The following is a 72089-nucleotide window of genomic DNA, read 5'->3' as shown; positions in this document are numbered from 1 at the left end:
AGGGAGAGAAAGAGGAAGGAAGGAAGGTCATCAACTAAGGTAAACTGAGGATATCTCTGTTGCTCAAAATCTAAAGTACCTAACAATCGAGATTGAGATCTTTCCCTTGATTGGCACTCCCAAAATATTATTTAATAATATTACTCCTTTATCTCATAACCTTAACTATTATTCCATACCTCTTATTGTATCCTTTACAAAACATGGTTGAAAAAATTAGGGCCCAACACTTGTTTTTCCTTGCCCTGTTTTGAGTATCTTTGCTGTCATTTATTTTCCATGTAGAATTGAAGTAGTGTAGCCATAAACGTAATAATCCCCTTTGACCTGGTAATTCCATCCCTGAGAATTTTGTCCCAGAAAATAACTCAGAAGAAGACAAAACAAATGCAAATGATCTTCATTACCACATTACTCATATAATTCCATAGTTTTGCCTGTACTCAAGCATAGCACTACAAGAAATAAAGCAATCCTATTACGGGCCCATCATAAAGGCAAATGGCCCCCAGAAGACGGTGAACATATTTCCTCAGTTTTCATCCAGACATTGTAGAGGGCAACTGTTGCTTTTACCTGGCCAGCATTCATTCCTCTTTCTTCTGGTGACAACACCTTGAGTTTGCTTTGAACAATTACCCCTCTGTCATTGTACACAGGCTACAAGTGACTGCCCAAGAACCCTGACCTCCCCTGGCCAAGCCCAGCTAAACCAGTGACTGAGGCTAATTTATCCTGAGGGTCTAATGCTTGAGAATGGCCATTAGTTCCTTCCCCCTGGAGCTCTGTTTCTGGTCTAAGTCTAGTTCATGCATTTATTTTTAAATCTTGTGACCTACCCATATTTTTTCTTTCTTTTTTTTTTCTTTTTTCTTTTTTTTGTAGTGGAGGAGACAGAGTCTCACTTTGTCACCCAGGCTGGAGTGCAATGGTGTGATCATAGTTCACAGCAGCCTCAACCTCCTCAGGCTCAAGCAATCCTCCCACCTCAGCCTCCAGAGTAGCTGGGACCACAGGCACAAGCCACGGTGCCTGGCTAATTTTTTTATTTTTTGTAGAGACGGGGTCTCACTATGTTGCCCAAGCTGGTCTTGAACTCCTGGACTCAAGTGATTCTCCCACCTTGGCCTCTCAAAGTGCTAGGATTATAGGCCTGAGCCACCATGCCCAGCCCCATATTTTTTCAATGCTTAAGTTATCTGTATTTGGTTTATTTTTTTGTTTGTTTGTTTGTTTTTAAGACAGAGTCTCACTCTCTGTTGCCCAGGCAGGACTATGATCTCGGCTCACTGCAGCCTCAACCTGCCAAGCCCAAGTGATGCTCCCACCTCAGCCTCCTGAGTAGCTGGTACTACAGGCATGCACCATCATGCCCAACTAATTTTTGTATTTTTATAGAGACGGGGGTCTCCCTACATTGCCCAGGCTGGTCTTGAACTCCTGGGCTCAAGTGATCCCTCCACCTAGGCCTCCAAAATGCTGGGATTATAGGTGTGAGCCACCACACCCAGCCTAGTTTCTATTTTATGAAACCATAAAACCTTCACTGTCCATCCAGATTCTTCCAAGAATACGTTTCCAAAAATTTTTTTCTACATTTTCCCTCCTTCTTTGTCTTTTAAAAAATATTTCCTCTTCTTTTCCTCCAGAGTACATGTTTCTTTTTGCATTACCCATGAAGTGAAAGCATCTCCAACCTGACAGAAGTAGCAAGTCCTTACCATGCTTCATGGGGGAAGCATTTGCCTTTGAGATTCTTCAGAGGAGAACAATTACCAGAAAAACAAGCCTTTCTCTTTCTGACATCGACTACCTCTCACAACAAATTTTTAAAGTATTCTACTAATAGTTCTCTTTATTCTGTCTATAAAATATCTTCTCTCACTGAAGGTGAAAAGGGAAAGAAAAAATGGGTGTGAAGGTAAAAGAAAATCCCATCTTGGAAATGGATGCCTGGAGAACAGAAATCTAGTTATCAAAATTGACTCAAGAAGAGAGAATCTAACAGAAGAATAACAGTGGAAGAAATTGGGAACATTATCAAAAAGCTATCATCCTGCCAAACTCCAGGCTCAGATGATATTACAGGTTTAAAAAAAAAAGTCCTTAATGAAAAAGAAAGCTCTTAAGCAACATGATGGATTCAGAAGCTCATGAAAAGAGGCCACCAATACTAACATCTTCAAAACAAGATATATCACCTCATATTACAAATGTTGGTGAAATGAAGCATTATTTGTGTGGCTGCTGTGCAGCCCTCAACAACTTCACAATCACATTTCCCATTCAGAATGTCCTCTTTCGACAACAGCTGTATAGCATCAAAACCCGTGATGTAAAACTTCATTTGAGAAGGGATGGATTTCGAAACTTGTATCGTGGAATCCTTCCCCCACTGATGCAGAAGACAACTATACTTGCACTTATGTTTGGTCTGTATGAGGATTTATCCTGCCTTCTCCACAAGCATGTCAGTGCTCCAGAGTTTTGCAACCCGTGGTGTGGCGGCAGTGCTTTCAGGGACAACAGAAGCAACTTTCACTCCACTGGAAAGAGTTCAGACATTGCTTCAAGACCACAAGCATCATGACACACTTACCAACACTTATCAGGCTTTCAACGCACTGAAACGTCACGGAATTGGAGAATATTATCGAAGCTGCATCATGACAAATTTACCAACATTTACCAGGCTTTCAAGGCACTGAAATGTCATGGAATTGGAGAGTATTATTGAGGCTTGGTGACCATTCTTTTCCGGAATGGACTCAGCAATGTCTTGTTTTTTGGCCTTCAAGGTCCCATTAAGGACCATCTGCCTACCGCAACGATTCACACTGCTCATTTGGTCAATGATTTTATCTGTGGAGGTCTATTGGGTGCCATGTTGGGATTCTTGTTTTTTCCAATTAATGTTGTAAAGACTTGCATACAGTCTCAATTGGTGGGGAATTTCAGTCTTTCCTGAAGGTTTTCCAAAAAATCTGGCTGGAACAGGACAGAAAACTGATGATCTTTTCAGAGGTGCCCATCTGAATTACCATAGGTCCCTTATTTCTTGGGACATAATCAATGCAACTTAAGAGTTCTTATTAAAGGTTATATGCAAAAAAAAAAAAAAATCAGCTAAGTGCCACTTATCAACTGAATAGACCTTCTAAGAAGACTGCAGTTTGGACTCTTTCTTAATTGGCCAAATACAAGTTGGTGTCATAACTCCAAGCTTCAGTGAGTTATGGGCAGAGCTGTTTTCGTTAACCATCAACAAAACGGAATAAAAAGTTTCAATAGGAAAAAAAAAAAAATCCCATCTTGCCACATTTGGAAGAGAGTAAATTAGAAATAATGTGTCTAAGAGATTGGTACAAGAACATCTACTTACTCAACGAAGCCATTAAAAATAAGTATTACAAGTCCAGGCACGGTGGCTCAAGCCTGTAATCCCAGCACTTTAGGAGGCCGAGGCGGGTGGATCACCAAAGGTCAGGAGTTTAAGACCAACCTAGCCAACATGGTGAAACCCCATTTTTAGTCTCTACTAAAAATACAAAAATTTAGCCAGGCATGGTGGTGGGCGCCTGTAATCCCAGCTACTCAGGAAGCTGAGGCAGGAGAATCACTTCAACCCAGGATGGGGAGGTTGCAGTAAGCCAAAATCGAGCCACTGCGCTCCAACCTGGGCAACACGAGTGAAACTCCATCTCAAAAAAATAAAAATAAAAAATAATTATTATACCATATGCCAGATAGTTATTACACCATAACCAAACAGAACCCCAATACTTACCAAATAGAACACCTCGCTTTAACAGCAAGAGTTCCCCAAGGAAAAGAAATAAATACAAGATGGAGCATGAAAAATCAGCCATAAGCAAAAATGGCTGCCTTGGTGGCACACTACAAAAACTAAAAACCTCTTATAGAAGGGCAAGAAACTTCCTCATAGAAGGAGACTGCCAAGAGAGCGATTAAAATCCGTGAACAAGCAAATTCTTAAACTCTACCAGCTTTCGTTTTATATCTTCCCAGCCCAACTTTGTCCCCACTTTTTCTAGGTACAAATACTTGCAAGGTAACTGACCTGGACTGGAATCCTCACAGAACCTTCCTCCTGCCTGCTGTGATGGTCTAGGGATGAGCTTGTGACTCAACTAGGGAGATGTTTCTTCTGGAGCCAATAGGAAATCCTGTAACCTCTTTGATCTTAAACTATACTCACGTAACCTCAGCTTGGTCAGCAGCCATCCCACCTTATATGGAGGAGTCTGAGAGAATGATCAGGGATAAGCCAATCCTAGGATGCAGGAGCCGTCCCCAGGTGTCTGCAGCTGCCCTCAGTCTCGCAGCACAGCAGTTCTGTGATACCTTCCATCAAAGCCTCATTATCCTTAAATTGGATGAGATTCTGTCACAGGTGAGAGTCCCACCTGATACCATCATCCACCTAAACAAACAGTGGCCAAATGCATCTCTGGAATCATTGTCATTTCCAGAGTGTTTGTATGACTTTTAGTACCCGGTAATTTCAACCTCGGTAGAGGTCTAAAGTGACTCATGTGCATAGCTAAATCCCTTAGCTAAGCACAGCTAAGACACAACTAAGACACAGGCAAGCAAAAATCCAAGGAGCTATCTGGGGCCACACCTAGAAATTCTCTTATAAATTAACCCCCTTTTCTCTTCTTGGGCTGTGCAAGAATATCTTCAGAATCTTGCCTACACAAATGATCTTTATACTACCATACAGAAATCATTTATTGTGTTTAAAAGATGATGTATTGGCCAAGCGCAGTGGCTCACACCTGTAATCCCAGCACTTTGGGAGGCTGAGGCGGGTGGTTCATTTGAGCCTAGGAGTTCAAGACCAGCCTGGCCTACATGGTGAAATCACATCTCTAATAAAAATACTAAAAATTAGCTGGGCATGGTGGTGCGTGTCTGTAGTCCCAGCTACTTGGGAGATTGAGGCGGGAGGATTGCTTAAGGCAGGAGGGCTGCAGTGAGCCCTGATCATGCGACTGCACTCCAGCCTGGGTGACAGTGAGGCCCTGTCTCAAAAATAATAATAATAATGCACTAAAGAAAAAAGCTTCAAAATTAATTGGCGTCTATCTCCAGGACAGCTGTCCCCCCCTCCCTTTTTTTTTTTTTTTTTGCCTGGTCTGGAGTTGTCATTCTGTATAGCAAGAGCCACACCTAAATGGCCCTTATGGACACAAACGCCAAGGTCAATGAAGAGTGAGAAAGGTAGGCTGATAATTTGAAAAGAGAGTAAAAATAACTTCTGACTGCTTCAAGCCTTTAACTGTGGGATCAGGCCAAGTTTACTTAAACCTCAGGGGCAATGTTTAAAATAAGATTCACTGTGTGTGTTTTAAGTTGCAACTGTCAAAAATTATTTACTTAATTCAAATTCGCTATTGAAAGATATGAGAGGACAAGCAATTGTGACAGCTATCTGGAGTGCCATAGGTTATCCTAAGATTTTATATTGTCTGAACATAAGTTGTTTTTTTTCTTTTCATCTCTTTCTTTCTTCCTTTTTCTTCCTTTCTTCCTTTCTTCCTTTCTTCCTTTCTTTGACGGTGTCTTGCTTTGTCACCCAGGCTGGAGTGCAATGGTGTGATCTCAGCTCACTGCAACCTCCACTTCCTGGTTTCGAGCAATTCTCCTGCCTCAGCCTCCAAAGTAGTTGGGACTATAGGCACGCAACACCACGCCCGGCTAATTTTTGTTATTTTTAGTAGACACAGGGTTTCACCATATTGGTCAGGCTGGTCTCGAACGCCTGACCTCAGGTGATCTGCCCACCTTGGCCTCCCAAAGTGCTGGGATTATAGGCATGGGCCACCTGCCGGCCATATTGTCTGAACATAAGTTTAATGCAAGGTGGGAAATGAAAGGGAAAATAGAACAGAGGAAAAACCCATTTAGAATGAGTAATAATAGATGAACTTTCTGAAATTATCACTAGCTCTGATAATAGGCATATTTTATGACTTTCTAGAACATTCAAAAAATGTTTTATAAACATATATATGCATATGTGTGTATGTGTAAAGACAGAGTTAATTTTATGTGTCAGCTTCACTGTACCACATCCTCAGTTGTTTGGTCAAACATTAGTCTGGATGTTTCTATGAAGGTGTTTTTTAGAAGTTATTAACTTTTAAATCAGTAGATCTGAACAAAGCAGATTACCCTCCATAATATGGGTGGGCCTCATCTAATCAGTTTAAAGCCTTAAAAGCAAAACACTGAGGTCCCCTAATGAGAAGGAATTCTGCCTTCCGACTCGAGCTGCAACATCAACTCTCGCTGGAATTTCCAGCCTGCTGCCCTGCCCTGCCCTGCATATTTTAGACTTGCCAGCCCCCATAACTGCGTGAGCCAATTCCTTAAAATACCTCCCCACTGCCCTCTGCCTCTCTCTATATATATCCTATTGGTTCTGTTTCTGTGGAGAACCCTGACTAATCTAATAGATGTGTGTGTGTGTGTGTGTTTGTGTGTGTGTGCGCCACAAATTTATATTCCAAAGGTGTAAAGTCAGGCTCTGGAGTAGAATACTTTGACAGACTCTATATGAAACTAGGAAACTATGGAAAGACAAAATAATACAGGACAGAGGTTAGAACTTTACATGTAATTTTGGCCAGGAGCGGTGGCTCACGCCTGTAATCTCAGAACTTTGGGAGGCCGAGGCGGGTGGATCACTTGAGCTCAAGAGTCCCAGACCAACCTGGTCAACATGGAGAAACCCTCTCTCTACAAAATATACAAAAATTAGCCAGGTGTGGTAGTGCACGTCTGTAATCCCGGCTACTAGGGAAGCTGAGGTGGGAGGATCCCTTGAACCCAGGAGGCAAAGTTTGCAGTGAGCTGAGATCGCACCACTGAACTCCAGCCTGGGTGACAGAGCAAGACTCTGTCTAAAAAATAAAGAACTTTACATCTAATTGTATTTGAATCCTTCACTTCAGTTGAATTAATAACACAATGCAGGGATTTGTTTTAATAGTATAGTTCCAAATGATTTGCTTCACAGTTTCTCTAGAATTAAAGCCACTTCTGTTCTTAAAGGGAAACATCGATTTTAGATTTTGCTTCCTGTTAAAGAAGCTTACACTTGTTGATTTCCACAGCAAAGTGGTATTTATTTGGGGGTATAAACAAGGCTTCTCAAACTTTAGTGTGCATATAGATCACCTGGGGAGCCTCTTAAACTGTAGATTCTAACCCCTTGGGTCTGGGGTGGGGCCAGGAGTCTGCATTTTTAACAAGCTCCCAGGTGGTGCCAGTGCTGTTGAAAAATAGAGAACTAGAGCAGTGGTCCTCCCGCTGGAGTGGGCATCAGAATCACCTGCAGGGCTTGTTCAATAGCTGACTGCTGGGCCCCACCCCAAAGTTTCTGATTCCCAGGTGCTGCCAATGCTGCTGATCTGGGGGCCACATTTTAAGAAACACAAGCTAGTAATGTTTCCCTTATTATGAGAATGGCATTTTTAAAACTACAAATTCCCATGTTCCTCTCTTCAGGAGTCTGATTCAGTAAATTTAGGGCAAACCCAGGAATCTATGTTCTTAACAAGCACCCTAGATTGCTTGTTGAAACATGAAATCCTAAGCCAAAGAGTTGTCTCAATCCTGATGGTCTTCAAAATGTGTCATTACAGAAGTATGAACCCCACCTGGACACCCTAACGCCCACCTCTGGATGTGGGGGAGAGTATCTATGAATACATATTTTTAACATGTTATTCTGACATATCAACGAGCTGAGAGCCACTGAAATGGAGCCACAGCCCCCAATTCTGACTGCATATTAGAGATTTTTTTAAGTCCTCATTCCCTTCATTATCACCAGCCCCAGGTTCTCATTGAATTAGCCTACGGTGGGATCCTGGTTGGTTGGTTTGTTTTTTTAATACTCCCAGTAGATTTAAGGTTCAGTGACGGCTGAGAACACTGTATTGGAGCTTCAGCCTCTGGTAAGCTTCAGGACAAATTAGCCTCTTCTTCCGTGAGGGTTCCTTCTCTCCTAAAACCCAGAGCAGACTGAGCAAAGCAGCCCATCCACTCCTCCTCCCCTCTTGTGCACACCCTGGACACACTTGGTCTTCTAGGGGAGGACACTCCTCTGGCAGGAAGCACCCCTGAACCCTGTCTGACCATAGCATTTCAAAGTAAGTGAAAAAGGTGACCTCCTCCATTTCAAAATCAAGCCAAAACTCATTCATTTATTGATTCGTTTACAATATCTATTATGCTCCTGTTATGGTCCAAGCACCCAACGACAGGTTGCAAATATAACTAACAAGTCCCTGCTTTTAAGGAGCTGACAATCTGGTAAAAGATTCAAGCACAGGCCAAGCACGGTGTCTTACGCCTGTAATCCCAGCACTTTGGGAGGCCGAGGCGGGCGGATCACGAGGTCAGGAGTTCAAGACCAGCCTGACCAATATGGTGAAACCCCCATCTCTACTAAAAATACAAAAATTAGCCGGGCGTGGTGACACGCACCTGTACTCCCTACCACTCAGGAAGCTGAGGCAGGAGAATTGCTTGAACCCGGGAGGTGGAGGTTGCAGTGAGTGGAGATTGCGCCATTGCACTCAAGTCTAGGCAACAGAGCGAGACTCCATTTCAAAAAAAACATTCAAGCAAATGAATACTCTTTTGACTCACATCAACATTCCTATTTTCTGAAATTTACGTGACAGAAGGGGGCACTCTAAACTTCCCTTCAGCATTAAAGAGATGACAACAGGTGTGTAACCTACTCTGCCTTCTTCCAGGTGCAAGCCCCCACCCACCACACCGGGAAGTAACTGTGTCATTTAATAACCCTGCTGACCAGACGTGTCCTTTGATTGCTGTTCCAATGGAGATATATCTCCATTATAGAGATAGTTACATGTGTAAACAGACAGAGATAGGTAGGTAGGTAGATAGATAGATAGATAGATAGATAGATAGATAGATAGATAGATGGATCGATACACACACACGCAGCAGGACAGGAAGTTGATTCTAATTTGACATAGGCAGTTCTGTTTTCTGCCGTTTTTCCATAAACTGAAATACCCACAGGAAGAACTGTTGCTGTATCCCAGAACATACGCTACCCTGGTGATAAGTCCAGAAATGGCCACAATCCACCAAGGGGCCTGACACTGTCTGAGCCAAAGATTCCTCCCTGCTGCTGCTCTCTAAGCCACCTTTTCATCGTAGACATAAGTCAGGGAATAAAAGCATCTTGTTGATGCGGGAATGGCCAGACTGAACTCATGAGCAACTGCTCACACAGTGAGAGCATCTTGGGTTCCTGATACCAGAAGTCATCAATCAGTCAGCTGTCCAGTCATTTTTGGTTAAAAGTACATAAAATATTTCCCAGTGCTTCTCATCATCCTTCTTAATAGAAATGTTTCTACTGATTACCCACAGCCATGTCGTCAAACGAACCACAGTTGGCTGTTAACATCTGGAGGGGAGGGTATTGACGAGCAGAATTTTAATTTACTTAAGAGTTTTCTTTAATGAATCTCATTTTGGCAGGAGGAAGTCAGGAGCAGGCATCATAACACCATCTAATCTGCCACAAGCTTTTTAAAGTTGCTGTTTTTCCCTTTCCTCAATCAATCCATTTATTCCTTTCAACATCCCCAAGGGGTCAAGACCCTGAAGCTAGAAAAAAATCATATATTATGTGGCTCGCTTTTCTTTCAGTGAAAAATGTTTCCCATTGCTTTCTCTTAATTTACTGTTTTCCCCCTCTAAACTGAAGAGTTTGTGACTAGCTGAAGGGTCTAGCTTAGCTGTAACATTTAATACACACAGTTTTAAGACTTTGTTGCAAAGCAAATTAATTTTCTAGGAAAACTGACAAGATTAACAAGTCTCCACTGAAGTCAGTTTCCAATGAGCAAAGCAGAACTCTGTTAGATGACCTCTCAACTTCTTCAGCTTATTTCTGGGTTGGATGAATTTTGATTTTATTTGTGGGAAACTTTTCTTTTATGAAATGAGATTTCCTGTTGTACAAGAATAAAGTCAATGGTGTGAGTGGAGATGTCGCTCAGCTGCTTGCCTGCTGTAAAACCTGGACAAGTTACCTAAGCTCTGTAAGCCTCAGCACCTCGTCAGTAGAATAAAGCCAGGATAGCACTGACATTGCGGGCTTATACTGAGGATTAAATGACAGTGGCTGGACATGGGGCTGAGTGTTCTGCTTGGCTTGGCTCTAGAGTAAACATTCAGTAAATGGTTGCTGCTAATATTTTACTGCTGTTATTTTTGGGACTAATAAGGTAGGGTTTGGATGAAGTAACATACAGGCAACTATTTATTTACTTTTCTTTTGATTAATATTTGTATCCAAAGTTGTCAGATCACAGCTATCTGCTTGTACATATGCTCTTTTCAGCAGCTAGATTTTTGGGTGAATTTGGAAGGTGGTTCAGAGAGGCACGGGCCTCCTTTGCCAATGTGGGAAAGAGAGCTGGTTCTCAGGGAGATGTAGCAGTCACACATGAGGAGCACTCCATCGTACTTTACCTCAAAGTGGAAAATTTTTTCTTTACTCCTTTGTATAGAAGCAAAATAACAGTGTTGAAGCTTTAAAATATTGTAGAGAAGTCACCCTTTAATTATTTAATGATGACCCTTAAATAAAGAAAGGGGAAGATGGCCAAAAAGTGTGACGTTCCGAGTGTGAGTCCCGTTCCTTTTACCAATTGGTAACCTTGAGCAAGATTGTTTCCTAGTCAAAAAAGTGAGGAATAATAATATTCAATTGGACTTTACCATTTTGGGGTAAAAAAAAAATGAGTTACTTCATTTGAAAGAGCTTTATACATTTTTAAGTTATAATATTTGAAAGAAATGTAATAGTAACAGAAGTAATTTGCCATTGACTATCCAAAGAAGAAATTCTATTTTGCATGTTGACATTGTTCCCAATTTTTACACGATTTTTCAAGAGGAAAATGGATGGCTCTACTGTGCACAAAACTGTGATGCCCAGGGTTGCCTTAGCTATCGATCCAAGCAGATGGAGAAGAATTAATGGATTCTCAAAGCTGGGGTCACAAGCAGGTGTCACCAGGAAATTCTGTGCTGCTGCCTAAAGCTAAGAGGCAAAGATGATAAACTAGAGGAGAGAGAAAGGGGCAGCCAATCCTCTAAGGTGTCTTCAAGGGTCAGAGAGTCTAAGGTGAGGGTAAACCGTAAATAACATTTCCTGGATAGCATAGCTGAATTTGTGGGTTTGTGGCAGGGTGTTAAAATGAAAGCCTCATGCAATTCAACTTAAGTTTGATGATAACAAAAAAGTTTCTATTTTTTGTACTATTTGCAGTCACACAAATATCTTTGCTTTCATAACAGTTTCTCTATTATTTCTTCCTTTCCAGCATCCTTCACCCCTTATAAAATCTACCTTGGGAGAGTTTGTTGGCTTTCTTAAAGTCATTACTATAGACAAGGTAAATACAGTTTAGCAAAACACTTCACACCTCTCTCCCAAAAAGAAAACTATTTTATTAAAAAAAAAAGGAAAATCGGTCCCTTGTTGAAGTCTAGAAATTATACTGGCTTTTTAATTAAACATTTTGGTTTTCTTCCTCACAAAATTAATACTTTATACATTCAGTTTAACTGCTAAAGAAAATATACACTGATCCATACTGCCAGATAAAAGTAGTCTACGTGGACAAATGACAGAGCATAAGGCCAACAGTCAATCAGAAAGATCAATAGGTGTATATTGTCACACGTTCGCAGACATGCTCCAGGTCTCGATGAACCAAAGCAGCTGAATTATTATCTGACTTGCTGTCCCCATACCTCCTGAGCCTATATAAACACATAAGGTCACAGTAATATTAATTCCAAATGGCAGTAGTTCCTAGCACCTCCAGTGTAACACCAGGACCTTAGCCACTCTTCCCAAATCTCCCTTGGTCATTTCTGGGAGTCTGCAGAGTGATGTCTCAGGCATGTTCTGTAACAAAGCCACCCGTGTTTGCCTGCTCCTGCTGTCGCTGCTGGCTATCCACTGGGACTTCATACTAGACTGCGGGCCCAAATGGAGAACAGGCACATGTATCTCCTTCCACTGTTCTTGGCCCTTCTATCCTCCTGTTTCCTCAACAAAAGAAGCAAGAGAAACTAACAAAACTCTCTCCTCCTTAAATTGGAAAAAAAAAAAAAAAAAAAAAAAAGGCTCATTGCTTTTTGGCCTTTTGGCCTTTGGCTAAGATCAAGTGTAGTATCTTAGTGAATATCTACAGTTAATATCTGATATGTCCTCTATCTGAGTACAATATACTAAGTGGATTTTCTGCAGAAAGGAGATGGAATAGGAGCTTGCTCCGTCCACCTGACTCATCAACCTGGTGCAGTACTTCCAGAAACGGTGCACTCCTCCCACAAAAAAAAAAAAAAAAAAAAAAAACGGCTCTAGAGTATCAAATGTATCAGTCAAAATAGGCCAAGTTATGCAGCAGAAACAATTGGAAATAATAGCAGTGAGGCACAGCAAAAGATTTACTTCTTGTGTCTTCTATGTGTGTGATGCAGGTGTGAGGGGCTGTCTGCCCATCTGAGTCATCCAGGAAGCCAAGCTGACAGAGGCTCCATCTCTAAATGCTCCATGGGGGGCTGGGCGTGGTGGCTCGCCCCTGTAATCCCAGCACTTTGGGAGGCTGAGACAGGCACATCACTTAAGGTCAGGAGTTCGAGACCAGTCTGGCCAACATAATGAAACCTTGTCTCTACCAAAAATACAAAAATTATGGCCGGGCGCCGGTGGCTCACGCCTGTAATCCCAGCACTTTGGGAGGCCGAGGCAGGTGGATAACGAGGTCAGAAGATCGAGACCATCCTGGCTACCACGGTGAAATCCCATCTCTACTAAAAAATACAAAAAATTAGCTGGGTGTGGTGGCAGGTGCCTGTAGTCCCAGCTACTCAGGAGGCTGAGGCAGGAGAATGGTGTGAACCTGGGAGGTGGAGATTGCAGTGAGCCGAGATTGCACCACTGCAGTCCAGCCTGGGCGACAGAACGAGACTTCACCTCAAAACAAACAAACAAACAAAAAAACCCCAAAATTAGCCGGGCATGGGGGTGCACGCATGTAGTCCCAGTTACTCAGGAGGCTGAGGCAGGAGAATCGCTTGAACCCAGGAGGCAGAGGTTGCAGTGAGCCAAGATCATGCCACTGCACTCCAGCCTGGGTGACAGAGCAAGACTCTATCTTAAAAAAATAAATGCTTCATGTCTTCTGTGGCCAGGCTCCTAACTAAAGGCTGCTTACATGTGACACAAATTGCTTATGAACACATTTCATCAGCCAAAGGATATCCCATGCTTAGCCTTAAGGGAACAAAAAGTACAATCCTACCACATGCTTGGAAGGAGAGAATCAGAACGTTTGTGAATAGTGCTGACGATCACCGAAGGCACCCACTCCCACTGATGTTCAACCCCCGTGAGATGTGCACGAGAGCAAACTCTGAACCAGAGTCGGAGATCAGCTGCAGCCCTTGCTATGCTTAGGAGATGGTAAAATCACTTACTTTGAAAATGGAATCTGTCATCCTAATTTTATAGGTACCTGCTTTGTAGGCCTTACATAACCTTGTGGGACCAGGGGACCCACACATAACTGAGAAGAGATATGCTTCCATATTCAAAATTTCACTTCCAAGACCCTTGGAAGTACACATAGCTTGGAATTTGATCCAGAAAAAAAAAAAAGTATTTTTTACTTTCTATTGTGTGTAGTGAAACAGCCACACCTACATTTAGGAGTTGTCACAGTTCCTGAGCATCTGAGATGACATTACCACACAGTCTTTAATTCTGTTGCCTCTTATCCTCATACCTGCTCTGTTAGAAAGGTATCTCCATTTGTGGATGAGAATTGGGGTGATGAATAATTTGCTCCTGTTTGCCGTTCCCTGTATTTTTAAGTTTGGCCTTACTGGCACACTGACCTTACTGACATATTTTGTTTTTCAGTGGGCCCTATTGTCTTTCTTCTTCTCTTTCTCCTTTGCCCTCCCTTTATTGTTGTTTGTTTGTTGTTCAGAGAACACATTTTGCAGCCAATCCTAGACCTCTGTCCTGATTGGCTTTTTCTTCCCAGGCCTCAAGCATCTCCTGTCTGGCTCCACCTACCTTCATCCTGATACTGCAGGTAGGCATCTCCTTGACACCAGCTCCAGAGCCCAGGAGCTGCTCTGCCCAAGATCCACCAGGCTCCTTTCTACCAGCAGACCCAGGTGTGAATGCAGATTAAATCCCTTACAAAGTGCACAATGTTGAGGTTGTATACACTTCAGCCTCACACAGGAATATTAGGGTCATAGGAAGGATACCCTTGCCCTGGCCTGCAGGGAGGGCTAGTGTCAGGATGAGAGGAGAGAAGGAATATAAAAGGACTTCTGCAAATCCGAAGGCATCAAACGACGACCAATGTTAGTTTACTTTCCTTGCCTCCTGTGATGTCCCTAGGCACCTCTCCCTCTGAACCTTCACAGCACCCTTTTTCCAATCTAGCTCTTATCCCCCTGTGCTGAAATTGCCCCTTGACTTGTAAATCTTAAGGCACTTGTGAGTGTCTCAGGGCCAAGGACTCTGTCTAATTGCACTCGGTGAACGCGCTCGGTCCTCAATGAATGATTGCTGAATGAATGAACCAAAGACCCTCTCCAAACTCCCAGCCCAAAGGGCTAAAGTTAAAAGAAACTAGCTAAACCCTTTTGGGGGTCTTAATAACAATAGGGCAAGTATGTTCATGTAAATTGGTAAATGAAACCTTTCTGAGAAATGTTTATAACCTTTTAAATGTATAACTTGTAATACTCATTGTTTGTAGGGATTCTATTCAGTAGTCTGGAGAGAGAGAAAGAACTAGAATTCAGGATGTGTCCAGGCCCCTAACTTTCCAGGTTCCCCTTTTATCCAAAATAATACATCCACCTGGAATCCTGCTTTCAGGTGTAAAAGATGCCCATCTGAGGAGTTAGTCACTTGGCATGTTGAAACTTCAGATACTCCAGCGTTCAAGACTTGGGTGTCTCGTAGGAGTCCCAAATTAGCCTGTTGCTAAGTATGGACATACACAAAACTCCCCTTTACGTAACGGAGCATTAACGCCTACTTTATCTCCTACCTCATCATCTGTCACAGTCAAAAAATGGCAGCACAAATTCAAATTCCAAGGAAATTTTAAAAAAACATACATTGCATAGGAATCCCCTTTGAAAGCATGACCTAAAGAAAACTCCTTTGAGCTGTCTTCTGGATTAGGTAAAGTGGGACAGAAAAAGGACAGAAATAAGTGAATTTCTGTGGATCCAAAAACCCTAAAAAAAAGTTATTTGGGTGAGTAATATCCTGTATCCCACACCTTTTTGGAATAGCTCAAATCCAAAAGTCTTGAGAATATTTCAGATTCAAATTCTGAAAGCTTGAAATTATATTAGTATTATTTCCATATAGGAAGAAGCAATATATTTTCTGCCAAAATATGCATAAAATTCCCCCTCTCCCTACTTCTAATTTTCTGCCCATGAAACCAATCTACTTTTATATGGTACTTGTTTATATGTTCTAGGGAAATGTTAAACCATTTTAAAATATAGGCTTGTTTTAAGTTTAAGAAATGTTTATTCTAAATAGCCAGCACTTTCTACAAATATGGGTAATAATCTTTAAATCAGAAAACTTATACCATCAGCCAGGCCTGGTGGCTCATGCCTGTAATCCCAGCACTTTGGGAGGCCAAGGGAGGCAGATGACTTGAGGTCAGGAGTTTGAGACCAGCCTGGCCAACATGGTAAAACCCCATCTCTACTAAAAACGTTTAATATAAAAACTAACCAGGCATGGTGGTGCATGCCTATAGACCCAGCTACTTGGGAGGCTGAGACATGAGAATCGCTTGAACCTGGCAGGCAGAGGTTGCAGTGAGCCAAGACTGTGCCACTGCACTCCAACCTGGGCAACAGAGTGAGACTCTGTTTAAAAAAATAAAATAAAATAAAATTTAAAAGATTTATGCAATCAATTTAGGATAAACTAACACAAACTTACATGCCATCTTAAGGAGTGTTGGTTTCCTGCATAACCCAAAATAATTAATGTAATCCTCCTAATAGACTGATTCCATATATTTATTAAACATCTATAATGTGCTACTGTTCTGGGTGTTGGGGATATAGCAATATATCCTCTAAAGTCCATACCAATAGGGAGTTTACATTCCAGCAGCAAGAGAACAAACTCAAGCAAAACATGTAAATTAGATGGTGGCAAGTGCTGTGGTTGATTGCATTGATGGCCCTAACTCTTCATTCTCCCTCTCTCCGTTTCCTTTGTCATGTTTTCTGCAGTGAGTGGGGCTTTTTCCCCTTTCCCTTGACTTTGAGGTTGGCCATGTGACCTGCTTTGACCAACAGAATGAGGTAGAAATGACAGCATGCCTGCTCCTGGCTATTTGTTCTAGAGAAACAAGAGGCTTTCATGACTCCAAGGCCTTTCTTGCTGTTTTGCCATTGCGTGAGAACATGCCCAGACTGGTCTGCGGGTTCAACGAGATAAGAGATATGGAGCAGAGCTGCTTCAGCAAAGCTTCCTCAGTCCCACTCAGTGCCCCAGGAGATTCTCAGATGCACATATGAGCCCAGCCAGCATAAGCAGAGCCACCCAATGTGCCCAGCCTGGATCTGCTGACCTCCAGTGGACCCCAGATGCACGAGCTAAAATAATAAATGGTCATTGTGTGAGATCGAGTTTGGGGGCTGTTTGTTACACCTTGGTAGTTAACCAATACAAGTGCTTTATAAAAAACAAAAACAAAAACAAAACAGTGAAGGGGATAGAGGGTACTGCGTGGTAGTGGTTATACTGGGGTCAATTTTGAATACCTTCCTTGTATACAATTATTTTTAAAATATAACACCTTTTTAGTGACTCTAAAGATACCTCTCTTTCCAATGATTGAGAGGTTCTTATGTTCATTACCTAGTGTCTCCATTATGTATTTGGTACTCTCATCCAGGTAGTAGATGAACGCAAATATGAGGCAAAAAAAAAAAAAAAAAAAAAAAAAAAAATGCTAATGTGTTCTGGTGTGAGAAGCAGAGCAGAAATGAACACCCTTCTCCAGTTCCAATCCAGCTACACATCCCTGTTCTTTCTCATGTTTGAAGTGCAGTGTGCAAACTCAAATATTCTCTTCTTAATGTGGCATCCTGTGGTTCACTACAGCTCAATTAAAACCTTCCCCAGAGGCATTCTTTCCTAAATTATTATAAACTCACTTAAGGTTAAAGGCAGGGGGTTTAGCCAATAGAAGTCTATTGGAAAATTTGGACAACAGAGTTCTTCCAATACACTTCTTGATGTAAAGAGACCATCTTTCGGCTGGGCTCATACCTATAATCCCAGCACTTTGGGAGGCTGAGGTGGGTGGATCACGAGGTCAGGAGATCGAGACCATCCTGGCTAACACGGTGAAACCCCATCTCTACTAAAAATACAAAAAATTAGCCAGGTGTGGTGGCAGGTGCCTGTAGTACCAGCTACTCAGGAGGCTGAGGCAGGAGAATGATGTGAACCCGGGAGGCGGAGCTGGCAGTGAGCCGAGATTGTGACGCTGTACTCCAACCTGGGGGACAGAGCGAGACTCTGTCTCAAAAAAAAAAAAAAGAAGAGTGAGAGAGAGACCATCTTTCAAAGATTCTTTTAAATTATTATAAAGGTAGGTAGTGCTGTTGTTCTGGGGAGCTCCAATCCCTTCCCAAGTAAGCCAGTGTGGTGGCGAGCACCTGTAGTGCTAGGTACTTGGGAGGCTGAGGCATAAGGATCACTTGAGCCCAGGAATTCAAGACTGTAATGAGTTATGACCCAACCATTGCACTCCAGCCTGGGTGACAGAGTGAGACCCTGTCCAAAAAACAAACAAAAAAAGTCTTTCGAAATTAACTTCCCTACCCTCTGGTAAGGTGAATGCGGGTTCCATAAGAGTCCTTATGTCCTATCTAAAAATGGGGACTAAGAAGGTCCCAGCCCAGCTTCAATTTCCTATTGCCTACAAATCCTAAATATATATTATATTTTCCATCTTTGTTACAAAATGATAGCTTCTGTGGAAACGAAGTCACTAGTTCCAGTGCACAGTTCTAGAAAACTTTAGTGGCTAGAATTGGTTCCAATACAGTCTCAGCCAAAGATGATGAATGTATAAAGGGTGCAGGAAAAAAATTCCTCTGGATCCCTTGTCTTCTAGGGAGTTACCTGTTGGTGGCTCCAGCGTACTGGGGGAAAGGTGCAAGAGTGGTTGCTGCTTTTTTTTTAATTCAAAAGCCCCCACCTCTTGCAGATCCAGAGCTTCTTGATGGAGGTATTTTCAAGGGCTTCTAAAACTACTGTCTTTTCAAATGTCCTCTTCCTTTGTCTTTTACGGATTTGAACAATTTAGATCATATTTCACAGAGTTGTGTGCTCTTGGGAAAATCACTTAACTTGTCTGAGCCTCAAATTCTTCTCTAATAAAATAAGAAAGTTTCTCCCTGTTCCAATATGCTGCAATTTAAGTACACATGTTTAAGCTACTGAATCCAAACTAAACACATGATAACTTTCAGCCTACTACAGGCTATCGTTCTTGGACACAAACCAGCTGAGTCAAAGTAGTTCAATAAAATGAATTAGATTAGATCTTTCATCTTTTTTTTTAAGTCTTAGCAGTCCTCCTTAAACCGTTTTTATGTTCAGCCTCACAACTTTTACAAGCAATGACCAAGCTGTAAATAGTTAAGGATTTCAAAGCCCTCCTCAGACCTAAACAATTTGGCTTTTTAGACTTCTGAATAAAATGATAAGCTAAAAGGTCTGTAGGAGAGCATCAGAAGTCTTCAGCAGGCCTTTTCCCGTCTAGGCTCTTATTCGGTGACGGGGCTGATAAAATTTCCTCTGTGAATGCTTAATATCTCCAAGCCAGACCTAGTAGCTACTGGTTCCCAGTCAATTGCTATTCACACTCACACATCTGCACAGATAAAGCCACTTTAAACATCATGCTGTGGGGTCCTGACATGATGACAGAGCCACCAGCTGTCGGGGCACTGCACTGAATTGGGGACACAAACCCCATTTTCCTATGTAAATTGGCCTGGACGCTGCTTCGGCCCCCAACAAAAGGGATAGTCCTGTTAAATGGGGCCATCTGGCCGTCCTCCGGCCCCAGTGACACCTCCGGGATGGGGCGAGCGGGAGTGATCTTCGGGGGGCCAGGAAGGTAGCTCGGTAGAGCGCAGCTGTCACCCCGGCCCCAGGGGTCCTGCCCACAGAGGTTGGGGGCGAGCAGATTCGCGGTGGTCTTAAGCCTGGGGGCCCGGGACGCCTGAGGGTCTCACAGCGCACTCCCCGGGTGGGGAAGGGCGCGCTTTGTTCCTGGGCCCCAATGGGGCGAGGCGCCCGAGCCTTGGGCAGAGTCTCTGCTCCGTCCCCAGGGCCCCAGGGCAGCTCCCGCCTGGCCGCGAACAGCCGCGGGCGCCTCCATAGCAACAGCGTGGGAGCTCCGCAAACCGGGAAGAGGAGCGGGGGAGGAGGGGAGGAGGGGAACAGGGGAGGAGGGGCGAGGAGGAGAGGAGCAGGGAGAAGGGGAGCAGGGAGAAGGGGCGCAGGGGAGGAGCTGGGGCAGGAAGAAAGACCGGGGGCGGCGGCGTGGATGGGGGCAGGGAGAAGGAGCGCGGGAGGGGGAGCGGGAGGAACAGAGGCGGGGAGAGCCGGCGGGAGAGGGGAAGGAGTGGGGGAGCCAGAGCTGGGAGGAGCGCGGGATGGGGAGCCGGGTAGGAGCCGGGATGAGGGCGCGGCCCCGGGCAAACCCGTCCAGCCCTCCAGGGCTGGGTGCCCGGGCCAGATTCTCCAGCCGAATTCCTGCCCCAGCTGCCTGGGGGTGGGAGGCGCGGGAGCCGGAGCGGGCGGGGACCGCGCAGGCCCGTGGGACACCGGGCGCTGGGAGGAGGCGCGGGGCTGCGGGCGGCCGGGACGGAGCGAGGTCCTGCTGCAGCTGCCACCCACCCCAGCCCGGGAAGAGCAGCGCCCCGGGAGCGGGCCTAGGGCTCTCTCCCTTGGCGAGAGGACCCCTCTCGCCTTCCCATCCTCACCCAGAGCAGCCCTCAGTCCCTCGAGGACTTGCAGACCCTCGTCCCGACGGGCTGCGAGCCAGGCCCCCGGAGGGGAGGCGCCGGCCGCCGAGGGAATTCCGAGCTAAGTCTCGCTTTCGCCTGGAGTGTTTTCACCAGAGAATATTTTCCGTTACACAACTATTAGAAAGGTGATGTGGGTTTTCGTTTTCAGTCCACCCCTCACCCCAAATCAGGGACCTCGTGGAGAAAACATATTACTAATGCTAAGCTTGGAATTTTAAACAATGTTTTCTGATAACCAGCTGAAAATGTTTGGGAGAAGCCGAGTCACAAACAGATCATCATTCTTAAGTACTGTTTGCTAAGCGCCAGCTTGCACAAGATATTTCACAAAGCTGGCGAACCGGACGCGATCCTTGCTCTGGAAGAGTTTGCCACAAAAATGGACAATTACATTCAGAAAGGCATTTTTGAATAGCTCCTATGACGTGGTGTTAAAGGTGTGGAAAAAAAGCTTATTTCAGACATGAGTATTTCCAGAGAAAATCTATAGATAAGTGCTGTATATTTTATTTTAAAAACCATTATAAAAAGCTAAGAGAAGAAAAATAAACTTTTGGAAGTTCTCAGCTAACATGGCTTATGGGAAAATGAAAATAAACCTAATTGAAAAAACAGCGCTCACCATAAATAGGTTTAGCTTTCAGGCAGGGAACATGGTTTAAAAAAAAACAAAACACCAGCAGAAAATTCACCAATCAAATGTAAGGTTGTCCATGTTTCCTAAAGCAAAGGTCAAAGAATCCTCGGAAGCCCAAAAAACACTTTCTGTGGATAGAGTCAGAGCTTTTGTTTTGCTGTTTGTTCTGAAAATCCAAATCGGTAACCCCTGTTTTCAGGTATTATCCAAAGGAACATTTTTTGGTTTCTTCTACCCACATACTCCCAAATTAGGCATCTACCTTAAAGTAACAGGAAAACTCGTGGGTTTGTAATTGTGTGATATCCCATCTGGTTTCCACTCTGTCGCTGACCAAAAAGAAAAGATGAAAAATGTAAGCAAATTCTGTAAACTGTAAGTTTATCTATAAAACTCGAAATGTTCACTTATTTTGACATAACATACATGACTTCTAGAATTAGATTCCCAGCTAGTTGATATGTAGCATTTTGTGACAGTTCACTGAATTCCAGGCACTATTCTAAGCAATTTATAGACATTTGCATTTTACTGAATTATCTTAAACTTAGAAGACAGGTACTATTATTATGCCATTTGATAGATGAGGAAACTGAAGTTTTGAAAGGGCATAAAACCTGCCCAGATTTGCCCAATAGTAGTCAACAGGGTTGGGTTGAAGACCCCAAACCTACCATCTCTGAGCAATTAGTTTGTTCCCTGACTACACATTCCACAAGAGCAGAACCTCCCTCAAATCTCATCTAGAATAATATGGACTCTAAGTGTGGGGAAAAAAAAAAAAACCACGAATTAATTGAATTTCTCACTTTTGTCCAATTTTTCTGGCAGTAGACAGACATGTAAATTCAAGAATCAGTATTTTTAAGTGTTCCTCAGTAGTTATTATCCAAGCCTTTTTCATTCAAGGAGTCGAAAACTGTGCAATAGCAATATTATAAAAAGGCTTTGAAAGATAATCATTATATTGACTTTGATATAGCAAATTGGCAGAGATAAGAGTACATTTGTTTTAAGAAACTAAGCAAGTAGACCAGCCTGGCCAACATGGTGAAACTCCATCTCTACTAAAAATACAAAAATTAACCAGGCAAGGTGGTGAGCGCCTGTAGTCCCAGCTACTTGTGAGGCTGAGGCATAAGAGTCGCTTGAACCCAGGAGGCGGAGGTTGCAATGAGCCAAGATGACGCCACTGCATTCCAGCCTGGGCGACAGAGTGAGATTTTGTCTAAAAAAAAAAAGCAGCAGCAAGTAAAAAAGTCTTTAAAGACATGGGATACTGCCTTCCGCCTACGTTAATACTATTACTGATTCTTTGCACAAATTCTTAATGTAGCTTCACGTGATTATTTAGAACTGTAACAATATTTAAAAGACATACTCTGAATTCACTCACAAACCATCTTTTTAGAATTTGGTTATATCCTGTTGGAAAACGTTGACTTGTTTCTTTATTTTCTATCAAAATCTGACCACAACCTTAAATTCTTAGGCAACTACAAATTAGGAGGAATAGACTAAGCATCATTTATCCACCTTTAAAATCTTTTGCCTTTGCATCTTTTCTTCTGTCTCAGTCAGTCCTGTGGCCCTTTCCTGGACTGGGCGAAGGGAACAACACAGCAGTGGGTGATTGAGGAAAGGGAGCATGAAAGAAACAAAATGGGAACATTTGGGACGGAGGTGGCCAAAAGATTGGCTTTTCCCTGGGCGGAGTCACCAAGACCAGGGGCTAATGGTAGGCTGGGCTCAGGATGAGGGCGAGATAGGGAGATGAGGTGAGAATCAGTATTGGTACTGCCAGTGTTTTTAGGCGGAGCACTAAAAGGAAGAGGTTTTTTTCAGGCGTGGCTCAGGAGCAAGCTTGAATTTCAGTTGACTTGACTGGGGGCGGGGTAAGACTCCTCCAAGGTAAGCAGGTTCAAGAGGCCAGGCCCCCAGGAAGTTTTAGAGAGCAGGGACTTACTCTGCTTTCTTGCTGCTGCTGTCAATCTGAAGGGGAAAGGGGGTGTTTGCCTGCAGCCAGAGCCATTCTCCCTGATGGCCCTCTGTGCCTGTCCAGAGGGAGGGAGCCAGGGAAGAAGGGGACAGACAGATGCCTTCTGGCCCACCCCTCCTTCTGCTAGAACTGATTGCAGTTTTAAATCTTTTTGTTTCTTCTAATTTTCTAAAAAGGTTTTCCCCTTAGGAAAATGCTCCCTCATGAACGTTAGTCCAAAAAGTGCTCTTTTTCCCCTTTTTCAGAATTTAGAGGGAAAAATACCCTGTGACTATTTTTAACACATGTGAGAGAGAAGAGATTCTTTTTTTCTTTGCTTTAAATATTCTGATATTCCCATCACTGGTAACTGACATTTCCCAAAACTAAAAGTGAAATTTCCCAGTAGGATCTCCAGTCTGAATAAGATTTATTAGAAAATAGGAATGAAGAGATTGGGAGGGGGAGAGAGAGACTAAACATTTTTCAGGGGATTTCAGTTTTTATTTCAGCAAAAGTTCCTTTTAATTGAATTCATAAGCAACATTTCGCACTGATATTATTGTATGCCTTATTTTTTTCTTTTTATACCTACAGACTGATTTTTGGATCTGAGATTTGAAGGAATACAACTGAATGATTTTCCTCCCTTACTGAGGAGGTCAAACAAAAAGAAGACAATTTAATCAATATAGAGTTTAGGTCAATCAACTCAAAGTGACTAGATGAAAGCCTAGAATTTAAACATTAAACATCTACTGAGCGGAATACCTAATTAGTATTGATCACCAAATAATTCTAAGCACATGTGCTGTTTACATAGAAAGGAAGCAATATATTTTCTTAGAAAAAGCAACAACATTATATCTGGACCTGATTAGCATGAGGTAAAGAAAAAAGGCCTTATAAAACGAGACTCGTGACACCACCACATTAGAAAATAACTTCGCTGGACAGGACACATTATTTAGCGGAAACTGTAATCGTGTCCAGGGATGGAAGACAGGACTTGGGGTGAGGGCTATGCCAGGAGAGAAGTCTGAACAGGGACAGGAGCCACAGGCTGAAGCACACGACTGGATTTTTCTGACCTGGTAGAACAGCTGGCAACTTTTTGAGCAAGATGTGGCACATGGTTACTTTGTGTGAGATGTGGGTGAGGAAGTTACAAACATGACCTGCAGTCCTCATATTGAGCCTCCAACACCCATCTATACACTGTATTATACTGCGCTGATTTTACAGGGAGGAGACTGAGGATTAGGGAGGCCCAGTAACTAACCTAAGGACACCCAGATTATCAATGGCAAAGGTGGAATTCCATCTGGGTTCTCCCTCTTCATCTCCCCATAGTAATGATTAGTTAGTGGGGGGTGAAGAGGAGCCTTCCCAAACACCCAAGGAAAACTACACTTGGACAAGCACATTTCAGCCACTCAGCTAGAGCTTCCTTCATCTACTTTGTGTTACTGGTGTCATTAGAAGAAGGCTCACAGCTGGGGCTTCCGAGCTCAAAGAAAGTTGCTGACTTTCTTTGTAGACTGAAGTTTTAGATAATACCATCTCCTTTTCCCTTAGTCTGGTGGAAGGCAGAGGCTATTTCTGAGGCATCCATACATGCTTAGATCTATCCAGAGGACTGACCACACGCAGCTCTTGGTTTTGAACCAAAAATTTTGGCTACTTCACTTTGAGAGAGTGACCGTTGGTTAGAAGATGAGTAGAAGGAGAAGAAAAATCCTTAGCCAATTGATTAGTTGAAACTTGAAATAAACATAGAGGACAACATTAATACTGTTACTATTAACATGTAATTGAAGAATTGTCTTTTTGTAGAATTTACTAATTTGGAAATCACTGGCCTATTTGTTTATGGCCTGAGCGGGTGAGAGAGACAGGAACTGACAGGAACTGGGGAGGGAAGGCTTCCCTGAGGAAGCGACTTTTCGTTTTTTTTTTTTTTTTTTTTTTTTGAGACGGAGTCAAGCTCTGTCCCCCAGGCTGGAGGGCAGTGGCTGGATCTCAGCTCACTGCAAGCTCCGCCTCCCAGGTTTCACGCCATTCTCCTGCCTCAGCCTCCCGAGTAGCTGGGACTACAGGCGCCCACCACCACGCCCGGCTAGTTTTTTGTATTTTTTAGTAGAGACGGGGTTTCACCGGGTTAGCCAGGATGGTCTCGATCTCCTGACCTCGTGATCCGCCCGTCTCGGCCTCCCAAAGTGCTGGGATTACAGGCTTGAGCCACCGCGCCCTGCCCTGCGACTTTTCAACTGCATGTTCATTTGTTAGGGCCAAGCTTGAGGAGCACTGCGGAGAGAGGTTTCTCGGAGGGGCGGAGCAGCTGGCGCAGGACCCTGTGAAGCCCACACATTTGATTTTGCTGGAATTTACCCATTTTTCTCTTTTCTAAGAACCGTACTTCCTAAAAAACTGATCTTGCCCATTAGACTACACTAGACAAGCATATTTCTGCCCCTTTTTATGTGATGGCTTAACAATGTTTACCGGGGGAGTTTATTGTTGGGGTTCAGGGACATAGGCATACTTCATCATGCCCAAGGGCAAGTGCATCCTGGCCTCAGAAGGAACTGGGTGAAATCCCCAAAGCTAGCAGGAAAGAGGCAGAACACCTTCCCCATTTCTGCTTTTTGTCTGTTTTTTCCTCTTCATGAAGCTTCTTTTCACCTCTGCAGACCAGCTTTGTGTTGCTCTGAACACGTAATCAATTGTGATCACAGAAAAGCTTAGTTTCTATCACCTCAGTTCTGGGTACACCACTAACTGGCCATCTTGACTCTTATTGCCAAATATGGGGGCAAAAAAAAAAAATTGACTGATTCCACCTCAGTCAAGTATTCACCTCTGAACCAATCATCTGTAGTCAAGAATGTTGATTTTAAATAGCTGATTTTGAGTTAGGGAGAAGCGGTTTTTCCTTGCACCAGGTTAAGTAGGCAGTGTCCAAAGACTCCCTGTGACTTTCCACATCATGTTTTAGCTCTCCATACCTTGACTTCCAGATTATCGAAAATATACTTATATCCATGTTCCATGTTCACTGCTACTTACTACCATGACTTTAAAAATAATAATACACCAGGCGTGGTGGCTCACGTCTGTAATCCCAGCACTTTGGGAAGCTGAGGTGGGCAGATCACTTGAGGTCAGGAGTTCGAGATCAGCCTGGCCAACATGGTGAAACCCTGCCTCTACTGAAAATACAAAAATTAGCCAGGTGTGGTGGCGTACGCCTGTAATCCCAGCTACTCGGGAAGCTGAGGTGGGAAAATTGCTTGAACCCGGGAGGCGGAGGTTGCAGTGAGCCAGGATCACAACACTGTGCTCCAGCCTGGGTGACAGAGCAAGACTCCGTCTCAAAAATAAATATATAATAAAAATAAAAATAAAATAAATACAAATAGAAGGGAAACATTAGTCTATTAGTGTCCTTTTAGGATTCAATTAAATATCTGTTTCCCCCACCCTCATTTATCTTAGAGATCATCTAATTCACTCTATTACAAACCAGAGCTGTTAAGTGACTTACCTGGGGTCATACATTTGTGGAAGAACCCTCTGTACAGGGTTTTTTTTTTTTTTTTCAGTTATAAAGTGCTGCCTCCTACCGAGGTTTGTGTCTGGACCCCCAGGACAAAATAAGAAAGGACACAGCAGGAATCTCACCTAACCTATGTCTCAGCTCAGAGGGGAAAAACTTCACAGATGGGATCAGTCTGGCATAAGCATACCTTGGAACAGATGTTTCAAGGGGGCAGGACTTGGATAACCAGGTCTCAGAAGAAAGACTTAGTCTAAGTCTCTGTGCATTCTGGAGAGGCCTTGCTCACCAGAAAGCCCAATGTTGGTGTTCAGCTGCTGCCCACCTTAGGGCACAATGAACCTTATTCTGCTGGAAGAGTTGTTCCATCAAAGAAATGGGATCTTTCTTAGAAGTCTCATGCAAATATTCATTCATTCAGACAAAAGCAGATGAGTAGATACTGAGTGACTTTGAACCACTATTCAACTGACTCTGGGCCTCCATTATCAAATAAAATGGTTGGATAAGAACTAGACAACTTCCATGACAGCTCATGGCTCTAAAATCCCATGATTCCGGAATAAGTAAATGGAAATAACAGAAGAAATTCATCAGACAATAAACACAAAACAGACATTAAGTCCTCAGGCTACATGCAATTTTTAAAATTCAGGCATCTTTTTTTAAAAACCCAAATAATTAAAAGCTTAACAATTTTAAGAAAATGATCTTATAACCACTGCATGAAACACTATCAACAATAAATTGTTTTTTAAATTATGAAAATAAAACTCGCTGGGCCTAGTGGCTCACACCTGTAATCCCAGCACTTTGGGAGGCTAAGGTGGGCAGATCATGAGGTCAAGAGTTCAAGACCAGCCTGGCCAGCATGGTGAAACCCCATCTCTACTAAAAAATACAAAAATTAGCCGAGAGTGGTGGTGCGCAGCTGTAGTCCCAGATACTCAGGAGGCTGAGGCAGGAAAATTGCTTGAACCCGGGATGTGGAGGTTACAGTGAGCTAAGATCGTGCCACTGCATTCCAGCCTGGGTGACACAAGCGAGACTCTGTGTCAAAAAAAAAAAAAAAAAAAAAAAACTCTACATATTAAATTTTAGGACACAGCAAGTGATTCCCTTCTGCCTCCTATGACACTCTTAAACATAGATTACCTCATGGTAACAATACCTGTTCTGGAGTAGAAAAATACCCATCCTATATAGGAAGACATTGAAATACCATGCTCATGAGACCATAACCTAAAGTTTCAAGCAGTAGACAAAACTGGAATTTTTTGAAATCAAGGGAAGCTTTATGTTATCCAATAATACTTTCATTTGATTTTTTAAAGGCCAATGATAAAAAATTAAAAATAAAAAAAAAAAAACACAGAAGTGCAAAAAAGGCTAATGATGAAACTGTACATTTAGTAGCACTTTGGGAGGCCTAGGCAGGCAGATCATTTGAGGTCAGGGGTTCGAGACCAGCCTGGCCAACATGATGAAACCCCGTCTCTACTAAAAATACAAAAATTAGCCAGGCATGGTGGCACATGCCTGTAGTCCCAGCTACTTGGGAGGCTGAGGCAGGAGAATAGCTTGAACTGGGGAGGTGGAGGTTGCAGTGAGCCAAGATGCCGCCACTGCACTCCAGTCTGGGTCGCAAGAATGAAATTCTGTCTCAAAAACAAACATACAAAACAAAGATGATATGGAATTCTTTAATTATGCAGTTTAAGCTTAAATATTTGAAAATATGAGTAAACTTATTTCCTTCAAAAATGCCAAAATTGCTATCAAATAGACTCATCTATTTTTAGGAACTTTGAAAGTATAAAAGTTGAAAATTTTTCTTCATGATTGCCAATTTGAAAAACATCCTATTTAAGAATGCGTCCGTGTGTGTGTGTGTTTGTGTGTGTGTGTCTACCTGTTCCTTGGTGTGTGACTGTGCCTGTATAACTGTGCTGATGGGGCTAAGTGTGACCACCGCATGGAATAATGAAGAAAGACCTGTGTTTCACTATGTAAGAAAAAATATCTAGTTTCTTCAAAAAAGAGAAAATCCCTATTTACTTACTTCCTCATGAAGGACTCCTTCAGAAGGAGCCATGAGGTATGAAAAGGGTGTTATTTCTAGGCAGTGTTTCCAAAAGTGTAGTAGGGTAGATAATTTTATGTGGCATATGAATAAACATTTTATTTGAATAATTATGCTTTTATTTTTATCCTTCCTCCCCACTCTCTCCTTCAGCACTGATAGCCTTGGTACCACCGTCTGCCTGGGATCACTGGTTTTATTCACAGCATCTATTTGGGTACTCATGTCTGTCACCACCCGCCAGGCCCTAAAGGTCACACCTCGCCTCCTACTCCCCACATAATTCTCTGCATCTTTCCTGACCCTATATCCCTGTGTTCTCTAACTAGAGGAACCCTTACTTGTGTCCTCTGCAACTCACAATAAATCATCGGCCAAAACTCAGTTTAGAGAACTAAGTCTAACTGTCTTTCCAATAAAGCAAAGCCATTCCCTGTTAACCAAGAGTTATAGGTGACAGTGAATGGCTTGCTTTTCTATTTCAATTATTTATTGCTATGTAACAAATTGCCCAGACTTAGTGGCTTAAAACAGCAGCCACTTTGTTTGCTTTCTAGCTTCTGTAGACTGATAGCTCAGCTGGCAGTTCTCGGTGTCTTTCAAAAGAGGCCTGGAACTAGAGGCTCCAGGAAGCCCCACCAGGAGGCCAGCCTCCTCCCTCTCCAATGCAAGACACGTGGTCTCTCTGTGTGGTAGTTTGGGGGTCCCAGAAGAGATGGAAAATGGAAACTTCCAGGCCTTCTCAGGACGTAAGCCAAGAGTGGCCACAGCGTCACTTCTGCCACCTTCTATTCATTAAGCAGTCTCAAAGCCAGGCCATATTCAAGGAGAGAAGAAATAAATTCCACCTCTGAGGGGTTGGGGGTGGTGATAAAGAATTTGCAGTCTTTTTAAACCCATTCCAGTTTCTCAAACAGGAGAGTTCCTTTTAGTTTTCTATGCAGAACACTTTGAGAGTTTCTAAATCTATTTACTATTCTTTGGGATAGACTTAAGTTCCCTGGGTAGAAAAAGTGTGATGTTTCCCCAGAGCAGTACAACATTGAGGTCAGGAGCTGGTTCAGACACACTGTAAGTGATTATAAAATTATGTACACATGAGTACATATAAATACTACTTGCCTTTCAAACAACACGCTGAAATCCAAGTTTTACAACCGTAAACCTCACTTTGAAGGCGCTCTCACATTCTCTACTTTCTTAGAAATTAAAATTTATTTTCCAGTCCAGGCTGTGGCAGTCACCGAGGAAGGAGGCAAGCTCCGCTTGGCAGTGCCAGGGACACAGCCTTGGGGAACACCCCCCACAGACTGTGAGTTCCTTTAGCAGTGATTGTGTCTTATTCTTCTTCACGTCTACGCATGCCCTTGCCTGACATGTAACAGACACTCAGCACTGGGTCAAGGAGTAGGCCGAGCACACTCAACTGGAAGAAAAGCAAACACGAAGTCATCATGGCCCCAATATCTACTCATGGAAACCAAGAGAAAGGTCCCCATTTGCCACTACCAGGCAAGCAGGGCCTGTTGTTTTATTCAAAAAACTGCACATTCACAGAGGAGAGATTTCAAACATTATAAGAGGATGTCAAGAAGAAAGTTTCTGGAAGAGAGCTCTGCCTTTTTCTCCTATAAGCATGTTCGTCACCCAGGGACTGTTCTGCCAACGTTATTTAGCAGCTAATCCAAGATTTGGATCATTGCCTAAAGTTACACTTGTTGGTATCTTGGGATTTGGCCTTGGAAAGGTATCATACATAAGAGTATGCCAGAGTAAATTCCATTTCTTTGAAGATCAGCTCCATGGGGCTGGTTTTGGTCCACAGCAGAACAGGCATTGATTGCTTACCTGTGAAGAATGCAAAATAAAGCATAGATTCAGTGAGAAAGGAAGTTCACAGCCTTTGGCTTCCTAAACTCTGTGTCTGTGATTTTTGAAGATTTTTTATCCTCTGAATTGTATGCATTTGAAATTTCAAGTGTAGTTTTAAATACTTTATTTTAAATATTTTGTTTTAAATATTTATTTTAAATATTTTGTTCCACTGGATGTACTTTACTTCTAGTATTTATTTACAAGAAGTATTGTTCCATTTCTAGTGGAATAAAAATTATTTTCTAATCAGTAAAAGCATTTCTGTCCACACCTTTAAAAGTTAAAATTATAAATTATAAATGTATTCACCCCAAATAAATGTAAGCAAATAAAAGACATTGTGTAAATTAACCTAGCATAGGAACTCTTCCTGCTTTCATTTAATCTCACCTCCCTCTGTAAAATTTCCCAGCGTATTACACTTTCAGGATATGTGTTTCCATTTCTGTTCATTTCACTATCTACTGCTTGCGACTTCTTTTTAATTAAACTTACAAACTTACTTCAGGTAATTAAAGTCAATCTGTAGGAGGGAAGCCATGGTGTGGACAATCCAAAAATCACCCGTGGCCGGGTGCAGTGGCTCACGCCTGTAATCCCAGCACTTTGGAAGACTGAGGCAGGTGGATCACGAGGTCAAGAGTTCAAGACCAGCCTGGTCAATATGGTGAAACCCCATCTCTACTAAAAAATACAAAACATTAGCCGGGCGTAGTGGCACTCATCTGTAGTCCCAGCTACTCAGGAGGCTGAGGCAGGAGAATCACTTGAACCTTGGAGGCAGAGGTTGCAGTGAGCCGAGATTGTGCCACTGCACTCCAGCCTGGGCAACAGAGTGAGACTCTGTCTCAAAAAAAAAAAAAAAAAAAAAAATCACTTGTTCAATTTGGTAAATATATTGGCAATTACATTTGAGTGGCTGTATGATGTTTTTCAAACCAAATCTTTTTGCTCTGTGGGGAAAATTGCCAATTTTGCTCAGTTGCTCCTGAGCAGTCACTCCCAGCAATTTCACCTATACTAGAAGTAGATGCTAAAATATTTGCCTTCCCTCTGGCAAATTTTGTGACTTCTCTAGGACTGAGGTCGACAAATGTTTGGGTTCAAAGGACTTTTCTCTTTGCAAAGTAAACGGAACAGAGATGTGAAGAGCGTAAGTAATTAAGTAGGTATATATTGTCAATTATGTGGAAGGTACCCTACAGATTGTCAAGTAAATGATGATACCTCCATCATCATTCATTGGTGATATTTGTTAATGCATGTGCAATGTGTAGCACTGAGGTGAGCAAACTGAAAAACAGCCTCATGGTTATTTAGGTGATGTGAGAGTTCCATCAGCCCAGACACTCATCTACAACAAAACAGCAGTTCTTTAAATCAGAGCTTTATAAAGATACCACAAGGAGTAACCCATGTGATAACGATTGGCCCTACACTGCAGAATAAGAACTGCCTGCATTTTACAATGTCAGATTTATATATGACTCCAAATATATTAATTTCCAGTCCCTCTTTACTCTCCTAAGAATCTTAGCCAAGTGTGTAAGGGGATAATTCCCATTCTTGATTGGAGTCTTCTTCCCAAATTATTCAAGTTCTGCTGGCCCTTACAGGGGAACCTGTTCCTGGGGAGCCCCTGGGAGGTAGCTTTTTTAGTTCAGTTTGGAACAGATGACTTTGGGAAGGAAACTCTCCCAGACTTTGATACTCCTGGGAAAGACATGCAAATTCTTGCCCCTCATTTCTTTTTCCAGGGGAATTGCTTCCCGTTTGCACCAGGCTCTGCGCGATCAGCCTTCTGCCCCACCAGTTCTCAAACTGCCCAGCTGCTTCCATGGGAGGGAAATTTTGTTTTCTCCTTTAGCAGAATAGGGGGACCGGCTGACATGGGAGTTACCCAGGGCAGAAACATGGGTGCCCTGGCATTTGTGTGACGTCCCGGACCCCGCCACACCGCGAGGCCTGGAGGTGGCGGTGGAATCGGTGTTCCGCGCCCGCCCCCGAGCGCCTAGGGTCTAGGAGGGCAGAGGCTGTCACTGTTTAACTTGGGGCCATCCTCGCATAGCACCTCTCCTTCGACGCTAGCCTCTGCAGGTAACCGTAACATACGATAGGAGGAAAGACAAGAACACCCACGCAGGTCAAGGTCAACTAAAGGCCTTTGAAAACAAAATCTGTAAACTGCCGGTAAAGAAGTAGCCTGGAAGCTTCCAAGTAGCCTGGGGGCGGGGGAGATCTTAAAATGCTGAGCAAATACCAAGCGAGGTTTGAGGTGACAAAGGAAAGAAAAAATACCAATTTCCCTAAATTAGCTAATTAGTAAAATCCATTTGAGAAAAGGACTTGAGATTTAAACTAAAATGAACATTTAAGTTCCCTAAAAAGTATAGTGAGAATGAAAATGGACTAGAGCTATTAAGCCTCAAAACTAGCCGGAATGCCCTGACAAAGAGAGGGGGTGCCTTATGCGTTGAAAGCTGTTCTAAATATGGCTAAAGTTTTGCAAGAAAACATACTTTCTACTATAAATTGTGGTTGGTATAATAGAATGCCCCAAATAATAATAATAATAATAAACAGTACTATTACCTATTAGGAAACTTCTGTCTGCCATGGTAGCTCATGCCTGTAATCTCAGCCTAGCACTTTGGGAGGTGGAGGTGGGAGGATAGTTTGAGCCCAGGAGTTGGATGCCAGCCTAGGCAACATAGGGAGACCCATCTCTATTTTATTTTTTTAAAAAAGGAAACTTCTGTATGTAATCATTTCTTACATGTAAGGTGAGATAATGCCATCTGGATTTAAAAAAAAAAAAACCAATATTATGCTTGTAAAAATAACACTAAATCACTAGCAGGTGGGGACATAGAAAATCAGCGTGTCAGTTAGGGTAATTAAATGCACTTTGGAGGGCCGCAGTAGAACACCTCTGTGCTTGTCTTACACCGTCATTTTCTGTGGGTTTCTTGAAGCTTAGCAGTTCACTGGGGTAGGCCGCCTGGGTTGGCCAGTGCAGAGGACTGCAGTGCAGATGATTGTGCTTGCAATCTCCCTGTCTAGATGTATGATGCTGCAATCTCCTCATCGAAGTAACTGTACATTTTTTTCTCTTATCGTTGGCTTTTGCCTGTGTGTGTTTTTTTGTTGTTGTTGTTCTGCAGATAAATACAAACTAATAAAGAGACACTAATTCTACTTTTCCATTTTTTTTTTTTTTTTTTTTTAGATGGAGTCAAGCTCTGTTGCCAAGGCTGGAGTACAGTGGCGTGATCTCAGCTCACTGCAACTTCTACTTCCCGGGTTCAAGTGATTCTCCTGCCTCAGCCTCCCAAGTAGGTGGGACTACAGGTACATGCCACCATGCCCAGCTAATTTGTGTATGTTTAGTGGAGATGGGGTTTCACTGTGTTGGCCAAGCTGGTCTTGAACTCTTGACCTCAGGTGATTCGCCGCCTCAGACTCACAAAGTGCTAGAATTACAGGCATGAGCCACCATGCCTGGCCTTACTTTTTCACTTTTAATTTTTGTACTAAGTTCTTCTGTTCGTTTTAGTAATATAATGCAAAAGTGATAATATTGTCATTTTAACAAAGTCAAATTTAAGCAATTAATCCAACATTCTACATTATATTTGGTTAAATAAAAATGTGATTGACTTTAAAATTCAGAAGCTAAAAAAATTAAGAAAAGATCTACTTGTTTTAAACAGGAAAAGAAAAAACTATATCTTCAGTATGTGTGTATATTTAAAAAGAAAAAACTGTATCTCCAATATGTGTGTATATGTGTATGTGATTGTGTGTGTATACAGTGTGTGTGATAAAGTATATGCAAACAAGTCTTATTTGACTGTAACACCTCATACTGATATTCTCTCCAGTCATATATCATGACCAAGCAAGATGCATTGCCCTAAAAACATAAAAGACACAAATGCAAAATTGTTCATACTTCCAAATTTGCATCCATAAACCTTCCAAAGTTGCATCATTTTTGCATAATGAGATGTCTTTGTAATAAGCACACTAAAAGAAATTGTCTTTGGATTTGCAGTTCAAATACAACAGTTAGCCTCCTAGAGTCTAAACAAACAAAGTTTCAGTAAAAGTTAGAGCCCTGAATAATTTAGAGAAGCATGAAAACAATTTAGCTTCCCTACAGATTGTTCTGTGAACCTCAATGAGAACCTGTATGAAAGTCGGGTTTTTTTTTTTTTTTTTTTTTTTTTTTAAGGTCGGAGGAGGGAGTAGAATTCCTTGATAAAAATATTTTGGGGGCTCGGTGCGGTGGCTCACTCCTGTAATCTCAGCACTTTGGGAGGCTGAGGCGGGCGGATCACGAGGTCAGGAGATCGTGATCGTGGCTAACACGGTGAAACCCCGTCTCTACTAAAAATTGGCCGGGCGTGGTGGCGGGCGTCTATGGTCCCAGCTACTCGGGAGGCTGAGGCAGAAGAATGGCGTGAACCCGGGAGGCGGAGCCTGCAGTGAGCCGAGATCGCGCCACTGCACTCCAGCCTGAGCGACAGAGCGAGACTCTGTCTAAAAAAAAAAAAAAAAAAAAAAAAAAATTGTGAACATTTTATATCCTCCCTGTTGGAGACTCACAACATATGTTAACATATTAAAGACACTTAAATTTATGCTTAATTGATTTTCAACAAAGGTGCCATGGTAATTCAATAGAGAAAGGATAGTCTTTTCAACAAATGGTGCCAGGACAATTCAATAGCCACATGCAAAAAGATATATGTAAACCTTTGCCTCCCACGTCAAACTCAAAATTTAACTCCAAATGAATCATAGATCTAAATGTAAGAGCCAAAAAAATCTTTGCGACCTTTGTAGATATAACTAAAGCACAAGCACTAAAAAAATTGATAAACTGGACTTTGTCAAAACTAAAAACTTTTGTGCTTCAGAAGACATCATTAAGAAAGTGAAGAGAAAAACCACAGACGGAGAAAACACGTGCAAATCGTATCTGATTAAGGCCTTGTATCTAGAATATAGAAGGAACTCTTGCAGCTTAATAATAAGAAAATTACCCAATTTAAAATGGGCAAAAATTTGAATAAACATTTGGGCAAAGAAGCTATATGAGTGGTCAATAAACACATGAAAAGATGCTCATTATTGGTCAGCAAGGAATGCAAATAGAAACCACAATGAGATACTACTACATACCCACTAGAATGGTTAGAATCAACAGACAATGACAAATGGTGGTAAGGATGTGGAGAAACTGAGACTCTCATCCACTGTTAGTAGAAATGCAAATGGTGCAACCACTTTGGAAAACAGTGTGGAAATTTCTTCAGAAGTTTGACATAAGTTCACCAATTCCATTCCAAAGTATATACCTAAGAAAAATATAAAAACACTAAAACTTGTACTCAAATGTTATTCACAGTACCACAAAGTGAAAACAACCCAAATGTCCATAAACTGATAAATGGATAAGCTAAATGTGGTATACTTATATGGAATACTATTTGGCAATAAAAAGCAATGAAGTATTGATAACATGCTACAAAATGGATGACCCTCAAAAACATTATGCTAAGCAGGGTGCGGTGGTTCACGCCTGTAATCCCAGCACTTTGGGAGGCCAAGGCAGGCGGATACCGACCTGAGGTCAGGAGGTCGAGACCAGCCTGACCAACATGGAGAAAGCCGAGTCTACTAAAAATACAAAATTAGCCGGGTGTGGTGGCACATGTCTGTAATCCCAGCAGAGGCAGGAGAATCACTTGAACCTGGGAGGCGGAGGTTGCGATGAGCAGAGATTGCGCCATTGCACTCCAGCCTGGACAACAAGAGTGAAACTCCATCTCAAAAAACAAAACAAAACAAAACAAAATCATTATGCTAAGTGGCGGAGCAAAGTGGCTCACGCCTGTAATCCCAGCACTTTGGGAGGCCAAGGCGGGAGGATCGCTTGAACCCAGAAGTTCCAGCTTGAAGTGGGCTATGATTGCACCACTGCACTCACTCCAGCCTGGGTGACAGAGCAAGACCTATTATATGAGTCCATTTATGTAAAATTTCTAGAAAAGAGAAACCTGTAAAGACAGAAAGTAGATTAGTGGTTGCCTGGGGTCGGAGTGAGGAATAGCAAGTGATGGCAAATAGAAACACATTTTTTGAGATGGTGAAAATGTTTTAAACTTGGATTTTGGTGATAGTTGCATAAGTGTAAATACACTAAAAATCATTTAATTGTTCCTTTAAGGTCAGTGAATTTCATGGCACATAAATTATACCTCAATAAAGTTGTTATTTGTTTAGAAAGAAAGGGTGCTCTCTTTTCAAAACAGTTTGGGAAACATTTTATATTCCACTTCTTGGAAAGTCACAACATATATTAACATATTAAAGAACAAGCAATTCTATAATAAAGAAACCTATTCAATTTAAAATCCAGCATAAACCAAATTTATGTGACCACAATAATTTGTTTAAATTATGCCAATTACACCCCTTCAAAATGAATGTTAAGGGAAAAATAATGAGGAGCTGCTGAAGGTAGTTTCTTTCACTCTCTGTCCCTTAACTTCTCTAAGCCCTTAAGTCCAAGAAAATGGCATACACTTCACTTTTTTTTTGCACATTTTTTTTTTTTGCAAAAATAAATGCAATTTATATAATTAATGAGTCCATACACATCAGTAAGCTGGAGAGGTCTTCCCATCCACCCGTCACTGCCATTGTATATACAGGATTTCTGCTGGGGTGTCAGGCTGAGAGGCTGAGATTAAAAAGTAATTGTCATTGAAGCTGAATGTAATTAATTACATAATTTGCAGTTGTTCAAGATTAATTCAAGTAAAATTACATCATAAAATTAGGGCATTAACAAGGATTACTGTCAAAAGAAAAGTAGGTATGAATCAAGCACCTGACTTATATATGACTCATACCCAAAGCACCCTGGGTTCATATTTGGAGCATATATAACAGTTGAATGACAAACATGTACTCACTAGATGTTATTAGGGAAATAATTGATGCAAACCCTACACTACAGAATTCTCATCATGGGAACCACAGTTGGAAAAATCTGGAAGTCCCTGATGTTTGTGTCTGTTGTTTTGTATGAGGTTGGGGTCATTGTTGCAGCAGAAAGTGTGAAAAAATTTTGATTAGAATTGTTTACATAAGAAAGAAGCAGAATTTTAAAAGATGCATTAACAAGTAAGATGTGTTCTGCAAACAACTCTCCTATACTTTTTTTGTCAGACAGGAATGATTGTGGGGATGAGAAATGGATAACTGATTTATTACACCCAAATGATTTTTTTTTTTTTTTTTTTTTTTTTAGCAGAGGATTTTCTGGTCACTGGAAAACCTACTAGACAAATTCTAAAAGAGCTGTAACCCTTCTGATGGTTTTAATGTAAATAATTTCTTATGGCTATATTAACAAAGAACTATTACAGTCACATAAAAGGACTATAAGATGGATTTGTTAATAAAATGATACTTTTTAATGATACTTTTGGGAAAAATATTGGCTTTAATCAAGGCACAGATTATGTTATTTGCCCCTTGTCTTTATTTCAAATATATACAAATAATGATACTGATAAGCCCAAAAGATACCAGACAGAATTTCAGGATATTGGTTTTCATATTTGGGAAATGAATATAAACTTTTGATGGAATTATTTGGATATATGCTGGGTAGAAGGCAAAATGAACATTATAAGACACCGTTTTAAATAAATTTGGCATCAACCTCTCAGTAGTTATTTGTAACTAGAATAATCTTTTAAATGAAAAATGTGTATAGAAGAAAGTCAGTGTCATCCAGGATTAAACTTGTTAAAGTAAGGTGAGAAAAGCAAGAACTTTTGGATACTCTCTAAAATCTGAATTTGTGTTTCAAGTACAGATGTAAATTGCAGCTTAATAACATGCTTATGGCAGAAGAGCAAGCCAAAAGGGCTGCAGGTATGCAACTCCAGACCACTCTGAAAACCCAAAATCTTTTAGAAAGTCAAGATAACTTATTCAATGCCTTCCTGCTAGCCACACCCCCTCCAGGTTAATCTATTTTTTATTCATAGTCTAACTTTTGTTCTATATCACGCTTTTTTGTAAAGTTTGTGGCTCAATTACTTCTATTTTGCAAATTCTACTTCCCCTTCTTACTGGCTTTTCTTCGCTAGTTTTAAGGTTTTCCCCTCAAAACCGGGGTTACCTCACCTCTGATAGCACCCCATCTTCATATATTCTTCACAACTCTTCATGTAAACTGGATCCTCATTTTCTCAAAAACAGCTTTGCAATTTACGATGTGCATTTGCTATCTTATAAATAAAAAAGTAAAATATTATTTGCTCCTACTTATACACAAATGTTTTTTATTAACTCCAGATTGGGTGATTAGTTGAGGATTTGAAGAGGTTAGATGGAGGATTCAGGCAAAGGCTCTTTTTAGGAAAAATAGGAATGGGAATAGAGCCTATTTGTGAGGGGGCTGTGTCCACCTGGAAGCCACTTCTGCTATCTGCATAGATACGATGAAGGAAAGACCCCCCATCAAGGTTTTCTCCATATTTATGTGTCATTTCCTTTCAACCTATAGCTCAAAATGATCTCCGTTCTCTCCTGCTGGATTCAAGCATCATTCAATACTTAGCAATTGTTTTAAATAATTTTGAATAATAATAATATAATCACCTTTATGGAACATAGAGAAAAATGAGAAAAGAAAAGAAAATCACATTTTATTCTGCTACCCTAAAGCAATCTTTGTTAGGGTTTTAATACATTTCTTTCCTTTTTCTGTCCTCTTAAAGATCTCTCCTGTTGCCAAATGTTCTTCGTAATCATAATTTATAAGCTATGCATAATCCGATATTTTTGAAATATTTAATTTTTTGACATTTTAAAATCACAATACTGTGATAAATATCTTTCTGCATATACTTTCTCAATCTTTGGGGTTTAATACTTGTCTTTAATTAATCTTAGCCCTCCAAGACGTCTATTTATTCCAACTTCATAAAGGAGAGTATCCCACTGTCAGAGAGCAGGTGGAAATGCTAGCATTTGTTCATTTGGCTGTCTAAAGTAATGCAGTCTTGTTAGTCTAAGCCAAAGACCATTGCGAACTTGACGGATGTCATTTTTATTATTATTATCATCATTATTATTATTATTTTTATTATTTTTGAGACTGAGTTTGCTCTTGTCACCCAGGTTGGAATGCAGTGGCACAGTCTCTGCTCACTGCAACCTCCACCTCCCAGGTTCAAGCAATTCTTCTGCCTCAGACTCCCAAGTAGCTGAGATTATAGGCATGCGCCACCACGCCCAGCTAATTTTTTTGTATTGTTAGTAGAGACAGGGTTTCACCATGTTGGCCAGGCTAGTCTCGAACTCCTGACCCCAAGTAATCCACCCGCCTCGCCTCCCAAAGTGCTGGGATTAAAGGCATGAGCCACCACACCTGGCTGATGGATGTCATTTTTAAAGAAAAATTGGTAGTTTGGCTTAAAAGGGAATAAGGGGGAAATTCACATCTAATAGCCGTTTTTTCTTAATAAAAAATACTTTACATTTAATCTTCGTTAAAGAACCAAGACAATTTATTCAAGGTTATATGCTGCAGTGTTTTAATAGATTGAAAGGGTTGATAACTCATAGTTGGTTTCTTCAATCTCATTTTTCATTGTTTCCTCCCAAATAATGTATTTCATTGTTAACATAAAAGTTCACTGTTGTACTCGCAAAAGAACCTGGCAGTTCATAAAGAATGGGGAAAAAAAAATGCAAATCTTTGCCAATCTCCAAGGTTAATTTAACTGTCACAAGTAATTTTTCAAGAAAGAAAGCAGCCTGTGTCCATGAACCAGCCAGTTAACTCATCTACACTTGCAGCATGCATTTTGCTCCTGTGTAATTTTTTCATCACAGTATAACTTACTGTGTCAAAAGCATTGATAAGGGTGGTAACCACATTCTGTTCACACTGATTATTTGGGCAAATCTTTGGGCAAATCTTGAAGTCATTCTTCAGCAGGTAATGGGTCCTTCATCACAAATTCACAAATCACCAGCATTAGATAATTACACTACCCATCCGTAATTCTTTTAAGCGGCACGTCCATGCAATCACCATACATGATTCTGAACACATCAGTAAGATACTAGGGCTGGGTGCGGTGGCTCACGCCTGTAATCCCAGCACTTTGGGAGGCCAAGGGTGGCAGATGGCTTTAGGTCAGGAGCTCGAGACCAGCTGGGCCAACATGGTAAAACCCCGTCTCTACTAAAAATACAAACATTAGCCAGGCGTGGTGTCACATGCCTGTGATTCCAGCTACTCGGGAGGCTGAGGCATGAGAATCGCATGAACCCAAGAGGCGGTGGTTGCAGTGAGCTGAGATCATGCCACTTCACTCCAGCCTGGGTGACAGAGTAAGACTTGGTCTATCTATCTATCTATCTATCTATCTATCTATCTATCTATCTATTCAGTAAATAGTTATAATTATACATATATATTCAGTCTATATATTCAGTAAATGGTTACAATTATACATATATATACATTATACATGTGTATATACATATATATATGTAGAGAGAGAGAAGAGTGTTTGCCACGATCATTTGGTAATCACTTAAAATAGTTTTTCTGCCTCCTCTAAAAATAAACTCTGTGCCTCACAAATACATTTTTAATGTTTCTGTTTGAAATTAGCAGCTTCTAATTAATTTTTCAGAGTCCATTTGGGGTCATCTTTCTTGTTCTAATCCTGCTTCCATCTGACCATGTTGCTTCTCACTGCACCAGGATTAAGAAACAGGAAATAGAATGGATGGTTCTGGGCCCCTAACCCTTCCCTCCATTTCCACTGGCGTGTGAACTCACGGTGACCTGTTCTGGTTATCTCTTGCTGCATAACAAGCTACCTAAACCTGGTGGCTTAAACAACCATCATTTATTTTGCACATGCATCCGCAGTTTGTGCAGGGCTCTTTAGGGACAGCCTGTTTCTTTCCATGCAGTGTCAGCTGGTGACTCAACTGCTAGGGGCTGCAACCATCTGAGTCCCTCACATATCTAGTAGTTGATGCTGGCGAATGGCTGGGACCTCAGCTGGGGCTGCTGGCTGGAACACCTGCATGTAGCCTTTCCATATGGGCGCTTGCCTTCCTTACATAGTTTTTTGGATCCCAAGAATGTGTCCCAAGAGGATAAGGCAGAATCTATGGCATTTTTATGACCTATCTTTGGAAGTCATATGGCATCACTTCCAACTATATACACTGTTGGTTGAGGCAGTCACAGAGACCTGCCCAAGTTCAAGCAGAGGGGATATAAGCCACAGTACTTGATGGGAGGAGTGTCACCTTCACAGTGTACAAGTAGCGTATGGAATGAAATATATTATGGTGGCCATTTTTGAAAAATAAAACCTACGGTCACTAAATAAATCAGTCAGATGTAAAATATTCATTAAAAAAGACTTGCTTTTGAAAGTATTTCTTTACCCAGGCATTTAGATACTACCACTGGTTTCTACATACCATTATATAAACCTTGCAGTATCTCAGGGATAGTACTCGTATGTGTTGAATACTATGCTAGGCACTAGGGTTCAAAGAGAAAAGGCATTAGCCTTGCCCATAAGAAGTGTAGAATCTATTGGAAGAGACCTTTTAGTAAATAGTTACAATTATACATGATAGGCCGGGTGCGGTGCCTCACGCCTATAATCCCAGTACTTTGGGATGCCGAGGCAGGTGGATCACTTGAGGTCTGGAGTTGGAGACCAGCCTGGCCAATGTGGTGAAACCCCATCTCTACTAAAAATATAAAAAATTAGGCCGGGCGCGGTGGCTCAAGCCTGTAATCCCAGCACTTTGGGAGGCTGAGACGGGCGGATCATGAGGTCAGGAGTTCAAGACCATCCTGGCTAACATGGTGAAATCCCGTCTCTACTAAAAAATACAAAAAGCTAGCCAGGCAAGGTGGCTGGCGCCTGTAGTCCCAGCTACTCGGGAGGCTGAGGCAGGAGAATGGCGTAAAGCGGAGAGGTGGAGCTTGCAGTGAGCTGAGATCCGGCCACTGCACTCCAGCCCGGGCGACAGGGCGAGACTCCGTCTCAAAAAAAAAAAGAAAAAAAATTAGCCAGGCGTGGTGGCACACCCCTGTAATTCCAGCTACTTGGGAGCTGAGACAGGAGAATCGCTTGAATACAGGAAGCAGACGTTGCAGTGAGCCGAGATCATGCCACTTAACTCCAGCCTGGGCGACAGAACAAGACTCAGCCTCAAAAAATTAAAAAAATAAAAAACTATACATGATAAATACAATAATGTAGATAAATATTGACATATATAAGAAAAGAATACTGCATCTCATCCTGAGTGAAACATCGATGCCTTCATAGAGGAGGACTCCTTTATGCTGGCTCTTTCAAATTCTGGTAATAAAAAAGGGGGGGAAATCATTTATATTGTAGAAACGGGGTACTTCCACAGCCATATTTCTAACGTAGTCACCAACTTCAAGGCAATTGGAAATAAACGACCTTGCACTTGGAATATTCTGGTTGCATCTTGAGTTCAAATTCTGATGTATCTCAGTAAGTCGTGCCTGACTTAGTGACACTTTAATGTCTCACAAAAGGGAATCACTCACTAAAAACGATAAATTAGTATGTAATAGGAAATATTATAAACATGATAACTCTAAATACCTGACAGATTTCCATGAGACAATTGGGTATTGGTTTCCAAACAATTATTTACCAATACGTATGTATTGAATGAATAGTTATTTGCCATTGTTCTCAAAATGCGTTGGCTCTTGAATACAAAGTTTTTCTTTCTTTCTTTCTTTTTTTTTTTTGAGATGGAGTCTCGCTCTGTCACCCAGGCTGCAGTGCAGTGGCGCCATCTCCACTCACTGCAAGCTCTGCTTCCCGGGTTCACGCCATTCTCCTGCCTCAGCCTCCCGAGTGGCTGGCACTACGGGGGCCCGCCACCACGCCTGGCTAATTTTTTGTATTTTTAGTAGAGACGGGGTTTCACGTGTTAGCCAGGATGCTCTCAATCTCCTGACCTCGTGATCTGCCCGCCTCGGCTCCCAAAGTGCTGGGATTACAGGCATGAGCCACCCAGCCCGGCCGCAAAGTGTTTCTTAATTACTCCTAAACCAAATTTAAGGCTAGGTGCGGTGGCTCATGCCTGTAATCCCAGCACTTTGGGAGGCCGAGGCGGGCAGATCACGAGGTCAGGAGATCGAGACCATCCTGGCTAACACGTGAAACCCTGTCTGTACTAAAAATGCAAAAATTAGCCAGGCGTGGTGGCGGGCGCCTGTAGTCCCAGTTACTCGGGAGGCTGAGGCAGGAGAATGATGTGAACCCAGGAGGGGAGCTTGCAGTGAGCCGAGATTGCGCCACTGCACTCCAGCCTGGGTGACAGAGCGAGACTCTGTCTTTAAAAAAAACAAACAAACAAAAAAAAAAAAAACAAAAACTTAAGCCATATCTATGTGAGACCAAAAGAATTGTTTTCAGATAAAAAGTCAACATCCAAATCCTTTTTCATCTTTTCTTTTTTGAGACGGAGGTTTGCACTTGTTGCCCAGGCTGCAGTGCAATGGCATGATCTCGGCTCACCTCAACCTCTGCCTCCCGGGTTGAAGTGATTCTCCTGCCTCAGCTTCCCAAGTAGCTGGGATTACAGGCATGCACCACCACGCCCAGGGAATTTTGTATTTTTAGTAGAGATGGGGTTTCTCCATGTTGGTCAGGCTGGTCGCAAACTCCCAACCTCAGGTGATCTGCCCACCTTGGCCTCCCAAAGTGCTGGGATTACAGGTGTGAGCCACCATGCCTGGCATCATCTATGTATTTTAAATATAGATGAGATCATTTTATAAATATTGTTCTGAATCTTTTTTACTTACAAATTGATGATGGGTATCTTCCATGTCAGTTCACATAGTTCCACTTAATCCTTTTCAACATGTCATCATGCTATGTTTGTACCATGATCTAACCATTCCCTATTTATGGATGTTAAAACGTGTCCATTTTTTCACTCTTACAAATAATGCCACAGGGACCATGCATATGCATTCAATAAATAATCTAATCAATAAGAAATACAAAAAGTAATCCCAGCACTTTGGGAGGCCGAGACGGGTGGATCACGAGGTCAGGAGATCGAGACCATCCTGGCTAACACGGTGAAACCCTGTCTCTACTAAAAAATACAAAAATTAGCCGGGCGAGATGGCGGGCGCCTGTAGTCCCAGCTACTTGGGAGGCTGAGGCAGGAGAATGGCGTGAACCCGGGAGGCGGAGCCTGCAGTGAGCCGAGAGCGCGCCACTGCACTCCAGCCTGGGCGACAGATCGAGACTCCGTCTCAAAAAAAAAAAAAAAAAAAAAAAAAGAAATACAAAAAGGAAATATACCGTAATATTAACAATGATGTTGCTGGGTGATGAACTGTGGGTTGTTTTGACTTTTCTGTATTTTCCAAAATTTTATTTTGTAAGTAATAATGAAAAATAGATTCTGGTTTTTAAAAAGATACCAATGCATCATCAGGCTGGGCGTGGTGGTTCACGCCTGTAATCCCAGCACTTTGGGAGGCCAAGACAGGTGGATCACCTGAGGTCAGGAGTTCAAGACCAGCCTGGCCAAAATGGTGAAACCCCATCTCTACTAAAAATACAAAAACTAGCCAGGCATGGTGACAGGCGCCTGTAATCCCAGCTACTCTGGGATTGGCTGAGTAGGGAGAGAGGCTGAGGCAGGGAGAATCACTTGAACCTGGGAGGCGGAGGTTGCAGTGAGCTGAGATCGCACCACTGTACTCCAGCCTGGGTGACAGAGCAAGACTCCATCTCAAAACAAACAAACAAACAAACAAACAAACAAACAAACAAACGAAATAAAAAGATATCAATGCATCAGATGCATAAGATAGCCAGAAACAGGTTACTTATTATATAAGTTGGTTCACATTTGGTTTTAATTCTACCTCCGATTTCAAAATGTTTGTTTCCAAGGGGAGTCTTCCAGACAGAAGCCACCTGATTGGCGTGTTCTTCACTCTGCTTCTACTCCAACTGGGCAAACAATATAGGAGTGACAGAAATATTCTGGGTAAACAGTTAAGAACAGGTTGAAAACGCCTTCCTTATTTGGATAGCTTTTAAAGAAATACCTTCTTGCTTGTGGGTTTATCTACTGGAAAGTTCATTTTCTCTTTTAAAAGTGCACCCTTTGTTAGAAGTCAGCACAGTAGTTACCCTTGGATGGGGAAAGGGTTCCTGGGAATGATGGGCTTCCACGATGCTGGTAATGTTCTGTTTCTGTATGTAAATGTAGAATTTACATACAGATATGTTCGCTTTATGAAAATTCATCAAACTGTATAAGTTTGATGCTTGCATTTTTAAATGTATATGCTATTCTTCCCTTACAAGTTAGAAAACAAACAAACAAACAAGGGACCATGGGACAAAAGATGCTGTAGTTTTGGTGGGCCCAAAGAAATCCATGAAATAAAGGGAGGAAGCAAGGGCACTTGTAATTTAGGGAGTAGTTTCAGGACAAAATGCTATCACCCTACCATTCAAGAAAATGAGAAAAAGTAGCTAATGGCAAAATTTCCACCATATCAAATATCTTTTGCTTTTAATAACTATAATAATATTACAGGCTTTGTCTATTATTCCTTTATTTTATCCATAAAGTGGTCACAATTCTAGTGATTTTATTTTCCAGGTTAATCCTGGAAACCTTTGTCTACCAACACCTTACCACATTAATTAATGATGCCCTGTCTCTGCCTCTCCACTGGTTCTTTTCTCTCAATCTGTAAAAATATTCAAATCTCTTCCTCTCGCGGAAAACTCCTCCCCACAACCAGGCTCCTTCCCAAACATTTACCCTCATTTCCTGTCATTTCCTCTCCTTTCAACTATCCCTTAACTGCATGCAACTCAAAAATATTATGTTGGTCTATTACATTATTTAATTGTGTTGTAATCATGTACGTGTTACCCACACCCACACCATCAGACTGGAAGCAGGAAAGAGGCTATACATCATCATATTATCAAACCAAGCAAAATGCCTTTCTTTCTGAAGACTGCATTTATTGTTACCACTAGGAAACTCTTGAGTAAAGAGTTTCTTATATCACGGCACTCCCAGTGCCGTGATATAAGAGCACACTTGTGGCCAGGCATGGTGGCTCATGTCTGTAATCCCAGCACTGTGGGAGGCCGAGGCGGATGGATCACCTGAGGTCACGAGTTCGAGACCAGCCTGGCCAACATGGTGAAACCTGTCTCTACTAAAAATACCAAAATTAGCCAGGCGTGGTGGCAGGCACCTGTCATCCCAGCTACTCAGGAGGCTGAGGCAGGGGAATCGCTTAAACCCGGGAGGCAGAGGTTGCAGTGAGCTGAGATTGTGCCATTGCACTCCAGTCTGGGCAACAAGAGTGAAATTCCATTTCAAAAAAAAAAAAAAAAAAGAGCACACTTGCCTCCTTTTTCACTCCACCACTGTCTCCCTTGGTGTTTAGGTCACCTCTGATTCAGGTTCCCTAAGACAGCCCACTGCTGTACACCCAACAAGGGAGGAAGTTTGGTAACTTTAAACAAGTGGGTTAGTCCTGTAAACTCTGGACAAGTAGAAACCACATTTCTCCTGCTCACCACTGTTTTCCCAGTAACTGGCCAAGTGCTTGACTCATGGCAGATGCTTCATAGGTATTCCTCTAATAAGTGAAATGAGGAATAAATGAATTAGTGAAAAAGAAGTGTAGAAAGTGAATATGAAGTAGATTAGCAAAGGTTCTTGGGCTGGTGCAGAGAGGACATTTCTAGCTTTCACCTTTTGCCACACTTTACAGCAGTGTTTTTCAAACTACTCATTAAGACTAATTAGTAAGTGGGAAAAACAATTTTGTGAGTCACAATTGAGATTTTAAAATGGAATAGGGTAGCTCATGCCTGTCATCCCAGCACTTAGGGAGGCCGAAGCAGTGAGGATTGCGTGAGCACAGCCTGGGCAACATATGGAGCCCAGAACCCCGCCCTTGCCAAAAAACAAACAAACAAAAAACCCAGGTGTGGTGGCAGACACCTGTGGTCCCAGTTGCTCAAGGAAGCTGAGATGGGAAGATCACTTGAGCCCAGGAATTAGGGGCTGCAGTGAGCCAAAATCGTGCCACCGGACTCCAGCGTGGGCAACAGAGCAAGACCTTGTCTCAGTAAATAAATAAATAAATAAAAGTTAAATATAAAAAAAGAAATAAGATAAAACAAAATAAACAGAATAATAGAACAGAATTTCAGACAGAAAAGGAATGGAATGAAAAAGGAAAGAAAATGTCAGTAAATTGCAAGTGGTAAGGGAAATAAATACTTAATACAAATTTTTCTTATTTATATAGATACATACATACAGAATGTCTGTTCTAGATTTCCATTTGCAATATTTCTTGTGTGTATCAGGGTCAAAAAACTGGAAAGCTACTGCCCTAGTAGCCTGTGAAGGATAGAGTTAATGGAGCTTCAAAAGGCAGATAACCAGGAGAGAATTAGCTTATCATAAAGATCAGCAAAGTTTGAGCTGCTTATTTCTTTATTATTTTTTGTTATCTTTTGGTATTTTTGGCAGCACAAAGTCTTCTAAACAAGTTAATCTTCAACTCAAAGGCATAGTTCATTTTGAAATGTCCAGAAATCTTTCTTGAAATAGTGGAAGATAAATTATCTGTCTCGAATTTATTATAGTACCAATTGTTGCAAAAGCACATTCTACCGGGCTCAGTGCACAAACAGCATGCACTCTTTCTTTCTCTTTGTCAAAAAATTGAGTTTTAATATATTTCAGAAACATACACATGGAATTTGATAAAGTTTCACAATATTTTTACTTGTTTCTCAATTCTTTCAACATGTTTCTCAGGGTTGGGTCTGCCTTTACATTTTCTTAATTCATTAGCAGTTGCTTCAGTTCCTTAATGAAATAGCACTGGTTTGTATTTTTATTTTATTTTATTCTTAAAGTTTCTTTTCCTTCCTTTTTCTTGAGGCAGAGTCTTGCTCTGTCACCCAGGCTGGAGTGCAGTGGTGCCATCTCTGATCACTGCAACCTCCACCTCCTAGGTTCAAGTGATTCCTCTGCCTCAGCCTCCTGAGTAGCTGGGATTACAGGTGTGTGCCACCACACCTGGCTAATTTTTTTTTTTTGTATTTTTTTGTACATATATATATATTTTGAAACAGAGTCTCGCTCTGTCACCCAGGCTGGAGTGCAGTGGCCGGATCTCAGCTCACTGCAAGCTCCGCCTCCCGGGTTTACGCCATTCTCCTGCCTCAGCCTCCCGGAGTAGCTGTGACTACAGGCGCCCATCACCACGCCCAGCTAATTTTTGTATTTTTAGTAGAGATAGGGTTTCACTTTGTTGGTCAGGCTGGTCTCAAACTCCTGGCCTCAGCTGATATGCCCATCTTGGCCTCCCAAAGTGCTGGGATTACAGGCGTGAGCCACCAGGCTCAACCGGTTTTGTTTGTTTGTTTGTTTGTTTTTTGAGATGGAGTCTTGCTCTGTCACCCAGGCTAGAGTGCAGTGGCGAGATGTTGGCTCACTGCAATCTCTGCCTCCTGAGTTCAGGAGATTCTCCTGCCTCAGCTTCCTGAGTAGCTGGGATTACAGGCGCCCATCACCACGCCGGGCTAATTTTTGTATTTTTAGTAGAGACAGGTTTCACCTGATGTTGGCCAGGCTGGTCTCGAACTCGTGACCTCAGGTGATCTACCTGCCTTGGCCTCCCAAAGTGCTGGGATTACAGGCGTGAGCCACCATGACCAGTCGACTCAGTCTGCTTTTATGTTATATATCTAATTTCGTAGCCTTCTTTCCAATCAGATTGAGTGGGTGATCTTTATTATGATCTGTTCACTTTGATTTTCTTTGACTATGCTACCCTTTAGCTGAAAGTTATAGAACATGCTATTGGATCTTGCTCTGGACACCGTATCTGGCAAGAGGCAATTCCTAGAGCCCCAGCTAGAGATGAGGGATTACATCATCACCAAGGTAGAGACACAGTGTACTCTGAACATTCCTGGATAGCATGCTTGCCTGTAAAGGCAGGGGTGGGTTAGAGTGGGAGGAAGGATGACATCAAAGAGATCTTGAAAACATAAAAAATAAAAAAACAAAAACAAAGGTATCTCTCTAGTAGGTCTCCTGGCTTTCAGGCTCTGTCTTGCAGCAAGCAGTTCGAGTCCAGGAGTTTGAGACCAGCCTGAGCAACATAGCAAGACCCCATCTGTAAAGAAAAAATAAAAAGATTAGCTGGGCTTGGTGGTGCACACCTATAGTCCCAGTTACTCTGGAGGCTGAGGTAAGAGGATCGCTTGAGCTCAGGAGTTCAAGGCTGCAGTGAGCCATAATCCTATCAATGCACTCCAGCCAGGGCGACAGAGACCCCGTCTCTTAAAAGAAGAAGAAAGAAAGCAGCTTGAAGCAGAAAAGACAAGGAACCAGACCAGATAGGTAACTCTAAATACTTTCAAGTACCTAAGAGGCCAGTTTCGTGAAGTTTTCTCACAACCTGTAGTAATCATAAAGGGAAGATGATGAGGGAACATTGGCCTCAGGTGCAGTGAGAGGCCCATCACTGGAGGTATTTAAGTGCAGGCCACGTGATCATTATCTGAGCTGTGAGTGGGAGAATGCCAGCACTGGGGGTTGGGGGGGAGCCCACAGCTGTATGGCCTTTTTATTTCCTAGAACCCATTTCTAGAAGTCCTCCCAGAACAAACAAGCAAAAGGCATTCTGCTATGGCTTGACTGTGTCCCCCAAAGTTCATGTGTTGGAAACTTAATCCCCAATGCAACAGTGTTGAGATGGGGGCCACTTAAGAGGTGATTAGAGGCTGGGCTAATGCAGTGGCTCATGCCTGTAATCCAAGCACTTTGGGAGGCTGAGGTGGGCAGATCACTTGAGGTCAGGAGTTTGAGACCAGCCTGGCCAACATGGCGAAACCACGTCTCTACTAAAAATACAAAAATTAGCCAGGTGCAGTGGCACGTGCCTGTAATCCCAGCTACTCGGGAGGCTGAGGCAGGAAGATTGCTGGAACCCGGGAGGCGGAGGTTGCAGTGAGCCGAGATTGCTGCCACTGCATTCCAGCCTGGGCAATAGAGCGAGACTTTGGCTCAAAGAAGAAAAAAAAAGAAAGAAAGAAAGAAATGATTAGGCCATGAGAACTCTGCCCTCATGGATGGATGAATGAATGTTGCCATCACAGGAGTGGCTTGTTATTGAAAGAGGGGCTTATAATAAAAGCCAGTTCGACCCCCCCGCCCCGCTCTCTCTCAACTTGTAATGCCCTCTGATGTGCTATGATGCAGAAGGCCCTCCCTAGATGCTGGCCACTCGACCTTGAACTTCTCAAACTCCAGAACTGTGAGAAACACATTTCTTTTCTTTATAAATTATCCAGTCTCTGGTATACAGCACAAAACAGACTAAGATACATTCTGACTCCCTGGTACCACTCAGGGCCAGAGTCATCTGTTAAAGACCCAATGCTACTCAGGGAGCTTTCTGACAGCCAGCAATTTTGACAGCGGGATAGGGTAAAATGCCTCATAGGAAAACACAGACACCAATTCTTTTTGGCCTTACTATTTTCTTCTTGTGCTTTCAGAGACCTCTTCGAGCAAAAGCATTGAACTCTGCAAACATTGTCCATGGAAGCCCTATAAAGATATTTCAAGGAGGTGGAAAAAGAAAGTCATTGTTCAATAGGGACAGAGTTTCAGATTCACAGGAAGAAAAAGTTCTGGAAATCTGTTTCTCGGCAATGTGAATATACTTAACGTTACTAAACTGCACACTTAAAAATGGTTAAGAGGATAAATTTTAGGTTATGTGTTTTTTAACCATAGTAAAACAATTTTGTGTATTTTGAAAAATCTTATTTCAGCAAGAAAGCTGAATTACTCATCAACACTCCCTAGTTGCAACAGGGATTACAAATTAAACGGAGTGTTTCAAATTTCTGGGCCATGTGGTTCATCCTAATAATAGTAATAATTATAAGAACCCAGGCACACAGGAGTTTAATAGTCTCATCCAAGTTGCCTGGGTACAAAGCACAATTATTAACCTCACCTAATAAACATCCAGAGATGCACATGGGTTAGGATGTAATTTTAATGCTCAACATTAAACAATAATGGGCTTTGAGCTGGAAAGTAAACTTGGTAAATGTTATAAAATATAGAATATGGTATAGTTAGTGATACTTTGATGGTCTCTTTTATCTCTTAAGATAAAATAAGAGATTAATGAATGTAAATTAGAAATATTTCCCAGTTCTCTAGATTGAGGCTTGCCATGAGAGTTGAAAAACTTCATTTTCACAACATGTGATTTAATGAGATGACACGTATAGAAAACACATGGCCTATCACCAGACATGGAGCACAGCTTTTTGTCTCTTTTATTTCATAACGTACCTAGAATAGTACTTGGCATAGTAGATACTCAATACATATTTGTTTAATAAATAGCAAGGGCTCAATAAAAGATAGCTACCAATGATTTAGATTCCAACATGAAAGAAAAATGCTCTTAATGGATAATGTGGCAAAGCTGACAACATTGGAGTAAATTGCAACTCAAGATATTTCACGAAAGGAAATAGTTGCTAAAAATTCAGAAGTAATAAGAAAGACAGTGAAATCTATGAAAGATAATACAAAAGAGGCAGCTTGTGGAAACCCAAGGACAGGGCAATAGGTGGTCATATACTATGTCAATAGATAGTAGTCTCAAAGTAAAGCATGTGGTTTTCAGATGTCTCCTTTTCTCTTTGTGACTCAATTTATCCAATACTCATTTAACACACATTTAATAAGTTCGAGGTGCTGTGCTTGCCCTGAAGATTCGAACATGTGTAAAACGAAACCTAGGCCGTGTCATTTAGGGAGTTCACAGTTGAGAAGGAAATGCAGACACAAAAAAATATAATGTAACGTAACATAATGTAATATAAGTGGCCTCACAGAAGAAGAGTGTGATTAATATTGTCCTACTGGTGTGAGGGATGGAAAGGCCTTCAGCGTGAGAGTTTGCCATGCAGGTAACTAAACAGTAAAAAAAAAAAAAGATAGATGAAAAGGAAAAGAAAATGTATTACTATTACTGTAAAATAATAATGTTAAGAATAATAGGCACCTGTCACATGCCAGGCACTGTAGCAGGCACTTGAAATGCATTATGTAAGGCCGGGCGCGGTGGCTCAAGCCTGTAATCCCAGCACTTTGGGAGGCCGAGACGGGCGGATCACGAGGTCAGGAGATCGAGACCATCCTGGCTAACATGGTGAAACCCCGTCTCTACTAAAAAAATACAAAAAACTAGCCGGGTGAGGTGGCGGGTGCCTGTAGTCCCAGCTACTCGGGAGGCTGAGGCAGGAGAATGGCCTAGACCCGGGAGGCGGAGCTTGCAGTGAGCTGAGATCCGGCCACTGCACTCCAGCCTGGGCAACAGAGCGAGACTCCGTCTCAAAAAAAAAAAAAAAAAGAAATGCATTATGTATTACATGACACAGTATTTTTATTGACATGTGAAAGCTATAGTAAGCAGGAGGAGGATCTGACCTGGTAGAAAGGCCAGGGGAGGAAAGGTGGAAAGCAAGTTGCTAGGCCCAATTTCCACTCCTTTGCTTGGATCCTTGCCACTTCCTTTCCCCCAGCTTCCCTCTGCTCGTTCTCCCCTTCTCCAGAGTCTTAGGTATTATGCAGAGCCTGAAGGCCCCTCCTTACTCGTTCCATCTGGAGAGTTTCAGGCCAGAAAAACGGAGGCATCTCAGTCCAGGGAAAGCTGCATAAGGGTCAAAGTATAGAAGAAAATGACAGTGATTCTCACTTTTTATTTTATTATTATTATTATTCATTTATTTTGAGGCAGAGTCTTGCTCTGTCGCCCAGGCTGGAGTGTAGTGGCACGATCTTGGCTCACTGCAACCTCCACCTCCCAGGGTCAAGCGATTTTTATGCCTCGGCCTCCTAGGTAGCTGGATTTACTGGCATGCGCCACCACGCCCTGAGATTTTTGTATTTTTAGTAGAAATGGGGTTTCACCATGTTGGCCAGGCTGGTCTCGAACTCCAGGCTAGTCTCAGGTGCTCTGCCTGCCTAGCCTCCCAAAGTGCTGGGATTACAGGCATGAGCCACCATGCTGGCCTTTTTTTTTTTTTTTTAATTCTCACTTTTTAAAGTCTCAGACAAAAAAAAAAAAAAAAGCATCAGCCATCGTTTAGGTCCAACATTGCAAGCACTCCCTTTGTGAACATACATATTCTGTAGAAATACTAGTAAAAAGGCACTGACAAGTTATTAAAGAATCCACATGTATCAATTACTTGCCCACACTATGACAAACTGGGGAAGAGGTGCATAAACCCTGAGGAAGCTTCTCCAGCTTTCTAGAATAGCTTCCAGCAAACCTGAGGCAAGGGACAAAGGATTCTACAGTCCTGTTAAACAAAGGTTATCTCCCTCTTCCTCCACATCAATTACTTGGTAATTAATCAAGAATTAATCACAGTCTTACACTTAAAAGCATGATGAATTCTTGTCTTGCAATGCTGTAACTACTAACTAAATTTCCTATTGTTACTTTTACTGGCACCTGAAGGTAAGGAGAACCTCCCTTGGTTTCTTGCATGTCTTTTCTCCATCTAGGACTCTGCATACGTGGTTGGAGCTCGAAAAATAAAAAAAAAAGAGAGAGAGAGAGAGACGTTCTCAATAGGTCAATTTATGGCAGAGATATTTTGTGTGGTATAGTGATATGAGAGGATGTGTGTTGTAAGCCTAAGGCAGCGGCTCTTAGACTTGAGCACACTGGAATCCCTTGAAGCGCCTGCTGCAACACAGACTACTGGGGCCCCGCCCCTGACCCATCACCAGTGGGTCCAGTAGGTCTGGGTGTGGCCCAAGGATGTGCATTTCTACTAAGTTTCAGGTGATGCTGATGCACTCTTTGAAAAGCATTGGTTTAGGGTAATTCAATTTAGCTGTCATTTAATCCAGAGGAAAAAAGACATTCACCTTGTTTAGCTGTCGCAACTGACTCATGTGTCAAGGAACTCAGAAATCCAACTTAGAGATCACAGGTCAACCTGTGCAAAGCTTGCGGCTTCTCTTTACCAGCTGGGAGAAACACCTCAACCACTGCCCTTCCTTCTCACAATACTGTGCTGGGATTAACACACCAACACCAACTCCACCCACCTTGATTCTCGCCTCCTTTCACACAAAGGGATCCAGGGAAGCACGCTGATTGGCCCTGCTTCAGAAACATACCCACCAATCTGGAGCGCAGGAGATGAGCTGCTGCGATTGGCCAGATCCAGAGGTGGGCGTAGGGAGGAAATGTTCTGGGGAACCAAACACCGTGGCTACCACCGTGCATTGCAAAAAGACAGAAGCAGAGCTGTGGTGGGATTTTTTCTTTCAAGTAAACTTTTTAATTGAAGTATAACACACATATAGGAAAGCACACAAGTGGTAAGTATAGAGTTTGATTAATGTTTACAAAGTGAACACACCCATATAAGTATCACCAAGATCAAGAAATAAATCATCACGTTTGGATTTTTTAAAAGTACACTTCGGTCTTAATGGCTTCATTTCAGCCCTTTTCGGAGCAGTTTTCTACATGTGCTAACTCATTTCCACAAAGTAGATAAAATATAATCACGAGTGCTTGTAATCAAAGAGTAAACCAAAGAGTAAATTCAGCCCTCTAAATAATGAATTAAATGCAGAAACCTTTTGGTTTTCATGACTCTTCTCTCATTCTAAGAGAGCTTTTCTTTAAAAACAGGAAAGGCTGTCCAGCAGTCCTCAGAACCTGTCTTCTCACCACTCCTCAATCACTTGTCAGCTTTCTGTTTCCACATTCTGGGATCTTCATCTTCTTAATTCTATGCTGTGCTTACACAGTGCTATGGAATAAGTCAGTGGCTTAATAATTATTGTAATTTTGCGATCTTAATTATGTTTTCTTAACTCAGAAATATTTACTATATCAAATGTTAATTCCAGTAACTTTTAGTAAAAGGGAAATAGGTGAATGTTTGACCCCAAATATTTTTTAATTATGTAAAAGTAATTGAGCTCATTGTTGAAAATTTGAAAATAACCAAAATACAAAGAAACTGAAAATCATCCATGCTCCCACCACTCAGGAATAATCACTGCAAACATTATGATCTGTCCAGGTTTCTTTCTGTGAATATATACTTTTCTTCTTGTTCACAACACTTATAACCTCTGTCAATTTTGTACACTGCTTTTTCTAACCACTTACCTTTAAAATCTTGTGGCTTTACATTTCTAATCAGAAAAACACATAGCGAGAAATGTAAGTGAAAGTAAATTCACAAGCTACTCAGTAGAAAAGCAGAAAAGAAAGGAGCAGAAAATAAAAGCTGCAGACCAAAATATCTCTGTGGAATCAGATAGAAAATATTTTTTAAAAAGATATTATGAAGTTCTAATGGCCAATTCCCAGCTGTAAACCAATAGAGCTCATTTGGTGGACTATAAATCTCAATTATATGACCAGATAAAAAATTTATTTAGTGAGTCTTTTAGGAGATTGAAATTTTATCCAGTTGTTCCTCAAAGCAACATATGGATCATCCATTTGTGGGTCACAAGTGTGCAGATAGGCTATGCAACAGGCAATTTCTGAATTAAATTATCTCTCTCATGGGGAATTAATAAGAGACCATTTAAGAAATCATTTATGACGGTGAGCTAGTTATTTAGATAGTAATACTGAACTAATCCCTAGGAATAGGAGCTTTCTTCTACAGCTCATGGGATTCTCTGCAATTAATAAACATGATACACAGTTTCAAAGGTAACTGAATCTGTTGAAAAGTGGGGTTACGTTTGAACATTATAAATTCAGATAGCAAGACTTGTAAGGGAGAAGATAATGTCAGAGCAAAATTATCTAACTTTTTGGTACTGAAATCAAAGCAAAAGCATATTAAATTTGGATCCTCTGACATGGATTTCTTCTACGTAAATTGCCAAACAATCTTACCAACGGCTTGGAGACTGATTTACTTCAAGGGAAATATTGAAAGGAAAATAGATGATCACTTTAATAATTTTGGATTGGGGAAGTCCTTTCTATAAAAGACACCACAAGCAGAAATTATAAAGAAAACAAAAATGATTTGACTATGTAAAAAAATAACCTAAATAGCAGAAAGTAAGTAGATAAAAAAAAATACCTCTGTCTACTGCAGGGTTTTTGGAACATAATTAGGTTTTGGGGCTTAATTCATTCTGAGCCTTTAATCATGCTGGCCACCCAATTTGTAATTTGTTTTTGGATGGGAAATGGATATTGTCGAGACAAGCCTTTGCAATTACATCAAAATAACATTTCACAAGGTTCTTACTGAATACCAAAAATTGCACTTCCTCAGAATGGCAAATCACAGAGATGCAGGCTAGCGCTGCTCAAGAGCATTGGTGATATTTGAAGATTCACAAATCTAGGTTTGAATTTCCATCCTAGGCCAAGTACAGGGGGCGGGTGGCTCATGCTTGTTAATCCTAGCACTTTGGGAGGCCAAGGTGGGTGGATCACTTGAGGTCAGGAATTCGAGACCAGCCTGGCCAACATGGCAAAAACCCATTTCTACTAAATATACAAAAATTAGCCAGGTGTGGTGGTGGGTGCCTGTAATCCCAGCTACTGGGGAGTCTGAGGCAGGAGAATTACTTGAACCCTGGAGGCGGAGGTTGCAGTGAGCCGAGATCATGCCACTTCACTCCAGCATGGATGACATAGCAAAACTCCATCTCAAAAAAAAAAAGTCGACTCCATCCCAAAAAATAAAAACAAAGGGAGTATCTAATGCAGCTTGGGAAATACGGCTTTTACAGGATAACAGTAAGGGAAGTCTCCCTCTTCAATATCAAGGCAATTTTTTCTTAGTAAAGGTATAAAAGCAATGAGAAACTTTTATAAGAAAAGGAAGGAAAAATTGAATTTATAAAATATATCAGTGCTTTCAGTAAACATGTTCAGATGGTTGTGTTTTCTAAAATAGAAATGAAGTTGTTCTCCCAACCTCTGAATTTTATCATTTTATGTTTTGGATCAGAAACGTGTGACAAAAACACAAGCTAAGTCAGAGGTGTGATTTTTGCTTTACAACCCAGGGCATCTCTGTACCATCAAAAGAATATATTCCAAGACGGTTAGCATCTAACTGAAGGAAACTTAGGTGTGACACTGAGAGACTTCATAGCAGGAGATGAAAGCTTTGAAGGCAGGCATTCTACTAGAGGGGTCAGCAAACTCCAGCCTGGGAGCCAAGTGCAATCTGCCACCTGTTTTGGTATGACTGGTGAGCTAAGAAAGGGGAAAATGATTTTATACTTTTAAATGGAAAAAAAATTAAAAGATACTTCATAACATGTAAAATTGTATGAAATTCAAATTTCAGTGTGCAGAAGTTAGGTTTAAGGATTGTTTAGGTATTGGCTGTCTATGGTTGTTTCCCACTACAATGGCAGAATTGATTAGTTGTAATGGAGATTGTACAGCCCACAAAGCCAAAAATATGTACTGTCTGGCCCTTTACAGAACAAGTTTGCTGACGACCACTGAGTTAGAGATAACCTTAACTGGAAAGTAATCAACTATTCTAGTAATTTTAAAATGAAGATGGCTTTCCTAAGCACACAAATTCAATGCAGTTATTAAAAATGAGGTAGACTTGTATTTATTAACATCAAAATATGTTACTACATTATTAAATTTAAAAAGGGCAGATTACAGGACAGATAACATAGTATGTGGTCATTCTTTTTTTTTTTTTTGAGATGGGAGTCTTGCTGTGTGCCCAGGCTGGAGTGCAATGGCACGGTCTTGGCTCACTGCAACCTCCGCCTCCCGGGTTCAAGCGATTCTCCTGCCTCAGCCACCCGAGTAGCTGGAATTACAGGCACCCACCACCACGCCCTGCTAATTTTTTGTATTTTTAGTGGAGATGGGGTTTCACCATGTTAGCCAGGCTGGTCTCGAACTCCTAACCTCAAGTGATCTGCCCGCCTCAGCCTCCCAAAGTGCTGGGATTACAGGCATGAGCCACCGTGCCTGGCCCTGATGGGTTTCTTTTATCTTTTATAGAAAATTGAAAGCATACAATGGCGTTTGACTAGTTTTTCCTTAATATTCAAACAAGAGAATACATTATCTTTCTTTAAAAAATATTATCAGTGGGTACCTAATTATAATATGAGGATCTATCATAACTTACTTCTTCCCATATGTCTTCCAATGTATACATTAGAAACAAGTTTTTTTTTTCTGGCTTATAAATTACCATTTGAAAAATATCCTTTTATGAAAGTCATCTCTGTTTTGGGATAGTTTTCTAGGAGTACATTTTTAAGGCATCAAGTTTTTAAACTTTTAATTTTTTTTTTTGAGACAGGTTCTCACTATATTGCCCAGGCTGGATTCGAACTCCAAGGCTCAAGTGATTTTCTTGCCTAAACCTACCCAGTAGCTGGGACTACAGGTGTGCATTACCATGCCTGGTTATGACCATTTTTTAATGACTCTTGAAATGTATTACCAAATTGCTTTCCAGGGAGGCTCTCCCAATAATGTCAAATCTTATCTAGCCTTACAGTTGCAAATTGATAGTAGTATAGTTTTAAAAAATTATCCATTTTCTAGTTTTAATTTATATTTGAGAAATAGTTTCATTGGATTATTTTTATGTGTATTGGCCATATGAATGGCATTGTGATGGCAAATGCTATAATAGCACTATACTAATGACTATTATCCAACAAATCAATTATGGGCCAGAAATTTTAATAACAGTAAGTTTTTAAGGAAAAATTTTATGACTTTCATCTCTATTAAAATTTTTTTAAAAAAAAACCCACACTTTTTCAAACTGACTCAAGACATTAAAAAAAGAAAAATTTTTCCCCAAAATTTTAATAAATAGCCTTCTATCAGTCTACAAGATGGGAGTATTCTGATCTTACAATATTTTAGCTTCAGTTGCTAAAAGTGGCCGTTTTTAGTATTCATATTAAGCTTGTATCAGAGCCCTTCTACAAAGTCATTAAGAAAAAAATAACTATATTCAATTTATAGCTCATAATACTTTCCATTGACATGTTTGTAAGTTCAATGTCAAAAGGACTTTCTACTTCTATGGAATATTTTTCATGCAGTTAATATGTGGTAGCATCAGGTAACTGCAGTGCATGTTTACTTTAAAAAAATAGTCATAACTTTGTCCAGGCACAGTGGCTCATATCTGTAATCCCAGCACTTTAGGAGGCTGAGACCAGTGGATAGGTTGAACCCAGGAGCCAAGACCAGCCTGGGCCACGTGGCGAAAACCTGTCTCTACTAAAAATACAAAAAGTAGTCAGGTGTGGTAGTGCACACCTGTAGTGCCAGCTACTTGGAAGGCTGTGGTGGGAGGATTGATCGAGCCTGGGAGGTTGAGGCTGCAGTGAGCAGCGATCATGCCACTGTATTCCAGCCTGAGGGACAGAGGGAGACCCTGTCTCAAAACAAAACGAAACAAAAAAGCACACACACAAAAACCCCTAAAAAACTAAAATAACTTAACTGGGCATGATGGTGTGTGCCTACAGTTCCAGCTACTCACAGGTTAAGGCTGGAGGATCGCTTGAGCTCAGGAGTTCGAGGATACAGTGAGCTGTGATGGCGCCACTGCACTATAGTCTAGGCGACCCAGCAAGACCCTGTCTCTTAAAAAAAAAAATTAATTTTTATGCTTAGGATTACGTGCTTTAATAAACAGTGACTTAGAAATATCAGGGGAACAGGCTGGGCACAGTGGCTCACGCCTGTAATCCCAGCACTTTCGGAGGCCAAGGCAGGTGGATCATGAAGTCAGGAGGTCAAGACCAGCCTCGCCAACATAGTGAAACCCTGTCTCTACTACAAATACAAAAATTAGCTGGGTGTGGTGGTGGGCGCCTGCAGTCCCAGCTACTTGGGAGGCTGAGGCAGGAGAATCGCTTGAACCCAGGAGGTGGAGGCTGCAGTAAGCCAAGAACGCGCCACTGCACTCCAGCCTGGGTGACACAGCGAGACTGTCTCAGAAAAAAAGAAGAGAAATACCAGGGCAACAAACTTCTGAAAGAAAACAGACATACGTGAACCTTTCTCATCAAACCTTAACAGCTATCAATCACCATTTATATAAAACTGGCATCATCTCCAATCTTAAGTGTTCTTTTCTACATTTCTGGAAATTTTACCTTAGAATCACTAGTTCTTTGGTTGGCCTTTCTATTTCTACTTCATGTGGGCTACTGATCCTAGTTAAAACTCTTACACCTACGGTAATTGAATCAATGACTTTGATTGTCTTTTTTTTAGCAAGTCCTGATCAGCTAGGAATATGACCACTTACAATTGGCTACTCTCTTTTCTCTTATTCAACAAAAGCAAAAACCAGGAGGCGCGTGGAGCTGACTTTCAACCATAGAATTTTCCAACACTCTCATCAGCAAGAGGTGGTTCTTTAAACTCTCAAAAGAATTTCATACTTCGTCACCGGACCCAGTCACTATGATTCATTCTCCTTAGCACTGTCCAACAATCTCTGATTTTACAAAAATACTCAAGAGTGCATCAGAGGCCAGGCGCAGTGGTTCACACCTGTAATCCCAGCACTTTGGGAGGCTGAGGCGGGCGGATCACCTGAGGTCAGGAGTTCGAGACCAGCCTGGCCAACATGGAGAAACCCCATCTCTACTAAAAATACAAAATTAGGTAGGCGTGGTGGTGCATGCCTGTAATCCCAGCTACTCAGGAGGCTGAGGCAGGAGAATTGCTTGCACCCAGGAGGCGGAGGTTGCAGTGAGCCGAGATTGTGCCACTGCACCCCAGACTGGGTAACAAGAGCAAAACTCTGTCTCAAAAAAAAGTGCATCAGAAATAGCTTTTAGAAAGATCCTTTTTATTCATATAGAAAACATTTTAAGACATATTCAAACTTTTTTTAAACAAGAATTTAATGGGTTCCATGATAATGGTCATGAGGGTCATTCCAATATAGTCATGTGTATGCTGAATGGGTGTTGAATCATTTCACAATGAAAGGAATGTCCATCCATTTAAGAAAATCTTCAATACCAGTTTACAGCAACAAGAGAAAACAACAACAAAAACCTTTTCATGTATTTAAAGTTACTTGATACTAACTCTCCATATACACTATATTGGAAAAATTGGTTGGGACTGACAGGCAATTTCATAGTAAGTTCCTAAATATAGCCTTGGGCATCTTTGACACGTCTTGAGCAGGAACTATGATGAGTCATTCAAAAAGTCTTGCACCTAACAGGAAAAACTTTAATTGCACCCAGCTCTCCCTGGTAAGAATGGGTACAGCCCAGGAACTACTGGTTCCCTCCTGGCAAGAGCAGTTGAAAAAATCAGCAGGGGGTTGGTTGTGTATACTCCTTTTTAAAAATGTTTGGGCATTCACCCAGCCCTGTGGCTATGACATTCTTGGGCAGGGCATGCTGGTAGTGGAAACAGTGAAGGTTATTCAAACCACTAAATTCTCAGCTATATGGAAACTGGCTGGCTTACTCCAAGCATGAGTTCTCCACCCTCTCCCTCACCACCTCCACCCCACAGCTAAAATATTAGGTCTCAGAATATAAATTATTTTAAGTCTTTATTCCACTAGGCTACTTAAAGTGAATTTTTTTGTTTTAAACCCGTAATGATCCTGATTATGAGGATGTATGGTGTTTATAATTATCAATGTATAAATTATAGATTACAAATATGTAAATACAGAAACAAAACTTCTATATTAGAAGTTAGAATGAAGATGACACAGGGATTTTAGTTCACAGAATAACTTCATTATGATAAAGTACATCTAGGATCAAAGATAATTTGGTGTTTATTAATATCAAAACAATCAACTGGCAAACACTTTTAGAGCTAAAGAGACTTCCTATTCGGAAGTGTGGGGCCACAGATATCTCACTTTAAAGTAGGGGAAGTAAATAGGCCTTATTTAATGCCAACACCAATAGATTTGGACTGATGGCCCATAGCACCTTGCTGAGAAAGATTCTAAGGCTGTGTTGGTGATTAGCGAAAAAGACTGTTTTCATCCATTAGTCCTGTCTGCCTCAGGTGTGGGAATATGGGGTGAGGGCACACTTAATCCTGTATTTGTCATTCCTGGCTTAAACTAATACATTAATTGATGCACCCAAATTTGAATTCAGAATCTGTCACTTAGTAGCTATGACGCTGTGGGTAAATTGCTTATTTCCTTAAGTCTCAGTTTCTTAATTTGTAAAACAGGGATGATGAAAGTCCATTTTAGAGGGCTTTTTTAAAAAAAGTGTTCAAAAATATTTAAAGCGGGGTCTGGGACAAGGTATGTGCTCTATAAACAAAAGCTATTATTATTATTATCATTCATGAGTGTTTGAAAATTAGGTTAATGGTTAAAAAATTTTTTTGTAAGCACGAAACCCTGAAAGCCTAACAAATAAGATAAAAGTGAAGTTGCTGGAGTTGAGGTTTAGCTTAAGGCCCAGGGTCCCACCTACTCTGCTATGTCCTTCCCGGACAGGCCAGAGAGGCATCTTCAAAGAGCCCCTAGGACCCGAGAGCACAGTTTGAAAATCCCTGAAGAAGGTTATTTAAAAGTGAAAACAATGCTCTTCTTTTGAGGTTCACTCTGCATTTGTTAGCCAGTTAGGCTTAAACAAGAAAGGTCATAGTCAGGGCAAAATGGCCAAATTTAAGGCAGAGGAAAATACACTGTGAAAAAACTATTCCTGGAAGTAAAGTATTCAAAATTTACATGGTTAACATTAGAATAAAAATTTAAACATCGAGATTATTTTTAGCAAATAAAATAGGATTCCAATTTATTTTAGGTTATCTTGAAGATACAGTGAGTCTTTAGCTTTGTCTTTTAATCTAAAACATAGCTAGATTTAGTTAAAAGAATTTAGCCAGAAAAATAACTCCCAAGAGTTAGCCAAAGATCAGAAGGAAGTAAGCAAAGGACTACGTAGGAACTCAGAGATGAAGGCAAAGAATGTATGGAACACTCGTCAAGCACAAACAAAAAGAGAGAAAATACAAAGCTCAATCACTTTTAAAATTCATGTTATAAATAATTAAACTAGATTATTTAGATCACTCTCTACTAAAGAAAAAACAAAAGGTTTCTAATAGAGCTAAATAAATATACATGATCTAAATGATACCAACAGTGATGGAACATACCAAATGTTCTGGACATATTAAAGAAAAAAAATTATCCAATCATTCACCAACTTTACCTGCTCAAAGAAGTAAAGCCAGTTCATATGAAGCTGTAGTTTATTCTGAAACCTTTCTAAATCACATCTACAAATCATGACAATTTTTGCTTGAGGAATATTTTCCATCTATTGTGTCTCATAAGAATCTCCTACATTCCCTTTCCAATGTCCATGATAGAGTGCCATTCATGAGCTATAACTACTCTTCTCAGAAGTCTTTAAAAGTTTTCATCTCTGAAATCAAAATATAAAGGCCTTAAATATATGCCATGTTCTAATTGTTAATTCCACAATAAAAATGCTTTAAACATACTTAAATTATTATGATGGGACTCAATTACATAGTACATCAATCTTTAGCTTCAATTGCTGCGATTTTTCTTTAATGGTACGATTAGGTTTTCTTTCTGTGAGTGCATGTGGTTAGAAAATAAAACTGAGTCTCTTTCTTTAGCATATATAAACGCTACATTCTGGCTTTGCAATTACCTCATTAGTCATCTCCAACAATGAAATTATGGTGATAAAGGAGGTACTATTTTTAAAAATATGCCACTAAAAAGGACATTAATTAAGTATAATATACTGGAAACATTCTCAAATCTGATTTTTCAAGTGATTTACATCATAAATGCAGAAAACAAACTTCTACAGTGGTAAATGCATATTTACCACTATAGCTAATGTATATTTATCAATTTTCTGCTTGCAAAAAATACTGCATGTCTGCATCATTTGCACTTAGTTTCCCAACATTTACAAGTCGAGTCACACTGATATTATAAGGAAATGGCTTACATTAAACATAAAACTTACAGCAAATTGGAATGATGCTACTGAGTGATGAATGCTTAAAGAGTAAAAACTTTCCTTTGTCACGCATATCAATCAATCCCTGCAAATGGCAATAAAATGAATCACCTAGACAGGCAGGATGGTCTTAGGATTCTCAGCTCTCTCATTCGTAGATTTTTATGCCAAGAGAATAATGTCTATGGTGGTAGCTTTCAAATAGCACACAATAAGCCTTAGAAAATGTATTTGGGTGCTTATTATTAGGGAATTTTCTGACTCATATTTTTAAGTTCAAAAATATGCTAAAGAGCATTAATAACTTTTAGGATGTAAATTAGCTAATGAGAATATTCAAATTATTCCATCTTAGTGACATAAATGCACTAGACATATACTCTTAATGTTTTTCAAAATAAGTACAGCATAAAAATAACAAAGTAGCTATAATGATGAATCTGTCCTGCTGCTAAAGAGGCGAATGACTGGGGCTTGAGGGAGTTGAAGTTTTACAAGAATTTAATAATAAATATTGAAATATTCCTCATTTCTTTTAGACTATAATCTAAAATGCAATTAAAAAAAAACCTCTCATCTTCCCTGTAATACATTTGCTAAAGGAATTGCATAAATTTATGAATGCTAAAATTACACTGCCTTAAGTCAATTATGAAACTCTTGAAAGCCTGGGATTAAGCAACATTTAAATTTTGATATCAAACTGCAAACTTAAGATTAAACTTGCTTCTCCAAGATAAGTGTTATTACCAGTGCCAGCAAATTAACATCCTAGTTTATAAAAAATAATTCTCGATGCCTCTCTTTAAAATATCTTTTTGGGCATCCATTTTTCATATCAAATATTCAATTCTTAGTCTTGAAAAGTAAAACATTCAACTGGAAAAAGGTAAACAGCATGGGTTTCTCATATTCTTACAGAAATGAAAACATAGGCTGGGTGTGGTGGCTCACACCCGTAATCCCAGCACTTGGAGAGGCTGAGGCAGGAGGATTGCATGAGGTCAGGAGTCGGAGACCAGCCTGGACAACATAGTGTGACCTTGTTGCTACAAAAAATAAAAAAAAATTAGCTGGGAGTGGTGGGGCATGCCTGTAGTCCCAGCTACTCAGGAGGCTGAGGCAGAAGGATCACTTGAGCTTCAGAATTCAAGGCTACAGTGAAATACAATTGTGCCACTGCACTTTAGTCTGGGCAACAAAGCAAGATCCTCTCTAAAAAGAAAGAAAGAAAACCTAGAGTATTGTTTTTTAGGCATGGAAAAATTTTAAGATCCCAAGCACTCCTCTCTCCCTTCCAATCTCCACTGTTATATAAATCATTATGTGGTAGTCTCAAACTAATCTGAGTGGCTTCAGGGGATGAAATGATTATCCGGTGGAAGTTGCAGAGAGGCAGATTTCCACCTGCCTCGATGTAGGGAAGAACTGATAGGACCTCAAGATAATACGACCTGTTATATGAGGTAGTAAGTGGGAGGTAAACATTTATGGCATGAGTTCAAGCAGAGACCGGATAAAGTACAGAGTATTTGTTTCTAACATTCCTTCAGCTCTAAGATTCTATTGATTTTAGTTAACAGAGACACATACATGATGAGACATGATGAAGTCAGCTAGACACCACCTCATCAAACAGTGTTAACACGGCTGGCATGCATTAAATATCTTCAGAAAAGGTGAGGTTATAATTTTTCTAAAAGTGACTTTACTATGCAACATCAGCCCATGGTGAGATTCCGTACAGTAAAATGTAAATCCAAAAAGACCTTGAGGACATCCAACAGAAACTAAAGAATTGTGACCCAAATTAGGATTGTGACTGAATATCCTTCATGCACCAAGCAACAGTGCATGGTATCATTTACATATTTGCAAACTCCGAAGAGATCAGGGATAAAAGTTACCAGAGTTTAAGCCACTGTGATCAATGGAACGGAGTAACACCAATGGAAAGAACAATGGGAAAAGAGCACCCAGCCAGGAGGATCACTTGAGCCTAAGAGGTGAAGGCTGCAGTGAGCTGAGATCACTGCATCCCAGCCTGGGTGACAGAGTGTGACCCTATCTCGAGAAAAAAAAAAAAAAAAAGTACCCAGCAAAGAAATAGGGGAATATCAATGATTTCAGGATCAAATAAGAGGAGTGTTATCTGAAGGAAACTAGTCATTAATAATGCTAAATGCTGCAGAGTGGGATATGTATTTGACAACTAGTCATTAGTAGCCTTTTGAAGGGTAGTTTCACTAAAATATCGAAGACAGAGTCTAGATTGCTATGGGTTGGACAGTGCATGAAATGCCCACATAATCTTAAATGGTTATGTTTTCCTCAGAGTTCCATTATATATCTTCCCTGATTATATCTGACCCTCCTGATGGGATAGGATCTCATTAAACAGGAAAAACAATAGAAATTTTTCTACATCCCTTAGAATCAAACTAACTTCTGATTAATATTAGCCTTAATATTATGGGAAAACTCTTGGAACAAGTTAGATCAACTTGTTTTAAATAGAAATTTTCTGACTCTAAAGAGTGGTGCTCAGCACTGAATTTGTACATTTGGCATGTACTTACTGAGAGCCTACTATTCCACCAGACTGGGCAGCACAAAGACTATAAGAAAGTCCTCCATTAGGGCTTCCAATGGGGAATCAGTGTGTCTGAAACAATGACATAAAGGTTTATTATTCAGTTTGATAGTCTTTAGTCTTGGGAACTTATTGAGGGCTTGATGGAAAGTATTTTTCAGGTCAGCTATTTTGATTCACAAACTTAGCATTTTCAAGCTATGCCCAGGATGACTGACAAGTCTAATTTAGTGATACCTTGTTATGAATGTAGATATTAATCAGATACCCAACATTTGAAAGGCTACAGAAAGTCTGTTGTAGTGCTCAAGGTTGAAGCATGATTGAAAATAAAATGCTCTTTTAACATAACGTGGCAACAAAAGGGTCTAAATTAGCAAATAATTTTTATTAGCAAGTTAAAGTCTCCTCTCATGAAGTTTTAAATGTTATTTCTGAATCAGATATATTACTTATTTCATCTAGGAAACAGGGTGTGTCGGGGGGGCGGGGGAACACCTTGGGTTCTGAGATATGGTATAACTAAATTCCTATTACGGTCTTGCTGTTTGATTAAAGCTGAAATGGTAAGGTTTTTAATCCTCTGCAGCTAAAATGATGCCATTAAAGTCTCTTTGCTACTCAAGATTTGTAATTCTGGAAGGGAAGAATTCATTGATGTTAGGAAGGCACATCATTCTTCAATGTATGTATTACAGGGACAAGGTGTGGGGGAAGGGGAACCTATAGATCAGGGATCAGCAAACTGTGGCTTGTTGCCTAATTTTGTAAATAAACACAACACAGCCTTACAATTCACTTACATGTTGTCTATGGATGCCTTTGTGCCACAACAGCAGTTGAATAGTTGTGACAGAGACCTTATGGCTCACCAAACCAAAGTGTCTGGTCCCTTACAGAAAGTTTGGTGATTCCTACATATATCGAATAATTCTCACTAAAAAGCAAAATACACTCACATATACAATAGGCAATAAGAAATACGATATATTCCAACCAATGAGAAAACTGGAATTTTAAACTTATTAAACATTTGATATAATAATTTTGGAGGATGTAAATATGTTTTAAATTAAAAAAACCACATTAAAATTAAATACAGATACTTAGGCTATCACTTTCCTTGCGAATACTTACAGAAGCTTATGATTTCACCCTGTGATTTTTTTTTTCTACTACCCTGCAAAAAGTGAAATGAATATTAACCTAAGTACCTGCAATTTTAGTGAACTGCTTTATTGGATAGGAAAAATCCTCTAGGTCTTTAAACCCTCTCCATCATCTACGCCCCTAAAATGGTAGGTAGATTCTATTGTGTGTTTCCGAGTATATACCAAGTCTTCTGAGAAAATAGCGTTTCTAATTCTACAGACTTATCCAATACAGCTGATAGAAACAAGCAGCACTTAAAAAATATATATCCTAGAAAAAGATGTAACTGACCATTACCATCTTTCTATGCCAGTTAATACAAAAATGTCAAGCACATGTCAAAATTAAGAGTTAACATCTTTTTCCCAAAACGCTGTAGTGCATTTTTAAGGTGAAAGTATTATTTCCCCTCTTATTATGTTGAAGGGGGACAATGTAAAGTGCTGTCTGTATGCATTCTTAACTTAATCTGCCCTATTTTGTATTTGTCTTCATCCTGTAACCTGTTACCCCTCCCACCCGCTCCTGCTTTTAAAAACTGCGGATACAAGGCTAGGCGTGGTGGCTCACACCTGTAATCCCAACGCTTTAGGAGGCTGAGGCAGGCGGATCACCTGAGGTTGGGAGCTCGAGACCAGCCTGACCAGTATGGAGAAATCCTGTTGCTACTAAAAATGCAAAATTAGCCGGGCATGGTGGCACATGCCTGTAATCCCAGCTACTTGGGAGGCTGAGACAGGAGAATCACTTGAACCCGGGAGGTGGAGGTTGTGGTGAGCCAAGATTGTCCCACTGCACTCCAGACTGGGCAATAAGAGTTAAACTCTGTCTCAGAAAAAAAAAAAAAAAAAAAGAAAAAAAAATCACATTGATACAAAGGGTCTTTTTGGTAAAATTTCCCAGATGTCTAATTTTTCATTTTCCCCATCCCAACTGACTTGACTTGCAGTATAGTAATAATTGAGAACACTATATACCCTGTGGTCTCATTATTCATCCAAGGGCCTAACAAGTGGGTATTCAATGTATATCTGTGGAATGCATGTATGACCAAAGAGGAAGAGTCCACAGAATGAAATGGGAGCTCACATTTGAGTGTGGTACAAGTCCCCAGGAGCAATGAAAGACCACCACAGACGTCAGCTACCTTTAAAAGGCAAATACAGGATAAAAGTTTAGAATGATTCCTGGCTCCAAAACACTGTCTTCAGTCTCATGTAAGATTTTAATAAAAACATCTTTATGCCTATGAAATAAAACATAATTTTTAGACAAATGCAAGACTAACAAAAATAGACCTACATAGGTAAAATTCTAGACTTCACCTTAAGTCAAGTCATTTTAGGACTTCTTCAAATTTCCTTTGCTATAAATGAGAATATGGCCCAGGACTAGTACTCTGGGATGCTGATTCAATTCCTACATTTGCTATTATTTGGAATGGGCACATTTTATTAATGATTTAGGTGACAAGTACTTGAAAAATTAGTGTGGGAAGATCTGCTTTGGAGAATTACCCATGTCAGTACATAAATGCCACCATCTCACTTTAGGAATCTAGATGCTACAAATATCCAAGGAGACTACTTGAAAACGGGACAGGTTGACAGAGATGCTAAGCTTCACATTACCTTTTACATGAATACGTCTTTCATATGGTAAAATATAAATGCCAAAACCCAACATACCTCTTCACAAATACCAAAATCATATTGGCAACTAAAACATCAGGTCATTTTAAAATATTTTTATTGATGTATTATTGCACTCTACATCAAAACTCCAACAGGGCTTTTCTTCTAGTTTTTTCACATATAGACCGAATGTTGGGCATTTAAATATTAGTGGTGTATATGTCAGACATTTTTAAACAAATATTTTGCAGCAAATGGCTAATAATTCTCACTAAATGTTCTGTTATGGAGATGGTTTAAAAAAAATTACAAAGGCTACTTTTGCATTGAGATCTCCATAGTAACATCTGCAGTAGGTTGGATTTGGTCATCACATCTTGCAGTAACATTATCTACTAGGGTTATGTATGCAAAGGATCCCAAAGGCTCAGTGTGACACCATGTATCATATGCTTGGCAACACAAAATAACTAAACGAAACTGGCTTGATAGCTACATGCCATATGATACTAACAGGCAAAATCCTTAAAGTTGCTAGTACCTTTAGTCATTCACTTAGTAAATACTTTTGAGCAACAAGCTATGTGCCAAATACTATTTGAGTGTACTTTGGAATCTTCTAACTTCAAACTTATCCCTAATCTCAAATATTTATTGAATGAGTTTGGTACAGGAAAAATAATACTGAAATGGAAGTTCAGGAGTCCTGGGTCCTAAAACTGACTGGAGTCACTGTGGCAACCTCTCTGGGTATGCTTCATTGGTAGTCTCTTACAGTCTCTTTTCAATCTAAGTAATTCTACAATAATCTTGAAACCATCTTATGTATTATCTCACCAACTGTTAGGACCTGTGCCAGTAAGACTGTCTTGTGTTTAGCTTTCACTAAGATTCTAACACATACCTAATTACACTTGGAAGATTAGTTTTTTCTTATTGCCAAATTTAAGACTGGCTGTGGTGGGAAAAAAATAATCTGGCTGACAGTAAGGTGGCAGTATTAATAGCAGGTAAGGCGCCATGCAGTTTTTCATTCACTTTAATTAGTGGAATAGATTTCCTATAGTTCAATTTCTTTCTTTAAACTTCAGAAAGACAGTCATGCCATAGCCTAAATTCTGAAGTACCTTTAGTTTTCTTACCTAAACATAGATCCAGTAATTCAGTTTCCTATACCTGCTCCCAAACACTGGTCTGTGGTGATTTGTAGTGAAAAAGAAAGCAGCTCAGGTAGTGATTTTTTCTATTAAGCTTAACTTGGTGTCTAAATTCTTAATTTCCTAAATTACGTCATTTTTATTGTCAAAACATCCTTCGCCCAGTACTTACACATACAAAATTTTATCATTTTAGTTATTTGTTGACTAAGCAAAACAAAAAGTAACTACAACAGTCCCAACACCTAAAAAAAACTAAGCACAAATCCAACTCTGAAATAGAAATGTTTGGTCAATACTGCCTTAGCCAAAATGATTAAGTAATCTCTTTGACTTTACGCAGTTATCTCTAGTGGTAGACCTTTTTCTGAAGCAGCCCCATTTCATCTTCGGATAATTAAAAACCGATTTTCAATCTTCAGCCAATGGTCCCAATCATGACCCCTTAGAAACACATAAAGTATCTTAATTATTCTGCCTCATGATAGCTCTTTACATGTTTAAAGATACTAGGCATTATAATGCTATGTAGGCTCCCCTGTATTGTGCCTTTCTCCAAACAAAATCAACGAACTCCTATTTTTCTAAGAAAAGTCTGAATAATCTAATCAGTTCTGATTTCCTTTGCTCTATTACTAACTTTGAAATAATCTAAAAAGCTAGTTATGTTTTCTCTACATTAATAAAATTTCAAAGACTTGAAATTTATAACATCACATCACTTGTAGTCAGTCAGTCCACAAATATACAACACGGGATGAAGCAGTTTACCTTTGCTTTTCAACCCATTTCCAAGATATGCACAAATGTAAATTAAAAGGGAATTTTTAATGTTTTCTAAAACCTGTAGAGAATCTTAAAAGATACACTGATTACAAATCACTGCTACTAATTAAAGCAGCATTACTTGGAGGTAGTTTGTCATTTATGTA

The 72089-nt window shown here is 40.8% G+C and overlaps 1 protein-coding gene, 2 non-coding genes and 1 pseudogene across 3 annotated transcripts; 3 read left to right on the top strand and 1 right to left on the bottom strand.

The window, feature by feature from the left end:
* The first annotated feature begins 1947 nt into the window (after positions 1-1947).
* On the top strand, positions 1948-2590 carry LOC111553176 (solute carrier family 25 member 51-like). Its single transcript, XM_026455047.1, has one exon. The coding sequence runs from the start codon at positions 2135-2137 to the stop codon at positions 2588-2590; it is 456 nt and encodes a 151-aa protein (XP_026310832.1). The 5' UTR covers positions 1948-2134.
* Positions 2591-12240: 9650 nt separating this feature from the next.
* On the top strand, positions 12241-12432 carry LOC111553188. Its single transcript, XR_002734842.1, has one exon. It is a non-coding gene; the product is annotated as a U2 spliceosomal RNA (small nuclear RNA).
* A 17511-nt stretch (positions 12433-29943) lies between these two features.
* Positions 29944-30404, top strand: LOC111553133 (annotated as a pseudogene).
* A 7289-nt stretch (positions 30405-37693) lies between these two features.
* Positions 37694-37752, bottom strand: LOC111553191. Its single transcript, XR_002734843.1, has one exon. It is a non-coding gene; the product is annotated as a U7 small nuclear RNA (small nuclear RNA).
* Between the last annotated feature and the right edge of the window lie 34337 nt (positions 37753-72089).

Source organism: Piliocolobus tephrosceles, chromosome 7 (genome assembly GCF_002776525.5).
Source record: "Piliocolobus tephrosceles isolate RC106 chromosome 7, ASM277652v3, whole genome shotgun sequence".
Classification (NCBI taxonomy): Eukaryota; Metazoa; Chordata; class Mammalia; order Primates; family Cercopithecidae; genus Piliocolobus; species Piliocolobus tephrosceles.
This window is presented reverse-complemented; position numbering and strand designations above follow the sequence as displayed.

Bases quoted from the DNA above. Each gene is read 5' to 3' on its own strand.
- LOC111553176 (XM_026455047.1), top strand. From the start codon at position 2,135: ATGATGGATTCAGAAGCTCATGAAAAGAGGCCACCAATACTAACATCT.